Raw genomic sequence first — 72,089 nt, 5'->3', positions numbered from 1 at the left:
TGACTCTTTTATCGTTTCTATTACAAAATGCCTTTAATTGACAGCACATATTTTCCAAACAGTCTGTATTATTAGATTAGAACTCTTGACGTTGTTCACATCTTAGGCACATGAGCAAAAATAATTAAGTTTAATAATAACGGAAAAAATGCTGTAATCCATCATACTACTACTGTAGCATGAGCAATGAAGTCTGAATGGATGCCAAATTAAAAAATGAATCCATGAAAATATGCCAATTACTATAACCATAATAAAATTTCAGCTTCTGTTCAAATGACTATGAACCATAATCTTCTCATTCAATATCACTGGGGTCTTGTGATTTCAAGTTCACCTAAGAACATATTTATGATGACTAGTGTTGCACATTAGTTTTAAAAATCACATAGAACACTGTAGTCCTGATTGAAACAAATCTTCAGGACTCTTCAATTTAAAGTTCCTCCATTTTCTCTGCTATTGCCTCAGCTTTATCACAGTGCTTGGTATGAGCCAAGCTATTTTTCCAAACTCATCGTTCATATACTGGAAGCCTCCTAAGGCAAACACAGTATGATTCTCTTTGTTTAGACACTGCTTTTTGCATTCTTCTCATCTTTCTCGAGCAAATCTAATTTTTCAGCTTTAGAAACACATTTGAAGAGGAAATAGGGAGCTCTGAACATTCAGAATATTTGTGTCTGTTCTCTGAAAGGTATTGTTCAACAAACAAACAAACATCTCCTTTATCCACAGTTAAAATGGATGGCTATTGTAACAACCAATAAAGGCACCATGTAAATGTTGTTTCAGAGGAGATTCATGCATCAATGTCATGTTTGTTTCATCTTTTTCCATATGGTAGAAGATAACATGCCCTGGTAGACATGCTTTCCTTAAACGCTCATTATGGCCAGTTCGTGAGATCATTGATAATTCATGTGTGAAGAGACCTCAGGAAGTCTCCTGCCCAACTTTCTCTCAAAGCAGGGTCAACTAAGGAGTTGGGCTAATTTGCTTAGAATATTTTGCAGTTGGGTCTTGAAAACCTCCAAGAGTGGAGACTCAATAACCACTGTGAGTAGCCTGCTCCTCTGTTGTGCTTTCCTCACGGGGAAAAGGTTTTTCTCTGTGACCAGCCTAAATCTCTCTGATTTAAAGTTATGTCTGCTGTCCCTCAGCCTTCTGCATGCGCCAAGAACAGTCTAGACCTGTCTTTATAATCCTGTACAACTGGATGGGCTGCTGTTAAATCCCTCTGAAGTTGAACCTTCACCAGGCTGAGTGAGCCAGGCTCTGTCAGTTTTATTTCACGGGGAAGTGTTCCAGGCACTGAGCTCTTGGTGGCTTCTGCTAAACCAGTCCAGTTTATCAGTGTCTTTCCCATGCTGGGGGACCCAAAACAGTGAATAATCCCTTCCTTCACTTGGCTGTTCATGATCTTGTTAGTACACCTTCAAACATTGTTGGCAGTTCAGTTTGCTGCCCACCAGGACCCCCAGGGCCTTTCCTACAGAGTTGGTCCAGCCCCAGCAGGGAGTCTTACTAGGATGTCTCCCTTCTCACATGCCAGATTTTGCATTTGCCTTCACTGAATAAGCTAAACCTCAACCCATTGTTTCAAACTCTCTAAATCCCTCTGGATTACTTAAATAATTGATCCATCCAAGTTACTGATGATGTTAAACTAGTCACACAGTAGACACTCTGTGGTTGTTACTGTGGGTTAACCTTGTCAGGAACCTACAAGAAAGCTCTATAACTCTGCCTTCCCAGCTGGATAGAGAAGAGAAAATTAAACAGGAAACAACTTGAAGGTTGAGGTAAGGCCATTTACTAAAGCAAAAGCAAAAGGTTACCACATGCACAAGCAAAGAAAAAACCCAAAAATTTTAGCCCCTACTTCTCAGTAGCAAGTGATGTTCAGTTACCTCCCAAGAAACAGGGCTTCAGTGTGTGTTACAGTTGCTCTGGAAAGCAAATACTGGGAATAAAAAATGCTCCCCCTTTCAACTTTCTTTGTCTTTTCTGAGCAGCTGTCACATAGTATGGAACACCCCTTTGGTCAGTTTGGGTCAGCTGTCCTAGTCCTGTCCCCTCCCAAGCTCTTGCCCCCCTCCCCAGCCTACTGTCGGTGGTGGGATGATGGAGAGGCAGCACTGATGCTGTGCCAGGACTGCTCAGCAGTGCCTAAATCACAAGTGTGGTACCAACACCCTTCAACCACCAGCGCAGAGCACTGCCCTGGGAGGGCTGCTGTGGGAAAAATTAACTCCTTCTCAGCCAGACCCAGTACAGTGAGATTCTGCTCCCACAGATTTTTAGGTTCAGTTACACAAATTAGTAACAATAAAGGCAACAGAAAATAGAGAGAAAAGTGAGATATCTAAGTAAAGATGGAAGTTATCTTCTGTAATTACAGTATTCTAATAGCTAGGTTCAAAATTTATTTGCATTCCCTCTACAGTCAATGGGCTGATATAGACACTTCCTGAATATGATTAACATGTCTCACTAATCTCTTTCAGGAGGTTTTTCATTCAGCCAGTTTTCCACACTGGCAACAGGGGAAACAAAAATGCCAGTTTATCTGGGATGCCTGGGTTTTAAAATGGCCTGTGTGAGAGAGAATGCATATCACATTAAATTTTCAAGGTTACCACAGGATTTCTTGGAAGGCAATGGAGCGGCCTGGATGAAGTATGGCTGTCTGACCAGGTACTGTAGGTGGCACCACTTATACACAAGAACAGAGATCTGCAGTGTCTTGGTAAATATCTTTATCAGCAGAAACCAAAATGCTCCCAGGCTGTACGACTTGGCACGGAAAGCATGCTGAAGGTCAAATAAATTTCGGATGTACAGGTCATGAGAATATGATGAGATGCAGACAATGGAGCATCAATCATCATGCTGAAGACCAGAATCTGGGTCAAATCCAATTATCTGCAGTGGGTAAGAGGACTGAAATCTCTGAGAAGCTTGGAGAGCCTTTGTTACCTTGGAGTTTCAGGATAAGCAGATATGTTTTCTGTCCAGTTCAGACGTGATGGACAGATAAGGAGTAGATTCCTGAAGTACCTTGAGATATCCACTTTGCTAGCAAAATCTATATGGTCGTCACATGCTGACCAGCAAATACCAAAACCAGAAACAAATTTTATTAATGTCAGAAAAACATAAACAATAACAAACAGGACAGGACAAAGAGAACTACAATTTTGAAGTAAAGTAGGGCAGACTATATGTGTTTCTTCTGTAAAAGATGGCACTTCTTAAATATAATGGTGAAGGAATATTTTCAAAGTAAAATAAGCTGTTATTACTGATATTTGTCTTTTTCTGCTAGCAGTGATAAGCTTTGCCAGTGTGAAATCTTTCATGAATCAAATACTATTTCTTGAAAAAACTTCATGTTCTATAGTGAGAAACTCCACTTGCAGAATCAAGCATAATTAAGACAAGAAACAAAATTATATCTTACTGCTACTGAATATGATCTATAGGATCAGGGTTAATTGTTTTTTTTTTTGATGTTGTTGTAATGTTATCACCACATTGCAAAAAATTGCTATCATTTCAACAGATTCTTGGCTAAAGGAACTAAACAGTCTTGTTTAATCATGATGATCATTATAGCTGTTTCTTCATCTGTACTGGAGAAACTCAGGGTAGTAATAAATTAGGATAGTTAAGTGCTAAGGAAATAGAGCTTGCAATCTAAATGGGAAGCTTCCCATTTTCAAATTTAGTGAAAGACTGGATACTAGTCATTTTTGTGGCAAATGTATTAACTGTGCTGAAGAAAAAACCAACATTCTGCATGGTCTCAAGTACACTCTGTTCACAATTTTGAGAGTACTTTCAAAGCAAATGTATTCTCAGTTCGTATGAGAGCAAGACTTCAGGGACACACATTTTTGATGGTGATACAGAAATTTTGAAGGACGGAGTATACACAAGGTTGTGCATCCTTCCCTGCAGTCTGCAGTTAAGGGAGGCTAGTTGGAACCTTTTATTATGTAGCATGATCACATGGCTGGAATCTTGCACAAGGCTTCAGGAAGAATAAACCCAACTATGCTGACCCAAGCCAGCTGCAGATTGCAAAGAGGAGCTTCGTGTTAAAGGAACACATCTTTCCTTATCCTCTTGCTTTATTCAGAAGCTTTCTAAAAGTAATTTAGTGAACCTCTGAACTATGACAAATTACTAGAAACCTTTTGAAATCACCCCTCAAAGACTTCAGGCACAGGTCCTCTGATACATTTAGGTATCTAGTTCCTCTAGCAATTGGTGGGAAACAGGAACCAAAATAAAAGCTACAGTCCTAAACAGCTTTGTATATCTGAGCCACATGTGTTTACACTCAGAAGAGAAAGTCAGCAAAGCTTTGTCACATTAAGAAGGATTACTGTTCTGTAGCTATGCAAACAGTTGCAGACAGTGCATCTGCTATTGTGCTTTAATACAAATATGGTGAAAGACTTTGTAGTGAACAGATTATGAAAATATTAAGAACAATTATATTCCTTGGTCTGCTTGTTATTGTTACTTTTGACATCTGCCAAGGATAATATCCCTGGACTAGACTTTCTTCCCCAAATCTACATGAATTATTTGCACTATTTCTGAAGTGTTGACAACTAACTGAAAAGAATATGTATGAGACAAGCTATATATAGAAAGGAAATTAATCTGAAAATACTGAAAAGGAATAGACAAATAAGGATCTACAAAGTACTTCAGTGATGCAGGGTTAGACTTTAAAATGAAATGCAGGTTGTCATATTTAAGGCTGTTCTGAGGTAAGGTTCTGTGAAATTAATTATATTTTAAGTGCTGAGACTAACAAAATTTCTTTTCAGATGCATGTTTTACAGTTCAAATTTAGTGTTTCATTGAGTCAAAGAATAATCACCACAGCATTGCCAAAGTCAAAGCAAAATTTAGCTATTTAATGTGCTTAGGACCCACTGCAAATGCAACTTTTTTGTAAGTCCTACCTTTAATTTTAAAAAGTAAATTAGCAATTCCACCTCTGTTTTCAAAGAAAATCAGGAAGATGTATCCAAGCACAGCCAACTCATACCTGTGAACTTTCTGTAAATTCTCCAACCTGTGAACTTCCTCATATATGTTTGTGGGCTATAAATGACAAACTTAATTGCAAAAAAAGAAGGAAACCCAACTAACATTGCCCACATTGTCATTGTTGTGGTTTAACCCCAGCCAGCAATTCAGCCTCATGCAGCAGCCCTCTCACTCCCCCACCAGCAGGATAAGGGAGACAATCTGAAGGCAAAAATTAAGAAAGTCATTGGTTGAGATAAAGACATTTTCATAGATAAAGCAAAAGTCATGCACACAAGAAAAGCAACACAAGGAATTAATTCATCACTGCCCAGGAGCAGGCAGGTGCTCAGACATCTCCAAGAATGCAGAGCTCCATCATGTGTCATGGTTATGTGGGAAGAGAAACACCATAATTCTGACTGTCCCCCGTTTCCTCCTTCTTCCCCCCATTTATATACCTGCATGATATTATATGGTATGGAAAATCCCTTTGGTCAGTTGGGGTCAGCTTCCAGCTGTGTCTCTTCCCAAAACCAGCACAGTCTTAGACCTTTTGCCTGGCACACAGTTGTAGTCAGCGTTAAACAAAACATTCTGAACACCCACACAGAAATTTACTCTGGTTTCCTTTTTCCCCCCCACCAAGGAAGCATTTAGGAAAACAGGTTTTTAGAAAGCTATCACCCAAATTTTATCTCAGAAAATCAGTCTTGTTGTACTTGTCTTTACATAAATTACTAGAAAACTCAGTACAATATCCAAGTTTGTATAGAAGACAAAACAGTAATCGTTCATTCTTGTGAAACCACTATTAATTTTTTTTTTAACTAAAAAAGGCAAACCACTGCTTTGATAAGATGCTCAAAATTGAATACTGTCTCAGTATCATACTTTAATGGGGTTTCCAGACTTCTCTGACCTGTGTGAAAAAGGATTGCCAATAGCAGAACTACCATTATCACATTTTGGAGCATCTGGTCTGAAATTTTCATCAGAAATGTCAAAGATGCTTCCGCTTAAAAGACCTGGAAAAAAAGCACAAACCAGTGCAGTTCCATTTCTCACACTTGTTGCTGTCACTAATGTTATCTGCAGAAAAATGTGTGGTGGGAAGAGGTGAAGAAGCTGTTTTATCTTTGTCACTTTGTTCTGCCCATGTTCATTTGATTGTTATGGCATCATTTTGTCAGTGACTGCCAAAGACTTGTAACCCAAGATAATCAAGATTGGTCATTCAAATAAATAATCTTGGAAGTAGTCAGCAAAAAAATCCAGTTTGATATCTGCTCAATTCCTGCTGTCAGTGCAATGGCCCAAGAAAGGTCTCAATGATAAACTAAAATAAAAAGATGCTGATTCTTACAGGAGCATCCCAAAACCACTGAGATCTAAAGGAACAAGAGAAAATGGAAATCACATGCTCTCAGAATGTGTAGCTTTGAGGATAAGAAAGACCTGCCTGAACCAGCAAAAAAACCACCTCCCCCCCAAAAAAACCCCAAACCTACAAACAAACCCAACAAGCAGCAACAAAGCAAACAAAAAACCCCTCAAAAAATGCATCAAAACCTGAGTATTTAAGTGCTGCAAAACAAGTTGGTTTTGTTTCTTATATTTCTATAAACTAGGGCCTCAAATGAAGTGATCCTTTTTACCTTCTGGTCATAAGCTTCTGGATGCCACTCAAGAACAGCCAGACATGCTATGTCAAATGGAATGAAACTTGACCTATTGATGGGATGTCATGATGCTACTCAGCTAAAACATGTCTCTGCTTCTCCCTTCTTTTCATTCTCCTCACGTTGGATGTCTTTTCTTTTTGTCAAATATCTCTGTCCTCACAGCCTTTCCCTTTGAACTGAATAGATAACACTTGTAACCAAAATTGATAAGCTGTGTTTTCCATCACATGAATTACCAGTGTTTGACTCTCCTTTTGACTCTGTTGTTAGCTCCAAAGAATAGGCAATAAACACAGCCTCATTACAGTTACTGATGAGCTAAGAATCTGTGATGTGTTCAAGATCACAGCTCTGGCTGTACCAGATATTTCCACTGTAGGCATCCAAGGACTAAATTTGTACACAAAATTTCTTAATGCATCTCTGACAGACTACGTTTCAAGAATTTCCCGTATGATGTTGTAGCTTCCATGCTTAGCTCCTAAAACATTACTTGGTTGCAAGCAACAGCCAAGTAGCACCATTCTGCAACCCCTGCACTCCTTTTTTCACCAGCAGGAAGAAATAAACATTTCTTTCTGTCTTCAGAGTTAGGTCTAGAGACATGTTATGAACATTTTTTGTGTACAGTTGTGCTTATTTAAAGTGATTTCAATGATAAGAGCTTCCGTTCAGTGGGGAACAATTCCAGGTGAGCTACATTTCCTTCATCACATCTTTACTAATGCTATAAAGCAGCAGGGAGCCATACTTAAGTTCTGCAGCTGTTTAGGGTTTCTTTTTTAGCTTTATAAAATATAAACAATTTCTAGTATGATATGCTTGAAAATTCTCAAAGGATTGTTTCTTTGGGGCCCATAAAGGATATATTTATTTCAGCCAGAAAATTTATATGCCTTTATTATTTGAAAATTCTCACTGTAGCCTCAGAATTATTATTTTTACCTTATGCTTTTCTTTTAAAAATGTAAATTTACTCACATTGTATTCTTGTGTTTTGAATTGTGTTTAGTTTCAAATTTTTACCCAACTTTTTTCTAAGAATTCCTTCTTTTCAGTGGCAAAAAAAAAAGGTTCCAAAATAAAGATAATAAAAAAGTGTCCTGGAAAATCCAATGTCAGACCACTGATTTATATTTTTATATAATTTTCCTTTTACACAGATTCCAGGGAAAAAAAAAACCCAAGAGAAAAAAAATCCCCAACAACAGCAACAACAAAAACCCACCAAAATTTAGAAAGCTGACAGTCTAGAAACCATTGTACTGATTACCACAACTTGAGTATGTCCATAAGTTTCTTGAGACAGTCACGCTGGTCAAAAAGATGCCAGGAATCACATTAGCATATTTAAAACACAGATAATCACCTGCTTATGATTGGGACACTGACAATTCAGTTGCTACAGAAATAGTCTGGTAATCAGCAGTCTGCTGGCATGTGGTTTCCAAAGCATCCTGTGCTGTGCAGTATAGATCCTGTTACTTTCAATTAAACAAATTATTTTGATCCTTGAACAACTGTAGTAACTTACCAGAGATTTCCAAGATTTATGAAAGAGTTTTCATGCAGACTTCAGACCTCTCTGTATTAAAAGATGGTAAATTTTCCATTGATGTGTCTTCGTATAGGTCCATTTATTTCTTCTTTGTTAACAACAAAATGTTATAAGGCAGAGCAGTGTTTCCTGAAGTTTGACAGCTCTGATTTCATAGAAGACTTATGATGATTTTGTACAACTACTCATGTAGTATTGAAAATATTGATTTTTGAATTTTAATTTTTTTCCACTTCTCTTTAGTGGTTTCATGACCCAAAGAGTTCAGACTTGTTGACTTCTGTGATTGTTATAGAAAACCCTGTCAGGGTAGAAAACCCTGTCAGAATATTTCATTCATCATTGTCAGAGTCAGCCTTCCTAGGAGAAAACAGAAAATGCTTTAACTGCTTATTGTTGTCACTTAAAGGCCATTGGAAAAAACAAAACAAAACAAAACAAAACACAATATTACAAGAACTGCTGTCCTTATTTAGAAAGTCACAAGACATCATGTATCCCCATATTAGGACTTGTACAGAGCAGATTTACTTTTATTCTGGATGAAATCACGTTGTGGTTTTCCCTTTAAGTCTTCCACTGGTTCTATTTCTATTTCTAATGAAATCAACCATGCTTCACACAATGTTATCTCAAAAACTCAGTGCTGCTTACAGCTTCGTTATGTAAGGTTTTGGAACTTTGAAGCATTTTTTGTGCAGTTGTCCTTATGCTGGCATCTAACCCTTCTGAAGCATCATCTGAAGCCAGGTGAGATCTCCATGACTGCCTCTGGGACACCTCAAAACATCTCAATTCACAGGATTGATTTTGTGCCCTTGTGAAAAGACATTGTTACACATGAATTTGCAAATATCCACAAATTCACTGGATATTTTAATTCCTGTTATAATCGGTGAAAATATAGTCAATGCAGTCAGGGAATTTAAAACCCCAATAAAATAGATATCCAAGACTTGGTCAACCAAGTTCGTCTACTATATGACTATAACAATACTGCCTTCCATACCTAAGGGCATCTGAATTGATTTTTTTATGTAGAACTGAATACTGTCCTTAAATAAAAAAGCAAAATGCAGCTGTGTGGCACTGGAAGCTGCATTTCTGGGGCTGGAACAGCATGTGCTGCTCATGCATCCATTACAGAGGCTAAGAGTTAGCAGTCTCAACTCCCATCATAGTATTTTCTATGGGGTGTAAATCAGTAAGTATCCGGTGTTCAGCTTAAGCTGAAAAGGAATAACAGCCTAAAAATAGAAATATTTTTACTGCAGCTCCCTTGTACATAGTGCAAGACAAAAAGAAGGTGCCCCTACAAATGGTTGCACAGAAAGCATAGGACAAAGCTCATGAGAACATGTTAAAATGATATCACAATTCTAATCACAGTTTCTTCTGGCACTCTAATTGCTTTCCTGCCTGTTCATGAAATCAGTATCTGACTTGCTGTGTTTTTGCCAGGTGTCTCAGCCTTTCCAGAACTGCGGTGCCCCCAGCAATGGCCACAAACACCTGCCACTTTCACACTCTGGAGAGAAAATACTGTGGATGCTGTGAGGCCTTGAATAAGAAGAGTGATTTTGTAACTCCAAGCCAAACAGCTGTGTTACCCCAGCACTGCCATCTAGTCAGCATTTAACTTATTTTCCTACATGAAAGTAATGCTTACTATCTAAATAGAATTCTTCACTTTCAAAGAGTTAAACAAACCTTAGGTAATAAATCCATACAGCATCCTGCAAAGGATGCTCTCTTTTCAAATTCAAAGACTGTAATAGTTCTGCTTAAACCAAAGTATAAAATAAACATAAGTGGAGATCTCTGTTGAACTCTGATGGCTGGATCACTGGCAACAGTTGTGTCTCTCTCCTGTTATACATCTTTTCCAAGGTTTGAAAACAAGATTTTCTTTGAATGTTATTTTTAGAAATATTTAGGCTAAAAGACAAATATAAGGTAAAATTATGCAAGTTAATAAAATATTAAATTAGTAACAAACATTTAAAAAGCCGTGTAATAATTTAAACCTTGTAATAAAATATACTCAAATGCTTTTTCTTTAAAAGCAAAATTTTAGGATTTTTGAAAATATCTAATAATACATTTCCTCAAATATGCTTGCTGCTTCCACAAATCCCTCATTTAAACAGATCAGTAGAACAGCTTATTGAGGTGTGTGGCCTGCTGCACTACTCCTGCCCTAAGTTAAGGTCCAGCTTAAAGCATCATGAGTCTTATGGCATAAGACACTTTTTTCTGAATTTTCAAGAATCTGACAGTCTAACAGCTGTAGGAGAGAAAGAATTACAGATGAAGGATGTCCCCTCCCTTCTGTTTCTCCCAGCAATTCACTACCCTGGTAAGCATTTGGTGATTAAACACCAGATCTTAAAAGCTGTTTGAGAGGTCTTCTCAGCCTTCTGATGTTTATGTATTTTCCTTAGGGAAGGGTGGAGCCATTTATTTGGGTTGGTATTTCAACTGCCTGTGCAGACAAACCCTCTTCCAAGTGCTACAAGAAGAGGAAGTATGCCTGGCACTGAAAATTGTATTTTGAAGAATCAATATTAAGTTTTAACATGCTCAAGTCTCTCATGATACTTACTTTACACAGAAAATCGTAGCAAAGCACAAACCTTAGATTTACTGATTATTTATATCAGATAGTGTCTGCAGTGGCTGAGGTACTATTTGAGAAACAAATGGCTCAGGACATATGGCATTAAGTGACTTTTGGCAAACCTATAGAGCAAGGCATATGGCATATGATAACCTTGAAGGAAGAAGTGTCTCCTTGTATCTTGTTAAATCATATGATAAATTGATCTCCAAAGCTATTTCTTGGCAGAAACTTGAAAAAGAACATTATTTAGAGAGTATAAATTGAAGGGGCTTTGTGCTTATTTTACTACCCAAATGTGATTACTAATTATGTCTAACTGGCAAATAGAGAAACTATTTTTTTTATGTGTGAGCTGGTTATATGGACATGAATATGAACAGTCACCTTGTCAGCTGTTGCCTTGTTTCATATAACCCTATCAGATATGGGTACTAGAGCATTTCACACACCTTAAGTAGATCTCACAGAAATGTTACAAAAAAGTTTGTTAAAAGTTTGAACAAGAATCTTTTGGTTTTAGGTAAGTAGCCTCAGTATCAAAATAATGAACAAATTAATTTAAGAAAGAAAATGTTATCTTTTCTCCTAGAGTTTAAATATTATGCTAATGTTGTTTTCTGGAACTTAAAAAAATCTGTGCAAATTGCATATAAGATACAGGTAATTCCTATGTATAGGTTTCTGAACTGAAATAATTTCATATCATATAATCATTAATCAGGATTACAATTTTAACAAAACAGAACCAGGAGTATGCAGACTGTTTTACCAGGAAGATTTTATGCTAAACAGCCTTGCTGCAAATTCCATAGAAAATTAGTTATCAAAGTTGCAAATAAATCTCTTTTCCTAATCAATTTTTTCTCTCAGAAAGACAGACCTTCCAAAGCAAAGACATTACTTTGATGTGCAGCGATAAAACAAAAAGGGTGTTTAATGAGAGTTTCAAGCCACACGTACTAAGGCTGTTAATTTTATGATGGAATATCCAGTTTTCATTACCAACAGAACTTGAATAAAAATTGAATCCTATTTTCCCTAAAAGAAAAATAAATTAAGGATATAGCCTTGACTTTTTCAAGTTTACAGATGGTTTTTGTAGGATCAGGGATGAACATGCAGCACCTTGAAGCATATAAACCTAAAAAAATATCCAGAAATCATGTTGTATTCTTTCCTTAATCTGCATCAGAATCACTTCATGGTCTGTCTCAGATTGGCATTGGGAGTGTTTTTGTAGTCTAGAGTGACTATTTGCATGGCCAGAATAGCCAATTTGAAGGTAGACATACTTCTACAGTCAGTTTTGTAATCAAAAACCTTCCTGATGTAAGTCTTCAAGAAATTACAGCTGAAAGGATTTTTTTTTTTCAGAAGATGTTGGATTCAGTTCAAAAGCCTGAACAGCACTTCCAAACATCATAAGGCTGTGCCCACCAGTAGATCCAGCCAATTGGCATAGACCAACGTCTACAAAGTAGTTTTCTGCTCCACAGGGTGTCTGAAGCTGGTTATAGGAAACCTGACAGCACCTGAACTGACACATATTTTGGAAATTTCAGCTGCCTTCACAGTGAATGTGATCCTTATAATCAAGCCCCTCTAAAATTAGTTCATTTACTGGTTTTGGCTGGAATATTTTCCTCACAGTGGCTGCTATGTGGCTGTGATTTAGGTCTGTGCTGGAAGCAGTGTGGATAATGAAGTGATGTTTTAGTTATTACTGAGCAGTGTTTATACAGGGTCAAGTCTTGTCCTACTCCTTGCCCCATGACACCAGAGAGAAGGCTGGGAATGTACAAGGAGCTGGGAAAAGACACAGTCAGGACAGCTAATCCCAGCTGACCAAAGGGATATCCCAAACCATATGGCACTAGAACTAGAGGAATGGTTGGGGAGGAAGCCGCTGCTTGGGGACTGCCTTTGCATTGGTTGTCTGGCATTGAATGATTATCTTAATTTCATCACTTCTCTCTCTTGGGTTTTGTTTTTCTGTCTTTGTTTAATATTTTATAATATTGTTTTCTTAAATTATTTAATTTCAATTATTATACTCTTCTTAACTCATTAGTTTTCTCATTTTTACCCTTCCAATTCTCTTCCCCATCTCAGAGAGGGATGGGAAAGTTAGCAAGCAGCTGTGTGGAGCTTAGTTGGCAGCTGGAGCTAAACCATAACAGTCATAAAATCTAACCATTCATTTGAACTTTTCTTTCACTCAGTATCTAAAAGGGAAAACCTACAGGCTTTTTTTTGGTAAGGTAGATACAGCGGTCAAACTTAAAAAATCCCGCCTGAAAATCTGGACTAGATTCTAAACTTGTAGATGAATAAAACTATGTCAGATGAATCTTTTAAAGCTTTATGTTTTCATCATCAAAGAATAATTTTCAATAGTTTCAAAAGCTAAATATGCCTTTGACCTTCAGAACTAATAGAACAGATGTGATCCCACAGAGCCAAAAGGAGCCTTACATGTACCTTTAACAGGCTCTTGGACCGGGGCTATGACGTGAGACCTGCAAGCTGCTGAAAAAATGCAGAACACCCTCAGACTCTACAGAAGCTAAAGAGGGGCAGGGGTCATCCTTACCTTTCTGGTCAGAAGAAGATGAAAGCAGCATTTCTTCTCAAAGGCCTTCCTAGATAATTATGCTGTGCATTTCCATGGACAAAGTATTGACCTCCCTACAACACCAGGAATTGTGTCTTCAGTTTTAATAGAAACCAAATTACACTGTAGGCGTCTAACTGACTGCATTAATGCCCATATAATATGGGAGATTACAGGAATAAATCATCAGACTAGTTTGATCCTATTTAGGCTATTTAAAGACAAGTTCAGGCTGTAGAACATGTATATGTATTCCTACAATGAACATCTAATAAATGGATTTAATAAAAATTAAAATGAAACAATCATGAATTCAAATTTATTTTCATTAGATTAATATAATTTTCAATTATTCATTAAATGTAATTAAAAAAATAAACTATACTCTTCAAACTGCAATTGTATCTCCTTACACTGATGATTTTATAATTACAAAGGAAAATTAATTTAACAGAAAGGAAATTGTTTGCAAAAAGGTGTTAAAATTGATTTTTGTTAGGGTAGCACACCAAATACATTTTAATAAAGCAGTCAGACTGGAATTGGACACAAGATCTGTAACAGGCACATTTAAAGACTGGCTCCCATCTTCCAAAAATAACCTGCTTGTGTCGATTTTAATTATGAACCGACATCATTAAAAAGAAATAACCCTACACTATCTTGAATCAGAACACGCATACTTTATATGAAATTTCATATTACTGCTAATGCATTGCAAATAATTACCTTATTCAACTGCTCAGAGCTTAAACAGACTTTTTATATTTCATAAAGAAAAATAAACATCATCATGTAGACCTAAGCTTTTATAGAAAGAAGTCTGCCTCCTCTTCTCAATTCTCCCATTAAGCTCATGCCTATTTAATGAAAATTACTTGCAGATCTTATGTGGACATGAAATTTATATAAATAGAATTTGTATATTAAACTGATTCACTTTTTCATTTCTGTTGCAAATCTACCTACCCACTCATATCCTCCAGTGATCACACTTTAGTTATTGATGATCCTGACTGTTGGTTACACCTGAAAACACTGCACCACCAATAGCTGGGTGCACACAGAGCACACAGAAGGATCAAGGAGCAAAAGATGTCTTCTTCTTTCAACTCACTGGATTCTGAGCTGCTATTTTTTTCACACTGTTCCCAAAATGGCCTGGCAGGATGCTAAATCACGATGCTGGAGAGCCACAGGAGAGGATGGCTGAACAGCAGCACTGGCAACATGCTGCCTGTCCTCTGCCCCACAGCCCCAGGTTTGGGGAGTAGCACTGGGAGAGAGATTGCTGCTGTCATCACCACTTTGCCTCTGCACTCCTGAAATCTCCCTCTGTGTACACATCTTCATCACAGCAAAGCTTCACCAAGTCACCCTGGCAGGGAGGAGAAACATAACCAGCTCCTTCGTTCTGTTGACAGTGTTTGTTCACATTCTGCTTATTTATCTCTTGTTAATGATGCACCCAGAATTACATAAACAGGGTATGCTAACTTCCTAATTAAATAGTGCTGAGTATTAATTGATACAGTAAATTATTTATAATGCCTTCAAAGTCTCTGGCCTTTGCAATTATGGCATCTGCTAACACACACAGGAGTCTATCTACAGCCTGGAATGTCAAATTACAGTACAGTCTTACTTAAAAAATGGATTTCTGTGTGTAAGGCCATGAATGGCCTGTAAAGCAGGACAGAGAGAGATCTTTTCAGTAAACAGATTTGGAAGCAGCAAGGCAACTTAATGTAGTGTTCCCCTGACATAACTTAAAGCCATATTTTAAATATTTTTTTTTTTAAATACAGCTTTCAAATATGCTTACTTCATAAGACAAAATGATCGCTTAACATAAAATGATTTTTTAACCATTTTGAAATAAAATGAGTCCCTAATTGTTTTATGTCTGTTGTTTACCCTCTGCCTTTCTCTGTAGTCAATGTGCAGTAACTCACTTAAAACCCAGAAAAAAAGGTAACTATTCTTCTGGACTCCTAGTGTGAATTTCAATGGATTTAATATACATTTATAGCTATTAGAACTGGAGTTCTATGCAAATTATATTTATTACCTTCCTATTTTAGCTTTATCAAAGGAATAATTTTCATCATTTGATGTCTGACATTTTGAAAGGTAAGAGTTATGTTCTGTCATAAATAACGTCTTTAGGTCAAGACAGTGCTATTCAGATCAAGTCAAAACAAAGAATTGGACAAAAAAAAAAATCACCTCAATTCAAGGGCAAAATAAGAAACAGTTGACTGGAAAAATCTTTCCATAGCTTGTGTCAGCAAGAGAGTCTTCTGGGGAAGATTTTTCTGTGCTGGTGGGGATCAAATCACCTGTCAGGTTTCTGAAGGGACACATCAATCAGATTTGACACATTGCTGATTGCTCCATTAAATCACCACAGTGGTCCTGATTTGTCTCATCAAGTCAGATGAATTTTCTTTTGAGGAAGCTTGAAATGGTAAGCTGTTTTTCAAATTACTTGATTGAAGACTTTTCTTTTCTAATGAATCATAAAGATCTATCCAAATAACAACATATTTTAGAACATACACTTTTGTTCTGTTACATATGTTGAACTAACAGATGTATTTGGGTTTTCTTCTTGTCCTTTTCCTATTATTTTTTTATTTTCCTTTTTCTTCTTTTTTCTTCTCTTCTTCTTCTCTTCTTTTTCTCTTTTTTTCTTTGCTGTTTCTTTTTTCTCCTTCTCAACCTTCACTTTCCCTTTTCATCTTCCCTCTTCCCTTTTCCATCTCATCTTTCATTTCTCTCATTTTTTTCCTCCTTTAAAAGCTGCATATTCAAAAACCTAAGTGCATTTCCTGAAGTTCTCTATTAAATTTAGGTCAAAGAAAAAGAAGGAAAAAAAAAATAAAAATCAGATAACTCAGGAGAACAATAAAGCTTTTAGAATGCAGAGGTTTCCTCTGACAAAATAGCTCTGAGACATGTATTATATGATTTCATTATGTTCCTGGGTTTTCTATTAACATTTTTCGGTGCACCCAGAGCTTTGGATGTATGAATATTTAAACAATCTAAAGAAATGAATAAATTAAGTGATCAGTACTTTAAATATTTCTCCCTTGTCTTTTGCCACAAATAGGGATGTGGTAGACTCAAATCCATGTTTGAACAGATTATGCTCATACTTGACGTGACACTGGGAAGATGACTTGTTGTTGGCATGACCTTGGCACCCCTTGGATGGAAACCTGAGAACAAACCTGTGACCCAGCACCTGCCTGCGTTGAAGTTTTCTGGAAATAAACCTGCTGTTGGCATTTCAACATGGATGCTTCCCTCTTCAGCCAGCATAAAGAAACATCACAGCACATAACACTTCCTGGTTTACATTTAGCCTGTACAATCTGTATTTCAACATCTTCAACAGCTATTTAATTTAAAATACCAGTCTCTGTTAAAAGCTGCTTATATTTCTCCATGCACTGATTCCCTTTGACAAAGTTTAATTAAAATCAAAAGAGAACAAAAATAAGTAAATACAAAAATAGATAAAGGTAAAAAAAAAATTGGAAGCTCTTCAAGCTGGCTCATGTGTCTTTTTAATCAATGGCCTTTCTGAGGGGCTGTCCTTACATCCAGTGTGAGTAAACCATTCCTGATCAATCAGGAGCCAGTGCAAACAATTGTTGTGGATACAGATGGGGGACACAAGACTGATGTAAGGTGTGGGTAAAGGGGTTCATTATGCAGCAAAGCAGCCTGACAGTCAGCATTTTCTCTGATTTGCTTTTGCCCAAGATAATAACTGGCACTGTGGGTTTCTGATCTGCATAGTTCCCTTCCACTACAAAGCAGCATAAAAAGAGATATTCTCCAGAAAGGATATGCACAGGAGAGACAGAGGGACAATGATGTCTCTTCAGATGTCTCTGAACAAGGAAAATAACTTTCTCCCTAGCATCTTCCACCTACCCATCACAGCAGGAGGCCCACAACAGGTTATCTGGGTATGCCTGATGGTATGGTAACCAGCCAGATTGATTTCTATATAAAGATGCTCTGTACTGCTCTTGGTGGGACTGCTTGTTTTTGCAGCATAGCTATGATGTGTCAAGCCCCAGATGTACAGACTGGAAGACAAACCAAGTCAAAGGTCCCTGAGACCTCCATTGTGTACCCACCTTGAGAGAAACTAATGCATCAAAAATGGAGAGTCTATTAAGAAGGCTGTATACACAGAGGCTAAAGACAGATTTCTTAATTGAATGATTAATGCATGTAGCAACAAGAGCTACTTTTCCCCAGGAGGTTTATGTTTCAACAAATACATGACTTTGTATAAGGGAAAACATGGCTGCAGTTTCACTCTGGTAGAATAGCTTTCCATTGTGACAATGGTCATGTCCATTGCAACAGCCTTATGATATGAAATAGAAAGCTGAAAACTATGCAGATCATTACTGGCAATGGCACAACAGCTGCTGTCTGACTGCTTTTGACTGAATCTCTAGTTTAGCACATTCTTACTAAATTTAGTTGGGTGTATTTGAGGAAGACTAGTCTGCTTGTGGAGTCTCAAGAGTGTTTCATAACACCAGGACAACTCTTAATTTCTGCTTCACCAGAAGATGAGTAGATTTACTCAGCTTAAATTTATGCCTGATACATTGAGGAAATTATCAAATATTTGGAAAAGGTCATAACTGAAGTTTTCTTCTGAGCTTGAAAAATCAGAAAACACAGCAGGGTCACTACGTCCTAAAGACAGATATCTGTAAGGATAATAATAAATGTATGTCCTTGTATCTGCTAAAAATTAGTGAAGGTGTTGTATCAGACCTCTGTATTAAAAAGTGCTTGGTATAGAAAGAGAATGCCAATAAATGCCCAACAGCTTTTGTGTCAATGTAATTTTAAGAAGTATCAACTCTATTTCCTGTGTGCCTAACACATATGCTTACAAGAAAGAAACCAGCTCTTTACAATATTGACTGAGCACTATTGAAGCCTTAATTCTAGTTTTTAGATAGAATAGCCTTGAGGCTCAAGTCAATATAATGTATCTGAGAGTCCCAGAAAGACAGAACCCTGCCCTTTGTTTCATCAAAGAGCTAGGCTGAGGTGAGGAAACAGAGGGTTACATGTGATGTTATGTCAGCATTTTCACTTCCTTATTCAAGGCAATGTTTGTCTGCTCTTGGTCCAGTTTTCTGGTCATAAGCTGCAGCCCTATCCCCATTAGAAAAGAAAACAAAAAAACACCATCCCAATAAGGAGCATATCTGTGCATATAGCCTTGCCCTGTTTTTGTTCAAAACATCATAAGAGTGAGCACATTGATGAATCTAGTTTCAATAAACAAGTCCCTGGACATTTAAAGAAAGCATGCAAAAGTGATATTATTAAAGAGATACCACAGTCAGCTCACTGGGATCCGGGACTGGTCTGACTGGGTGGTGTGGCAGTAATAATGGGACAGGTCTGATGGAATGCCCAAGATAGATTTTAATGTTCATAGAGAGACTGAGGGGCTCCTTCCAAAGACCTAAGGGTGTGGTGGGCTTGACAATACCTAGGGTTTCCTGGGGTAAAATAGTCAATTGTGGCCTCAGGACAGGGTTCTGACCTTACAAGTCTAAGGTAGGATGACTCTATCAGCATCCCCCCTGCACCCTGCCTTCCAAGGCTTCAGGTTTATTCCCTCCACTAGGAACTCTGTCCAGGGCATGATCTTTCCCATCTAATTAGGTTCCCACAAAAAGATGGTTAAAGACTTTAGGTGTTTAGAACTGTTGGTAGATATTCCAACTACTTTTGTTATAAATCACTAAGATATGGACATGTGGTTCTACATTCTCCTTGTAACATATAGATTCTTGAAACTTTATTCTAAGCATGTGCAGGTTTGTGCACTTTCACTGTTTTTATCTCCAGCTTTCATATTTATAAGATGTGTTTGCATTTTAAATGATCTGATTTTTCACTTGACGTTTGTTTAGTATTCACTTTGATATTGACACTTTTGCTATGTCATTTGAGTTATACACACTCCAAGGACTTAAGCCGTCACTTTGGTATTTTAAATGTTTAAATGATATGTGAAATATCTCCTTGAAGAAACAGTAGCTGTATTTCAATTTGACTTCTCAGCTGTAGATGCCAGTGTATATCAGCCCTGTAAAGAGTACAAAATATGGGCAAGTTCAAATGGGTAAAAGTAATTTGTTTGGAACTTAATCAAATGGAAAAGAAAGAAAACACTTTAAGTGTTAGTTATTACGAAAGTATAAATTGAGAAAAGTGGTTTTTACACTTGAAATTGGAATTTCCAATTATGGTACACAGTAATTTCACAGCTTTCATCTTCTAAAGGACAGCACTTTAATTACTTTGTGTTTTCAGACTTCATCACATAGACACAATGTCATAATTACACCATATTCACAGAAGAATTACACCATATTCACACAGAATATAATTTATTCCATCTCCTCTTGAAGAACTATTGTTAACAGGAAGCCTCAAATAGTGATGCTTGTATAGACCAGACTGATTTGGCTGGTATGTCACACAGAGGAATTCTTTCCTTTAACTTTGTCATGGCATTCTCTCTTATATATAATCTCTTCCTATATAATCTGTAACATCTCCTAGCTAGTTCCTTTTCCAGCCTGGTCCACTCAGCTCAGCTTTTCCCTCAGTAGGAATCCCAGTTCAGTCTCCCTCTTCCTCTCCCTTTCCCAGTCCTCTGCCATACACACATTTATCCCACTAGTGATCATCACAAAAAATATGAATTTATGAGGCTTCAGTGAAAATTGGTGTAACCTGGCTAGGTGATTCATTTTGTTAAAAGGAAGACAAGTAAGTGAAAAGAGACAGACAAATGGGCAGCATAATTACAGAGGCCTGTTTGTTTAGGAAATTAAAATACAAGGCTCATAATTTTAAAGACTACAGCAAGCAGAGTTTTGAAGGTATATAAATGATATCTCAGCCCATTTCCTATTCCCTTTGGTGAAAGATTTTCAGTAAAAGAAAAGAAGAATGCTGACAAGACACAAATGCTCTTTTAAAGAGATTGCTGATAGCAGGTACACCACTTCTCCAGCATCAGCTGATACAATAGGAATTATGCCTCAGGGTACTAATTCATTTATTTATTGAACCTTAGCAGTTTATCTATCACAACTGATCTGATACTTTATGAACAATATAAATAGCAAAGATACTTTCTGACATTTCTGTTTATTGTTCAGTTCCAGGCAATAAAAGCTGAGTTGAGGAAAAATAAAATCTTGTTTCATTTGTGGAAACTTTTCTGTATTTTTATGGCAGATAGGTAGAAATAATCAATTTGTTTTCATCATTTTCATTTTACAGAGATACTGGAACTTGAAAGTGGAAGATTTCACAGTTTTTACTGTTGATGGTGGCATTTGGGAATCCTTTTCATCCTGAAAAGCTCTCCCAAAAGTCAATCTTTCTTAGCAAGAATGCTGTGTCTTTAGAACTTGGAGATCAGCTTTAACACAGAACATAACATAACTGTTGTCACAAACACATTAAGAAACTTCTAATTTTTATCACAGCAGTGTCATGGTCCACTAGCTGTTTTAAAGCTAATGAAAGATCTCAATCATGGACACAATGTGCAGTTAGAAACTCAAAATATGGATGTGATGGACAGCCATATTTCTAAACATACTGCTAATCTAAAATCTAAATAACTACCATAGTAATACTGTTCTAACTACTTGGATTAAAACCCTGACAAACAGTGTCAGAAAAGGTCACTAATTCATCCCTTTATAACAGTGGGCCTTGTGGGACATCACAAGCAGCTTGCCCCCAGGGTGGATTAATAGGTGGTTAATCCTATCCTGTTCACCTCTGTTCTAGAAAACATGCATGCTCCACTTGCTCCACAGCTGTGTATTCCATATTTTTTTTGTCAGCTTCTCAAGCAAACCTCAGCCAGTTTGAAAATGACACCAAAGCCGTAGGAATGAATGACTTGCCTGAGGGTCAACCTGCCATCCAGAGGGACCTTGAAAAACTGGAGAAAAAGGATGGTCAACAGGGGAAAGTGTAACATCATGAACCTCGGGAAGAACAATCCCATGAGGACCAACCTGTTGTGAAGCAGCTTGTCAGAAAAGAGCCTGGGGATACTTGTGAACACCAGGTTGAATATGAGTCAGCAATTCAGCCTTGGTGGAAAGAAGGAAAATAGTATCCTAGCTGCAGTAGACAAAAAAATTTCCAGTAGGTGAGTCAGGTGTTGCTTCCCCTTTACTTAGCACTGATGGGGTCACACCTGGACAGCTGTGCCCAGTTCCTGTACAAAAGAGACATGGACTTCCTGGAGAGCATTCACTGAGGGACCACCAGGATGATGAAGGGACAGGAGCACCTCTCATATGAGGAAAGCCTGAGAGATCTGTAATTGTTCAGTGTAGAAAACAGAAGGCTTGGAGTGACTTTATTGATGTATGTAAATACCTGAAGAACAAAGCCAGGCTCTTTTCAGTGCTGAACAGCAACAGGACCGAGATGATGGACACAGACTGAAACACAGGAAGTTCTGTCTGAACACCATTTCTGTCAGAAAACACTATTTCACTGTGAGGGTGGAAGAACACTGGCACAGGTTGGCCAGGGAGGTTGTGGAGTCTCCATCCTTGGAGATATTCAAAAGACATTTAGTCAAAATCCTGGACAACTGGCTGCAGATGGCCCTGATTGTGTTTAAGAGTTCCAACTTCCACCTTCCCAACCTTAACCATTCTTTGGTTCAGTGATTCTGGGAAACCTTAAAAACATTTCTACTTGTCTGTAAAATATTTGCATAAACAAACAGAAATTAAATCTAACTCCTTTAGATAGCATGAATTTGTATTTCTCCACTGTTCTCCTCTTTACTCAGATTCTTGTGGGGATCACACAAGATCAGCTGATAGATAGGAGTCTCAGTAAATATGTGTGCAAATGCTAACCTTATTAATGAACAGTGATGAGCGCTGCATTTCCCAAAAAACAGCAGATACAGTATTTTTCTTCTAAGTTGTTATGTCTGCCTTACTTGTTCCTAAGTCTTTTGTGACTGAGCAGATCAAAAAGAAGACCTGAAAGAATATTTATATTCTTTATATTTAAAGAATATTTTATATATTTAAAGAATTTATTTTATATTCTTATATTTAAATGCCCTTATTTTGTTCTAATTTAAAAAAAAAAATGTTTACTTTGGCTCTAAGGATCAAACTTTTGTAATTTTTGGAGTCGGAAAAATTATATGCAGCAGCCTCACTTTAATTCCAGCAGAGGGTGGATTTAATTAGATATTTTCCTTATTCCGTTTATGTAAACCACTAGCGACCCCTAAAATTTCTTTATGTCATAGATTATTTTTGTTTCCTCTTCTTTTCTTCTTCCTCAAGGTAAACAGGATTTTCATTTGGTTATGTTTTATTTTTCTGAATATTAAATTTTGATGTGAGGTTTCCTCATTTTACTTTCATAAGCCTCCAAACACCCTGCAGTTTCATATTCCTTTATTTGTATTTCTCATGTTTCTTTTCCACAGTACAGTTATCTCTGCTAATTAGCTATTGTTTTTCACTTTCAAGTTTTGCTTCTGTGGTTTAATTGCTGAATTGAGTGGAGAGCAACTAACAGAATTTATGCAGTGTCCAAAGTTTTGACCCTGAGCAGACACTTACTATGCAAACATTTCCCTTGAATTTTTGTATGTATAAACTTTAACCTGATTTAATTTACTCAGCTATTGCTTAAAAAGTGGTGAATAAACAAAATTTAAATAAATACATATGATTAAAAAATATTGTCCTGAAGAGCATGTGTCTGTTTCCTGAAGCACAGAAATGAGTAAGAATAGCAAATATTGGATTGATACAATTTTTGCCATTCCAAGTGTGATCAGAGGAAATCACAGCTGTCTATTTAAAAATTAAATGTGAATTTTAGGTCAAAATATGACTTTAATGAGAATACAGTAAGCAAGCTTAGGAGAAAAAAGCATAATAGTGCAGTGAATTAAATGTTGTGTGGGTAACAAGACCATATATCTCAGTTCTCCTAGGTACACGTTCACCTGACCTTTAGAAGAAGAAGCAGCAAGGAAAGTAATACAGAAATCTAGTTCTTGGCCTTGTTAGGTTAAACCCTGACAAACAGAGCAATGTTTTGTGTTGCAAGTTGTTATACTTACAGGTGGAGGTTTTTTTATACAAATTTTTCTACCGTCTTCTCTGCAGCTACGATAAACTGATGGATCCACCTTTGGCCAGTGGCAGATGCACTGGGGGGAGTTTCTGCCATCTCACAGAACACACCCCTGTAGCCCAAACTGCCCTGCCCCACTGCCCCAAAACCAAACAAAATACTTCCCATGCAAACCAATACAAGGCTTTTACCAGCTTGTTCTCTTTATTACTTTCTCTACTTTATTTTTCCTCTTTTTTACCCCTTCACTTTTCTCCCTAAAATCCTACTTTGGCATTTCCCTTTAAAGAAAGTCTGCTTATACTGCTTTTCCCATGGAAGTAAATTCTTAAAAGACAGAGAGGTTGATGGGTGTAACCAAGCAATTTTAATAAATAAATCAAACGTTTTCTTAAGTTTAAGCCAAATGTAAAGAAAACCTGTTTGTATACTGTGTGGTATTATGAGAAAGCTATAAAATTAACAGCCTGAAAATAAACTAGGAAAGCCAGCAGATATTATCTATGAAAGAGTCATTTGAAAAACTGGTAGACTGAGAACATCAGTTGTCTAATGCCTCATAAATAAATAGACACATGCATTATAGCAACTATTATTAATGGAAGAATTACTTTTTCAGAAAAAGTTAAATACTGATTGTCTACTCTAGATATTTCTTAGAATAGTGTAGGGAAATATGCAGCTACTTATGTGTTATTATGATTAACACACCAAAACATTTTCTAACTCAATAAAATGAAGGTATTGACTGACCCCTGGTGAATCTTATCAACTTCTTACACTGACCTATTGAAATCTTTACATCCCTCTTGGAACTCTGAAGGCCATTTAAGCATCACTACTCATCCTCTGTGACACAGTCATTTTAGTCCACCATGCAATTGGACCACCAGTATCCCGTCCAGAAGAGAATTTCTTCACCAAATTTAGTGGCTTGAGCCTTTAGTGCATTGAATAAAGTTTCTATTTTCATCAAAATAAGTGAGAAAACCCCACACAAGCCATATATGTGCAATCCAAGTTTGATGAAGGATTGTTGACTGTCAAATAGTCCATGAATTCTGCACCTACTGGTATAGAAGACATCCATATTTTCACTGCATTTATGCCCAGAGATCAGCGCTGGCATCTGCTGGTTTCATTGGTGAAACTTCATGAAATTTGCTAGAGAGAATTCAAATGCTATTTCTTTTACCTATGCTATACTCGTGCTGACATTGTACAAGAACCATTTGTAACCAACTCTTTAATAACACATTTTTTAAAGTAGCACCAATCAACAGACTTGAAATACACATTTCCTGAATCATTTGTATTATACATACCCCATGAAATCTCCCAGAAAAAAAGTGACTACATTTTAACATTGGACTGAAAATCTCAGATGCTGAGATGGTTTAAAATCTAGATCAAATATTTATATAATAAACTGACCAGCTTATGAAAAAAAAAATAAAAATTAACATTAATTAATTAAAATGTCTGTGTGCTTGCCCAAACTGTCAGTCTTATTTTTCTTGCTCTTTTACCATGAAATCAAGTAATCACAGGACCTCCTCACTTGAAATTACAAATTTGAATGGCAAACAGTAGTATTTCAAATCTTATTGTCATCCATACCTACACCAAATTCTATCTGCTACTGGTATTTCAGGGTAAAAGTCTTCCAAAATTGGAGACAGACTTTAGCATTTGAATACTTAAGTGTTAACTAAAGGATAACTTCAATATGGGCTTCAGAAAATCATGTGAGGTATTTGGGAAAGTTATCCTTAACCTGTGGTATTATCCACTTAGAAGAGGAAGTGATGCATATAATGCTTGTGATGTCATCTGCCATATGCATTTTGATATTTTACAATTGCTTTTTTTTAGGAGACTTTGAATTACTAAACAATCTTAATAAAAAATTCAAATACCATATTCTTTTTCTTACACTGAAACAATGGATGTTATATTGCTATCTATAAAAGTAAATATTGAGCACTGTACCTAAGTTATGTCAATTCCATGGAACTGATGATGTATTCAAACCACTGAGAAATCTGCACATCTCTCTGGAATGCAATAGAATTAATCCTTTTCCTGTCAAGGGAAAGTTTGGAACTGTATTAAAAAAACAAATTCTTGCACAAAAAGGGAACCTTTCCCAACTGACTTTCCATTAATTTCTGCATTTATTAGAGATTTCATGTATCTCTTTTAGAAACAAAAAATTTACATGTTCTCTATCCTACCCTTAAAGTGCAACAACTGGTATCAATGAAGGCTGTTGCCAGCTGTTCTGGAAAAAAGTGGCAAAATTTATTCTTACAAGCTCCTGCCATGCCTCCTGTTCCATCTTGCTCTGCACATAAAAGCTTTGACAAGAATTTGGCAGAAGTCTTTGAGGCATCAATTCATCCTGTTGAATTAAAAAAAAATATACACTGGACAACAAAGGCCAAAGGGAATCTGAATTTTCAGAAAATGGCTGAATCATCAGCACCCAAAGGAGTCTCAAAAATTAGTTTCACTTTTTCCTGCCAAATCTGTAAACACATGAAGTAGACAGCAACTCAATTCCACAGGCATGTACAGGCTACCAACTTATATTAACTGATGGTAAAATGCATTGAAAATTTACCCAAATGAAAATTATTCCAATGAAAGTCACCCCAATGAAAGTTTGGAGAAAGAAGAATTTAATGTTACTGTTAATGGTAATGATAAGGTGTAATTCTTCTGACCTCTCCATGAGCCTTAGGACAGAAGAGAACACAACTTTTTCTCCAGATCTCTTGACCTGTTGCCTCAAGGCACTGAAACCCCTCTAGTTTGTCTGCAGCCTTCTTGTCGGGTTTTTGTTTTTAACCCTGTGGGAAACCAGTAGCTGGTAATAATCAATGGGCCACACCAGCTGGGAAGTTTCTTAGTAATGTCTCTTACCCAGACCCCAGGGAGGCAACAAACTTCCCTATGGACTGGGTCTGGACAATTGCTTCTGCTATGAACAGGGACATCTTCAACTAGATAGGTTCTCAGAACCCCATCCAACCTGACCTGGAATGTTTTCTACCACATCTATTGGAAACCTGTTCTAGTGTTTTACCACCTCCATTATAATAAACCTCTTCCTTCTGTCTAATTTAAATCTATTCTTGTCCTGTTGCAACAGGCTCTGCAAAAAAGTTTTTCCCCATCCTTCATACAGGTCCCCTTTAAGTATTGAAAGGCTGCATCTTACAAATAATGATGTAGATGTTCTTATAAAGATGTTGTTATAAATAAGAACAAGAAGTAGCAGACACATGAGGAAAAAGGATATTGGATTACTCAGGTTAGGTTACAGTGAGACCTGTAATGAGAAGCTTCTGCTCAGCTAAATATACAAAGCACACTGACAGTTTTTACCACCTCAGATAATAATTGCTCCCCTTGTTTATTCATTACAGGAAATGTAATAAAAGGTTCATTCTCTTAAAAAATACCAGACAAAACAAAAGCAATAAAACCCCCACCTCTATTGCAGAATTGTGATTTACAATCATAAACTGTCTCATTTTTGTAGCCTCCATAGAATTATTTACGCTTGTATATTGTATATTGATTGTGGACTCTCCTAGCATTTTCTCCTACATCCCAGCCACTCATAACACCCAATCCCTACAGTGCCAGCCACCCCAAACAAAAGTGTAAGTATCCTTAGCATTTTTTCATGAAAGGTCCAACTTCTGCCTCTGGCTTTTATATTATTTTAGCAGAGAAAGTTGCTCTCTGGCAACTATCTTTTGCTGCAAGTTTTTCAGAAACCTTTTGAATAACTGACAAACCACAGAGCTTTCCACAGAAGGGAAGAAGCATCAAAGCTAAAGGTGAGAGAGTTCTAAAGTTACCAGTGCCTCAGCAGATCCAAGGTTTCCCATGCATCTTCAAAGCACAGCCAGAGCTGTATTACTAACCAGGCTGATTGCTGACATCAATAGTTTCCAAAACTCCTGTGTTCTTTGAGGATAAACACAAGAAGAGCTCCATGACAGAGATATAAGGATTTTCTAGAGTTGCTCTCCTTAGCAGGACTGGGGTGAAGGAAACTATAGATAATTTGAGAGCACTTTCAAAAGATACTACTTTTTTTTTTTATTTTTTTTTCCATGTCTCCTTCATCACAGCAATGGATTTTTATCTTGTTCTCCATCATCCTGACTTTGCAGAACCCTGGTACAATGACAACAGCCTTCTACAGGATATGAGTTGTTAGCTAGTCCTTGAACAAATAAAACTATTCTCTAAGAGTCCTGTGTTTGTGGGGTTAATCTATCTACATCTTTGTTCATGTAATGTTTTGTCAGTCTTCTTTTTCAGCTTTATTACCTCTTGTCATCTATGTAAAATCACTTAGCAACCTTCTTTTTTGAATTTAGCCTCTTGATTTAAGTATTTGAAATCATCTTAAAGTCATAAACATTGTTTCCATCAGTAAATATGTGAGAGTGGTGAGAGTGCTGCTATAGTAGAGCTTTCTTTTCTTTTTTTTTCCTTTTTGTGGAAAATCATCTACAAATACAAGACATTTTTTGCAGTAAGACTGTGTACATCTCTTCAGGGTAGTAAAAGTTCCAAAATGACCAAGTTTTTTGTTTGTTTTACAGAATCATCAGAAAGGGGCTTGTTTGAAACTTATAGAGCAAATGTTTTAATAATTTATAAAACAGCCTAGGGAAAAAATGAATTCTGTTTTACCAAATCTGTTTATGTTTGCCTGTATGTGTCTATGTTTACGTATGCCTGTTGTCTTTTACCTTTGGTAGCCATTTTTAAAAAAAAATTTGAATCTTTTAAGTATTGTTGATGTCTAATTAAGGCCCAAAGGGAGAATCTCTTGCTGTTATTAAGTAATATTTCCATTCTGGGATTAAAAGTTGAAATTCCTTTAAAAAAATGTTCTTTCCCCTCACAGTTACTTCTGTTCTCAATAAATAATACCTAACACCATTTACAAAAAGGAATTAATTTATCTGATGAATTTGAAAGCACGTGAAATATAAGCAATGTATATACCTAATCAGTCTTAACTCTGTGTGGACAGAAGCACAGAATTTACTGATATTAAAAGACTTACAGCATGTGCAATGATGGTGGAAAAGCCTCATGATAATATTAGAAGTAGGAGCAGAGCAAAAGTTAAATTCTTAGTAAAGAGATGAATGCAGAGAGTTGCAATATTAAGCTCCATGAAGTCTCTAAACTATTAAATAGTTGCAGTTTATTCTGTGTCCTGAGATGGCATATCACTCGTGCTGGGCCAGCCAGGAGGGCTGAAGGACAAAATAAAACAAAAATAGGTCTAAGGTGTTTGACAACTGTTCTGACAAATTTGGTCTGGAAGCCAGCACTGAGAATAGCACAGCAGTTTTCTGTACTAAAAGAACCCAAATTCTGAAGCTACAAAAGATAATTTTTTGCAAGGTAAAGCAAATACTGGCATTTCATCTACTTCTACCAGCAGAGGATGTACCCCACTTAATCAAAAGAAGTGGTGAAGCTGGAAAAGACAGCCAAAAAAGCAAAGGCAGATGACAATTTTTCATAACTGAATGACCATCCATAACATGCTGAGTATATAGGTGAGAGACATTTAATGATAAATTTAACGTCCAGAGAAGATATTGTCATAGTGTACCATGGTATAATCACAGGAATTGGAGAGTCTGAGCATATTTGCACTGAAATAAATGTTGTTTTACATATATGTGTTTGCAGTAAGATAAATTCTGCCATACTTGGAATACCTGAAATGCAGTTGTTAGGCTGAATGAGTAGTTCCATTATAATCAACAGTGTAGGTAGAGCAACAAGCTAGATTAAACTATGTTTGAAGTGTTTAAAAGTATCAAAATTCTGTCCTTAGCCAGCAAAAAAAAAAGGGCAAGTTGATATCACTTGAGAATGCATCAGCACTTCTATTGGATCAGAAAAAAAAAAAAAAGAAAAAAAAGAAAGAAAGACTCAGTATGTTTAACACCAGAAAGTTAAATGGCACCATGGCTATTACCACACTCAGGAATGACACCAGAAGATTTGCAACATCAATTAAAAATTAAGCAAATAGTTACAGTTTCAGATAAGAAACATGGGGTCTGGCAGGTGAAATTAGATAGGTACATCTCTTTTTAGGTACCTCTAAATCTTCAGCAGGAAATTATGAGTTTTCTACATTAACATCTGAGAATAAATGTGTCAGTGAAATATTGTAGAAAGAGAGTTATGAGGGACTTGGTGATACTTCCAGAGAAGATATAATTTCTGATTATATGATTATTGCTTCAACTGATGGAGCATAGCACAATAGTACCTCAAGAGCAGCAATGCTGAAATCAAGAGAGGAAAATAGTTATTACAGAGATACAGTAGAAAGAAATAGAGATAAACTTCTTGCTGGACCACGTATCACTTCAAAGTGAATAAAAATCCAAAAGGTATTATGATATACTGATGAATTCCAATAAGAAAAATGAGAGGTCTTTACAAAGAAATTATGTGTGATACATAAAACACATCTTAATAATTTAGGAAATACTGGAATATATTTTTCAGTTATACAGAATTCAGTTTTTGTCACATTGAGGTCTCTTCCATAAGTCTTTGCAGCAGAAAATGCTATGTTCACTTATGGTGTTCATATCATAGTTTACCTTTTGAGTAATTTACAATTTTTAAGGTACCTAGATACAGACAAGCACTAGCTCTTTGTTCCAACATCTAGAAAAGACCAATTCCTTGTGATTTGTTCCTGTTCCTCTCTGCTGCCTTATTTGAAACTTTCTAATGTCTTTTATGTAAAAGAATAGAACCATCACTCATCCCACAGGCTCACACAAAATTTGAAACTGACCTTACTGGAGCAGATTATTCCAGAAAAATGCAGAAGGCACTTAATCCCATCTTTAAATTTGAGGCTGAGTGAAAAACACCTTCAGGAAATGTCTATTTCTCTCTATAAGAAGAACCTAGGGTAACAACCTTAGATGAGAGCTGGGTATTTAGCAGAGATAAATCACACAGAAATCACGTGAAGATTTAATGTCCTTCCTTTTCAGTACAACAACAAAGGGACAAAGCCGGTAAATTATGGGGTTCGCTTTCACTATAGAGAAATTCCAAGATGTCTCAACGTTGTACTGCCATTCTTTTCCTATGTAAATTCTTAATTCTGTTTCTCTTCTAGGCATGACTCTGAAATTATATAAATTTTCTGCATAGTATTAATATGGTTTTCCTATTAATCTGTGACAAAGCATGAAATTTAATATTTTCCCCATGACAAACACATGAAAATTTATCAGCCTAGCCTATGGTCTGTACAGAGAACTATTTCTAAGCTATCATTTTTAAAAGCAAAAGAAGCTAAAATAAATGAATAAACATGCAGAACTTTGCTCCCTATGGTAGTTTTATTAATCATTTTTGTGGAATATAAGTTTTACATTATTCACAAAACCTTCTCAAGCTGCAACCACAGCCTTTGTCATGGTACTGAACGTTATTAGTATTCAGCTTGGTACTAAGCAGGCAACTAATTCCGAATGAAAATTCAAGAATAAAAGGAAAATATCCTCTTTGATCATTTAAAGTAGCATATATTTAAGATGGGATTCTTTTGCAGCCTCCAGACAGTCCTCAGTTGTCGTAAGCACTCATGATACTCCCTGTGACTCCCAGTTCTTGCTTCACTTTTCTCTTTTATACTGTTAGTATCTTCTGTTGCACAGGTAACTGCAAGTACTGAAAAAAGACAAAATCTCCCAAATTGCATGGTTGGCAACTAAGTATTTCAGGATCTGGGCTTTTTGAACAAGGACATCTCTTCAGAGGATTATTCAAAAGCTGGTAACACATTTTCCAGACTCTGCTGCTTTTTTTTCCCCTTTTCTGGGTGATGGGGTCTTTTGTTTGTTTGTTTGTTTGTTTTTTGTGCAGTCACCATCCACATGTTGATCATCTTAGATCTGGTTTTCAACATTTTCATCAGCCTTTCTCTTGCACAGTTCTTTCAGTACTTTTTTTGTATTATTTTCTCACCTGATGAAAGTGGGGAGATTGTGAAAAATATTATTTAGAAATTTGAGTGATGCAGGAAAACCAAGTGCATGTTCTTGAAGTCATACCTAGGATGTGGCTGTATTAAGCTCTCCTCGTTGTGACCATAAAAATAATCAAGGGTTGTTAATCTGGTACTGGATAGATAAAATTAAGACATATCAATTGCAGTTGTGAATCTCACCTTTGTTGTCTGTGTCACATTTTGTGTCTGTCACCAAGGCTCAGCACCAAAGTGCTTAAGTGTCTTCAAAAAACTCAGATTTTGTCTATATTCTGTCATTGTATTCAAAAGTTTTCAAAATCATGAAATTCTGCATATATACACAGTTTGCATGTGCAATACTCAGTTGAGGCACCTGATTTGAAGTCTGCTTTAATCTAATTTTCTGGCTGGGTTGAGGTCAATTTCTAATCCAAGGCCCAAGATTGTCCAAGATGTTTAGGCAATGGCTGAAAAAGAAACTTCACTGCATTTCTCATATTTTCCTAGACTTCAGAATTTAATATACAATAAAGACAGAGTAGGAAGCTCATATTTCAAAGGAAAAATGTCTAGAATTTTAAACAGCTTTTAAATATTTCTACATTATTAATTTTTTCCTTTCAGAAATAGGATATAAAAAATGCCTTCTGAAATGCCTTAGAACACTCCTCATTCATCTTGAATAATGCATATATACATGCATAAATCAAACATACTTTTGATAAAGTGTCTGAAATTTATTGCAAACAAAAGCCAGATAGATTAGATAGATGGATGATAAATAGATAGATGATAGATAGATAGATAGATAGATAGATAGATAGATAGATAGATAGATAGATGAGTGACATCTTTAAGATAAAAAATAGCATAGCTTTTTATAAATATATCACAAAGCTATACAATATATTCATCCAAGATTAAAAAATTACCAACTGGGCACTCTTATGATGACCTACACTAAGAAAAATGTATAAGGTTATACAGAACCATATAATCAGCTAGTATCGCTAGTCACTGCTTCATATTTCAGAGAATCTTCTCTGACTCTGCCCAGCAGACAAATTTTCATTAAAGGGGGTTGTTTGATTGCAATTCTAGACACACTTCATTCCCTGTATTGCCCACTTTCTGAGAGACTTTGCCCTCACCATCTTCATACTTGATGTATTCCTGTACTTTGTGAATTTTAAGGAAAAAAAAACCAAACCAGGTTTCAAGATTTTGAGTACAAAGGTCTTCAAGAGTAAGTCCTGTTGCAAAGGACCATAGTTAGACAGTACTGGGGTATAGTACTTTTTTTCCAAGCCATAAACTTGCTAAGAAAAGAGAAGGAAAGGTTGCAGCAAACTCAGTACCCACCGAGCTCTCATTCTTTGCACTTCTTGCATACACACACACACAGAGCTACTGCCCAGTGCTACCACTTCTCTCTACCCATCAGAAACTGCAGCACTGCTCAGCAACCAGGCTTATTTCATAATTCCTCTTCCCTTCCCTAGCAACCCTGCACCACAAGTCTATACAAAAATTATGTAACCTGTGCTGGGAATACTTCCCTGGCTAAGGGGCAAACCTGATAAAGGAATAAAGATTAATCTCCCTCCAATGATGATGAACTTGCATTCAACCCTAGGTTTTATTTTAAGAAAAAAATCTTTATGGATTAACGTAATTCTGAGTAGTGTCTTATAATAAATTTCTTCCATTTTAAATCAAAGTCTTGGGTAAATATTATTTTGGTACACAGAGTCGCTAACGATACATACAAACACTGAACACATCAAATAACCAAATTGTTTCACATAAATTCAGTATCCCCACAGCTTGGCAAAGGCCTGTTCAGAAATGCTCAGACTAGAAGCTGACAAATTCAGGTAAGTAAAATCAAGCACAAGAACCCACATTAAAGACACTGTCTGCAATTTATGGTGCTGAAGCCAAGAAAGTTACTGAAGAGCTGATGTTTCCAGACCAGCTAGACAGTAAGTGGATTAAATTAGTTTATAAATCCTGTGAAAGTATGAAAGATTTCACATTAAGTACAGAAAAATTCAAAACTCATGTTTCTAAAGAAGAAGAAAATTCTTGATGTGAAATTTTTTCAAAGGAGAAAAATCTAAATCTCCAATGTCATTCAAGATGCCTTCCACTCCTGCCTGAAAAAGAGGCAGCTTCCAGGGCGTTTAAGATCCCCAGTGCCTCTGGGGAAGATGAAAAGGAGATGCAGACAGGCTATTCACAGCTGGGCATGTCAGGAGGTTGAGAGGCAATGCCCAAAAATTCAGAAGGAAGATTCTGACATAAGGACAAAATTATGACCATGATTAAACAGTAGAGCAGGTTTCCCTGATATTTTGCAGCCCCTGCTCTTGCAGATTTTCAAGACCTGACTGGATAAAGCCCTGAACAACTTGGTCTCTGTTCTGTTTTGGCCCTGCTGTGAGGCAGAGTTTGGATGAAAGACCTCATGACGTATGTTCCAACCTGAATTATTCTATAATTTTATGACTTTTTTTAGGTCAAAATGTCATTATAATGGAAAAATTTTCTAAATTCATCCATTTTTTAAGGAACTCACTCCATCTAAAGTGGAGAAAAATATATACTAAAAAAAACCCACCCAAAGGAAGAAATAGAAACACCCTACAAAACAAAACAAAGTAATAAAATATGGCCATTATATTAGAAATTATTTTGATGTCTAAAATGAATTAAAGTGTTATGAGTCTAGAGCTGCATGTGGTTAGAGGGAGATCTGTTGGTAAAAAAAGATGCAAAGAAACACCAGTTAAATTAAGCAATATTTGCAGTTTGCCTGTAGCCTAAAATAATGGATTAAAATAAAACTGCAAATTGAAAAAAAAATATGGAGAAAAGAGAAAGAAGGGAAACACTGATGATGTGAGCTGTTAAATGTTAAGAAGTAAGGTAGTAGTCATGCTAGGACTTGAATCTCCCACTACAACACTGCAGTCACCAGCCTACTATGGATTCATAAGAACACACCAAAGCACATAAACTCTCAGCAGAGAGGATGAGTCTGACTGCATAATGAAGAGCCTAAGATCGCATTCCATGATCTTTCTTAAGACATCCTGTTTATATAAAAGATAGCACATTTCTCCAAAACTAATTACAGTGCTCAATTTCCCTGGAAAGTAGATGTCTATCACCAGCTTCCATGAATAACTGACAGTGAACTATCAAAGTGAATTTTTTGTAAATATCTCACTAGATGAAGTGCATTTGCATGCTAGTAGGCAGACTTCAGTAACAAGATTAAAATAAAAAGCCAATCTGCAGAAATCTGTATAGATGCATGAAAAAAATTAAGATTCAAATCCTTCATGATAAAATATATTATTCACTGAAAATAAAATCCTCATTCTAGCTATGATAATGTGTATTTTAGTGGAAGGCCTGGCTGCTAAAAGAACACAAATGATGCTGTTGGTTGGACTTGTAGGGAACCTGCACCTACAGTTTTGATAGCTGGGCCATTTACCATTCGGTTTTACCTTCTGAACAAACACAGAAAGCAGTGGAAGCTCTAAGTAGTGCATTTGAATTGCAACTATCTGAATGAATTTACAGCATATTTCAGAATTATTTCTTAAAATCCCTTAAAGGAATCAGGAAATATCAGATCCAAAATCATAGAAAGATTCAGCTTAGAAGGGACCTTCAAGGACCATCCAGTTCAACTCTTCTTCGACAGACAGGGACATCTTTTACTAAACCAGATTACTCTAAACCTCATCCAAACTGGTCTTATACACTTTCAGGAATGGGGCATTCACAGCTCCTCTGGGAAACCTGTTCCTCTGCCTCACCACTCATTGTAAAAATGCCTTCCTCATGCTCAATCTAAACCTACTCTCCTTCAGCCAAAAACTGTTGCCCCTTGTCCTGCCACTACAGGCCTTAGTAAAAAGTCTCCATCTTTCTTTCATATTGTTTCATGTTCAGTTCATCTTTCATGTACTGAAAGCCTACAATAATGTCTCCCCAGAGCCTTCCCTTCTCTAGGCTCAACAACCCAAACTCTCAGCCTTTCATCATGGAAGAGCAGTTCCAGCCCTCTGATCAATTTGTGGCCCGTGTCTCCACCTGCTCTAACAGGTCAAGGTGTTTCTTTTGTTTGAGGATGTCAGAGGTGGATGCCATGCTCCAGATGGGATCTCACAAGGGCAGAATTCCCCTCATTCTGCTACTCACATTGCTTTGGATGCAGCCCAGGATAAGTTTGGTTTTCTGGGCTGCAAGTTGACATTAGCAGTCATGTCTAGCCTCTCATCCACCAGCACCCCTAAGTCCTTCTGGGAAGGGCTGCTCTGGACCTGCTCATCCTCCTACCTGGATTGATACCAGAAGTTGTCCTGACTTGGGTGCAGCACCTTGCTCTTGGTCTCATTAAACCTCATGAGATTACCATGGGCCAACTCTCAAGCCTGAGAAGGTCCCTCCAGATGGTATCCTGTCCCTCAAGCAAATCAAACAGACAACTCAGCTCGGTGTCATCTTCAGACTTATTGAGAGTGCATTGGTTCTTTTGTCCATGTCACTGATGAAGATATTAAACAGTACAGACCCTTGAGGGACTCCGCTTATTAATGATTTCATTTCGGACTTTGAGACATGGAATTTAGCCAGAGAAAACTGAACCCCAAAATTATTTTAAATCCCACTTGCTTTTCCTATTGGATTTTTAATTAATATATTTTACCACTATGGGAGATTAAATAATTTGAAATTTTCTTGATTTTAAAAATTATGTTACTGACCTCCTTGGCACCTAAAGAATCATGTCTTGAAAAGCCTGCTTTACCTGTAAGCAAAATATATCAATACTGTCAGGTCCTACACTGCACAGTTTGGAAATATATTTAATAAAGAGAACTAGCAGCTTTAAGAAACTCAAAAAGATAAATAGGAAGGTATACTAGCTTTCATTTGAAAAAGAAATAAACCTGAATGTCTTTCAGGTTTGATGAATACAAGCCACCCAAGGAAGAGCTTTCTGTGAGCAAGAAAAAGAGCATCATTAAGTACAAAAAGAGGTAAGTGGAAAAAGATGGAAAAATTGAGAATCAGAGATGGACAAAGATTTTGACAAAAGAACAGAGAGTGAGGAGACATTCACTGGAATAGACAAACTAAAATGAAAGAGGAAAAAAAGACATAAACATTGATGGCTCAGTTCACTCTTGATGCGCCAGTGCTGTGCTGGAAAAATCATACTGGTATCAGGGGTTATCAAACTGCAAAACAAAGTAACTCTGGACAAACCTGAACTGGAAAAAAAATAAAAAAAATAAAAAAAAACAGAGTGAAAAGAACATACCAAAGGTGAAGCAGGTACGAGCACTGAAGGGAGCAATAATGAACACAAGTCCCAACTTCTGTGCCCTCTGCCCAGCCAGCACTGCCCTAAGGGCGAAGTGCAGCAGTGAGGGCAGGAGGGTCCCAGGGAAGAGGGAGAGCAAATACTCTGCACTGGGAGAAATACTGAAGACTTAAGTGCACTGAAATATGCTCATGAAGCAGGTAGTAAAAAAAGAACAATAGAAAGCTTTCATAAACAAATACTGCTGGTAGACAAATACACTGTGGGTTGCATATTTGTTTATTAAGAGTAAGATGCTATATTTTATAAATTTGCTTAGTTAGTAAATAAGCTGAATTACATAAGCTTTTTTTTTCCTACAGCAAGACAGTGAAATTTTCATGGTAACATCAAACAGGAGAGTCCTTCATCTTTTACTTTGTGGACACCTATACCTTTGCTCACTACTTCAGGACACCTTTGAAGTCAATGAAAAAACAATTGAACGAAAATTCACCTTTCTTGTTTTAGAATTATGTATTATACATGGTGATGTCCACTGGAAACAATATTTTACCAACTCTTTACCTTGTGTTTTTCCACAATGATGTGGCATATTCTTTGCACACACAGTAACTGCATTTTGTTGGCATTTAAAGCAACTTTAACCAGTAGCCACTGTTTTGACAATGTAATGAAATATTTATGTGGAATACTATCTCATTAAAGGAATGATGTGGAATGAGATTAGAAGAGTGAGGAGTCAAGTAAAACATTGTGACTTACATTAAGCCTAATTTTCCTTTGACAGGGGGAAATATAACATACAGATTTAATATTAGTAAGACCCATATTATCAAAATTCCTTCATATTTGTTCCTATTTCATTCCATTTAAAGTATTAGGCCATCTAAAAGATCTTAACTGTCTCAGTTTCTGGGGCTTATCTATCAGCTGAAAGACAGGAAATTCACATGACTTAATTACTTAACTGTAAAGAAGTTCCAGTGTGCCAAAGAGAAGTCTTATGTTTAAACTTAAGCACCTGCTTAAATTGTCCCTCTGTGTGACAAGTGACCTAAAAATGGTGATGCTATTTTGATACCTTGTGAGGACATTAAGGAAGACTTTGTTATATAAAATAACCTTGAGGGAAGTTATTTATATACAACCTAATTTTATTCAAAGTACATTGAAGGACAGACAAAAACTGCTGAATTACAAAACAGCAGGCTTTTATCAGCTGTGAAAAATTGTAACAGAAGTATTCAGGGACTTTGGTCATTCTCATAGGACTTCTCTGCAACTTTTCTAATTCAACCATACCTTTCTTAAAACGGTGGTCAGTTGTGTATTCTAACTGCAGATACAAAAGGTTATTTCCTGTGATATTCCTCTTTTCTTATTTTTAATATTTCTTATTTGGATTTTTTTTGTTGTTGTTTTTTTGTTGTTGTTTTGTTGTTGTTTTGGTTTTTTGTTTGTTTTTTGGTTTTTTGGTGTTGGAACCTGGAACTGGGACACAGACTCTGCTCAGAATATAGAAGGAGTTTGATCCACAGAGGATCAATGTAATGTAATGATTTATATGTCAATGCCCTGGCTAACCTAGGAACATTAAGATTTCCTTGTGCTCCATCTAGGTGGAGAAATGTAAAATTTAATTCTCCTTTTCTGTTAAAGAAGAGGAAGAATTTTTTAAGCCTGAAGACTAATAAGCACATCCATAAAAGATGGCCACAAATGTTAAGGAAATGTGAATTTGCTTGATGATTTTAATTAAGACTTCATTTTTTTTTCTGAAAATAAAATTTTGCAACAAGGTATTTCAAGCTGAACTTTTTTATTGGGAAGCAATACTGCTTGCCTTCCTTCCCCATCAAAGAACAAGTGCAGCACTGCTAATAAACTGATCCTCTTGGTGATTTTTAGAGATGCTACAGGCATTAGAAGAGTAACAGCTGTTCAACAGATGATTTGGTTTAAGATTCCATTTTCTCTTAAATCTTGTGAGTCATATTAAAAGTTTAGAATTTCTTCACGGTTAAATGGTTTGTCATGATTTTAGTTAATCTGCATATAGAAACTAGTCTCAAACTCATGCTCCAAATGAGAGGGGAAAATATTCTCCATAAACTTTTAGCCTACAGACAGGTAATTATTTTGTGTTTTAAAAAAAACATTTCTTAGAAGTCTTTATATATATCCATCTTGTTAATCTCCCATTTTCTGTGCAGGAAATGGCATACAATAGAATTCCACATAATATTTTCATTTGTGCATGCTCTACTTTCTTCTGCAAATACAGAGATGATAAAATGGAAGGCTTAGTATCATGGCTGCTTTCAATCTTCCCTGATAAACAGCTTTCCAGAAACTTTTTTCATGTCATGAGGAACATTAAAGTAAGTCAACATTTCTATAATATATAACCAGTCAGAATAGTGGTATAAAATAAACATAGAGCAAGAGTAAAGTGTACAGCCCATTTCAATCTCTGTTCTCAATGTCATATGCATTTTTCATTTATTTGAAGATGATTCACCTTAATAATACTTACATTTGACATTACTTGAATGTTCAGTCTCTTGAAATGCAGAATTATCTTCTCTGAAACACAGCCAAAAATGTAATTGTAATTCCTCATTTATGTATTTGTCTTCAGATATCTATGCATTTTGATCATATGGATGACAATTCAAGTGCCATTATCTGTTTAGGTCTAGTTAAGGACAGGAGAATATGAGCTCTTAAAATCACCATACAGGCTGTTTATCTCATTCAATAAGATACAATAAGAGAAAACAGGTTATGCTTGAAATCTTAGCACAGAGAAATAAGTAACCAATTACAAAGCATTATTTTACTTAGATATTGAGCAGATACACATCTGAAGTCTTTAATCTAAAAGAAACAGGGTTTTTGGACAGTGCCTCACAGGAACTTTTCAGATAAGAACAGCTAAATTTGGCCTTGAAACACAGTTTTAAAAACACGTTGAACATATTTTTTTAGCATGTGAACATCCACAGCGAAGTGCCACCTTCATGATGTTAAAAAGAAACCCAGGGCCACTGTCTTTTAGTGGAAGGCCACTAGCTAACCAACCCACATTCACACAATGTGTAATTGAGTTTCCAACATTCAGACACAGGTACTTACAGAAATGATTTACTTACAGATGTGTCATCAACAATGAAATCTAGACACAGGATTAAAGCCTCCAAATTAGCAGTGTCACTTAGGGCTCTTAACCTACTATTTTTACAGCCTCTCTCCAGGAGCTCTCTTTGCCTTCTGCAATCAGCACCAGAACTATTCACTTGCTCCCTGCTAAGCTTTTATCTCCATGAAGTGAAGGTGACAATGAAACACTCTCCTGCAAGATCCTCCTGGCAGCACTCCCACGATGCCTGCTGGACTGTTTTGATCCCATTCCATATGTCCACAATTTAAGCAGCACCACAGCTGCCTGTCTCTGAATTGTGTCACATCCCACTGCAGGCACAATCCTGTGGTACCTGAGTTCCAAAGTGATCTTCTGAGCCTATTTCAATTTTCACATTAAAGAGCATGCTGCCTGGAACTTGATGATTACAGGTTTTTGAGGACAGGATCAAACAGAGGAAGATGCTAGCAGGGAGTCAAGAGTAATAACATTATTCTGCAGACATAGCCAGTTTTTTCTTCTGCTTTGAATGAATTCAGTCATCTACAGCAGCACTGATGTAAACACGGCCTTGCAGTTACATATTGCTGCAGATACGTATGAATAAATTTCTTATGTGTCATTGCACCCTGGAAAGCAATTTATGAGAAAGCTGGTTTTATCATTAGCTAATTGTGTCTCTGGATTATTAAGTGCAGGGACTGAAGAGTTAGGAATATCTTGGTAATATATGGTAGGTACATATATGATAATTGGCTTGAGCAATAAAGCTATCAATTATTCTGTCTGCTGATTAAAAACTATGAACACAGAAGAATCAATTTATTTTTAAGGGCAATTCAATTTCATAAACAGACACTAACTGCTCTTTTTCTCCCCTGAAATCTGTCAAATGCCCTTAGCTCACATTACATCACCATTTTAGTAAAATTACTGATTTTTAATACCATAAATGATAGTTCTTTGACAGTGAAATGGTCTGTCATGTCATAATTCTAGCTAGCAAAGTTCCATATTCATTTACAAGTTGATTTCCTATTCAGAGAGAAAAATACTAATTAGAGAAATCACAGCTGCCCCTCCAAAATTTTAACTGAAAGATATTTGATAAATAAATAGAGTATACATTAAAATGTTATATTTCATCTGGCAACAGATGACATGTATATCTATCAATGTTTTCAAAAACTAGCATAGTAAAAATTCTCCTCTGCCTGCACTGGTATGGGCTGAAATATTTTCCATCACCTTCCTTTTCAGTCAGAAAAGGAGAAAAACACAGAAAAACACAGAAAAAAAAAATAAATCATGTGCTGATAAATTACTGGCAAATAATTGTATCTCAATTAGAGACCTGGTTCTGGCATTCTTCCTAATCCCTTCTCCTCTTTATTACTTCATCACTAGTACCACCACAACACCTATGAATATGTCTCTGGCCTAAGAATATGATTAAATATATTTTTCAAGAGCATGTATGGTGGGAGACCGGCATATTTTATTCGGGGATCTTTTATATTACGTATTTCTAAGTCCATCTATGTATCTACATAGAGGTAGAATATGGATGATATAGCTATGGAAAATAACCAAAGTGTCAAAAGTGTCTCAAAGAGTGGGGAGGAGTATCTGAAGAATGGTAAGAGAAAAGTGTCTAGGTCTGAGATAAGTACCTGTTGGGATCCAGGTACTGTAACTACATGAACTAATACCTCAGTATTACTGCTGCCATCCAAAACTAGATGGACTTTTGTCATTGATGGGTTTTGATGTAAAGTATCATTTTAGCCATAAGATACAGGAGACAAAATAGTCAAAATCATAGGAGAGAAAAAAAAATTGACTTTTTTTATCAGTACCTTTGATTGCTGTAACTTTGCCATGTACCCTGCAATCAAATTAATCTCTTTTAGGTTATTTAACAAAATAACCTAACTTGAAAGCTTATTTGGCCTAATATTTTATTCCTTCCACTTTAACAGCATCTATACATTTTGTCTATGTTTGCACATGGTGTCAATTACTGTCATATAAGTGCTCTTTAAAGAGATTATTTCAAAATCAATTCTTAAAAAAAAAAAAAAAATTAAATATTGAGAACTAGAATTTAAGGAAAAAGGGGAAGATGTGAGTTTCTGAGAGCTGAGGCTTTGAAATATTCAATGTCAGTAAGGTCAAAATATTCAAAAAAGAGGATGCTAGAAACACTGAGCAAAAAAATAATGGTAATTAATATTTTTATGAATGAACTCACCACAATTTGAAAATCAAAATTTATATACTAACAGTTAAACTCCCTGGTTATCCATGCATCTATTAATCTAAATTAGTAGATATTAAATATGATAAACGTGAATTAAATATACTAAAATGCATTAAGACGTTTGGTTATTCTACTTCTAATATTTCACTTTCCTTATGTAATGTCGTTTCTTGTTCTACTGAAACTTTAGCAATTCTGTGGCCAGTTTTTAGGTCAGAAGGGTTTGTGTTTCTCCTAAAGTTATGAAGATTTTTTTCTTAGAGGACATATTAAGGGAAGAAGAAAGTAGATAACAAGGGTTCAGTGACTCCAGTTTTCTAACATTGTGGACCAGATACATCAGAGTGCCTTAAAAATCTGTTCACAATGTCTTTGCAGACACCTGATAAAATTGAAGGTATGAGTCCTGTTTTAATTTGAAAGGCAAACTAACTCAAAGAAGAGAGTTGGAAGTTCTGTCTGGTCAGATGAACAACTATAGATATTTTTCAAACTTGCTGCTTACAAGAGACATGAACATCTTGTTTCCAATGGCAAAGGCATGTAATCTTATTTATCAGAACACTGCTACCTGTCTGCTTAGTGAGAAGGTAGACTGGACACCATCTCTCTTGCAAGTTGACAGTCATGTGTCATGTGGAACACTTGCAGTTTATGGAGTACTTATGGCTTGAAAGCACTGCTGAAAGCCGCAAAACAAATCCCCTACCTAAGCAATATAAATGGATGCATATAAATAAAACGTTAGGCAAAAATTCTGTGCAGTTTGCATTGGAATGAAGCTGCATGTTGCCTATATTTGTTACTTGCTCGTTAGGTTCCTTCAGGGAATTTTCTCACCATTTGTTGCCATGGAAATGGCAATTGGACCTCTATTAAACAACAAAATATGTAGCCAATGGCTTGGCACAACACTGGAGTGGTTCTAGGGGAGGGGGTGTGGGGGAAGCACTGTGGCTTCTGGCAGCTTCCTACCTGGGGGTGGCTCCCCTCTTTGCCCAGCTAGGAGGGGAGACAGCTGTAGTGTTTCGTGTTGGACTTCTCCTGCCCAGAGGGTTTGGTACTGCTGCACACTTTAAGAGCTGTTAAATGTCACATTTAGATTCTAAAGAGCAATTTATGAAATTTTCCAAATCTGTCTCATAAATTTCTGAAAACATGGTATGGTATTTGCTAAAGTTACTTCAAACAGAAAACACCTTCTGTTAAAGACTACTGCCAGGGACCTAAAGCATTTTATTGAACATCCTCCTTTAAAAATGCTACAAGATCATCCTTCCTTTTATCATTTTGGTATCCAACACTTCCATCTTTGGATTTGCAAGACATTATAAGCTTTGGCCTATACAGAAGAGACCTTTCCAAGGATGCAACCTCTAGGAATGCTCAGCCTCTTCTACAGCTTGCCCTCTCACTGCAAGAAAAGTGCTCTTTTTTTCTCATGGAAATTCACTCTTTTCTATCTCTACAAGAGAATATGGATAGAACTCGAGTGTGAAGCTAGAGACATCATAATGTAGTTCAGCTTTTGGAGCAGTGGTTCTCACCTTTCAGAGAAACCTAACAAAGACTAGAATTTCAAGGCTCCAGAGTAAACTTAGAAGACTAAAGCCAATGGATTTTAAAGAAGTTTAGGCTCTTGGGAACACATGCATATGTATTTTAGATAGAAAAATTTGAGGTTTTAGATACAAACATACCAGATGAACTTTCAGGGTCCCTTCCAATCTGAGTGTTCTATATATGCATGCAAAGACAGGCATACACTTTTATATATATATATATATATATATATATATACACGTCTGCTAATATACAATTAATATTTGCCACAATATATGAAAGTGTATAATAAATATTCTATTGTTGCTATGTTTTGATTATGTGATTAGACAATAACAATCATGTTTTCCTTTTATAATTCCTCATAGAAGAGCTAGTAGATAATCATGTTCTAAAAACTTTGTGAAATTGCTTTTCAATGCATTTTAAAAATGTTATTGAGCTTCCTACATTACCAGGGAGTTTCTGAATTTTTTAAACAAAAACAGAAATAAAATATAAATGAGTAAACATGGTGTGAGAACTGGGATCACTGTATACTCTTCCCATTAGCCCTTCAGCACAGAGCTTGTAACAAAACTGTTTCTGATGTTGTCATGTTCCCTCCCATGCTGGTGAAGCTATAAAAACAATAACTACAGCATGGTTCCTGTAATGCATTTTTATTTGGAAATTACTGAGGCTGCTGAAGAGAAGCTTCTCATATGCAGGGTAAGAAGATATGATATTACTCACCTGTTCAAGAATGAAAACCCCCAAAACTCTGGTTTGTTGCTCCTGCCTCATCCTTTTATTAGAAACATTTCTTCTCTGTTCAATCCTTTCCTCTTGTCCTCCTCAGTGCTCAGCTCCTTCTCTCCAGTCTTGTGCTTAGTGCAGTGGGCTAGCCAAAGCCTACTAAGAGTGAAAAAACAACAACAACAAAAAAAAAGGAGAAGAAAAGATGGGGAGAAAGGCATAAATATTCTTAACAGAATTTTGTAGGTGGAAGTTAGAAGGAAATAAAAGGAGTCTTTTTCCTCTTCTTATTGTTCCTCATGTTCACTCATCAAATACTAATCAAATACTAATCTTTTAATGCCAAAATTGCATGAGTAATATACATTCATTACAAGTACAGATTGTACTGTAGGATGTCTCTCCCATTCATAGGAATGGCATGCCTGACCTCAGCCTTTGGCGTAGCTGCTGTTCATTGTAGTTCTGTGAAATTTTAGCAGGTAGTAAGTAGCCTTCAAGACAAGTAAACCTGGCAGAGATGTTCTTCCATAAGATTTTCAGACTTGCTTTGATGTGACTTTGGTAATGTTAATGAGACTTACATCAGCCAAAGTGGCAATACTCTGAAAGCATTAAACCAACTTATGATCGAGTCTGCGGAATCTGGTTTTCCCTAATGGATGTTTCAAATGGAACCAAATTATGTCATGATCTCCAGATCATCAGAAGTGTAAGATTAGAAAGGGCAACCCTGGACTTCCAGGAATGTATTTTTTTTGTCACAATTAATCTGCTAATATCAGAAGGTACTTGTATTATTTTTCTAAACACCTCATCTGCAGCAATCTGCAGCAATCAGTTTTTAGTGCGGCCAATGCAGCTGCCCAATGCCCGCTTCCAGAACATTCAAAATGAAAGTAACAAATCTATGCCTGGCTGCTGGAGTTTGTGGAGACACCCCCAGGCAGAACGAGACTGAGGCAGGCAGACTGAGGCATTGAGAAGAAAGGATGTGGACTTTGGCTGTTGTTACTGCAGGATGTTTCAGAGTTTATACGAGATCAAGATAAAAGGTGCTTATGTTGTATGTGCAAAGACACATGCTCAGGGAACGGTCTTACCCTTGTCCTCCAGTTTGCTGTATGCTTCAAGTTCTCCTCTCCACAGCCAAAGAGGATCCTCATCAGTGTGAGTGCTAAACTAAGTGCACCCTCAGCCTGCAGAGAACAGCTTTTACTGGGAACAGGGTGGGAGCAAAGGGTGAGAAACGCAGAACTCCCTCCAAACATCAGGTTTCTGTGGAAATCACAGCAGCCTATTCCCAGGACTTCCTTTGCCACTATGGTTAGGATAAAACTAGCCATACCCCAGAGGTGCCTATTTCTGTCTTCCAGTGGGAACCTAGAGTAACTATCATGTGGCTGTCAGGTGTGTAATGCCAGGTGAGATGAACACTATCATTAACAATACTGAGACACTGAAGATAACAAATTGTGGAGAGAGAACAGCTTTTGCTACAAACACAGGCAGTGTCAGAAGCATTTTATTCTGTAAACACTGATGGCTGATGAAAAACGTGAGTGATTTATGTTTGGCAGCCCGTTCCTTACTTCAGGTCTTACTTCACTTCCTGTGATCTCAAGGAAACTTTTAATTGTATCCGGTGTGATTAAAAGCCTTTCAGTCAATGTTTGTGCTCTCTCACATCTGTTTTCAACTGTTATTTCTACATAACTTATTTTTGCAGAGTTCCACACTACAGCTCCTTATTCTGAAACTGATCAAACATGGGAAACTTCCCTAAAGTTATTAGTGCACTATGTTTTGCAGAATTCCTTTGTAATTACTGTATCCAAGGTCTGGATCTTTGAGCCACAGAATATTTTTCATCTTTTCTCACCATTCTTTTAACCAAAATCCCATCTAGTACACTATCATAATACAGTTTCACCTTGACTTCCTACTTAAACATTTTTTTTTAACTCTTAGAATTAGAATTCTAATATCCTTCCACCTAAAATGAATTATGAAGTCCAGGTATTCTATTTGAAAAATATGCATGTTACTCTATTTTACAACATATTTACTAGGATTGTTTACTCTTATTACGTGCTACAGAGGAACAAAACCTCGGAGTCAAAAAAAGAAGGAAAAGACCAACATTATCTCAATTTTACTGACATGGAAATTAACAACAAAGGATAGAGGTTGTTGTGTCAGTATGCCATATTTTAAATTTGAGTTGTATTTTATATGTATGCATGTGTGCATATGTTTTAAAATCACTATTTTTCCACAAGTCTCTCTTGTCTGAGACACTGTATGTGCTCATGATATCCTAGCTAGACAATATTGATGCTCCGAGGAATACATCTTGCATGCAGTGAGAAAACACACCAAATTCAGAAACAAAAATGTTGCTATGTTTTCTAACACCCCGTGCTTTATTGTTTGTTGTCTTTTATTATTTGTACACCTTCTAAAAATCTCCAGAAAATTCTGGTCCTCTCACAGATCCAGAAACTACAGCTTGCTGATGACTTTTATTAATTTATTTGGTTTTGCAACCCTTTAAATTAGGATGTGTGCTTGTGTTAGCTTAATGGCCCTCCATAAAGCCTCACTCTTTTTTATAACCTTATGAATTATTTGCATAGTACTTTTTGACACTGAGTTTAAAGGTTGTGAAAGCACAAGGGATGGCTCTGTGGGGTACAGTAAAAGCTTTGAAACACCCAAGTCCCTGGACCAACAGCTTTTACACAAGGTAGCTCTGTAAGGAGACAAATAGAGGAGGTCTTGGAGAAGACCTGATAAAACTGTTCCTACTGCTGAAGGCATTGAACATCCCACAAGAACCTGTATAAACTGGAGGGCTGTATTTTGGCCAGACTCCCTGGAACTGTGAGGCACAAAGTGCTACCAAGAATTATTCTGAAATGTTGTTTTTAATAGTAACAGTATAAATCTACAATGAGTTACTATTTCCATAGTGACACAGGTATAAATGGCATTCTACAAAAAAATTCTAGATATTCTTTTCACTCCAGCTGATACACACAGAAAAGTGTTTCTCTGCTCCTTCTTTTTTCAGTAGGGTGCTAATAGTATACTAGTAGAGCAACTTTCTTTAAGTTTCTGTTTAAAGACCTTGAATATCTCACTCTGAAATTCAGCATCCCCTCAACTTTATGACACATTAGAAAAATTTAATCTCTTGTCTTGTGTTTCTCTAAAATTTAAATAAATATGTTTTTCAACCTAATCCCCACATTTTGGATTTATCCATAATTCATATTAAAAAACACATTGCCTCCCCCTAAAAACAATGTGTTGAAATAATAGCCTGGGGGAATCAAAGGAAAGCAGCATAAAAAAATTATGGCTTTTTATGTATTGCTCATGTTTGTACTAGTAGGAATGAACTCAAGAGGCATATGTATCTATCTTGTTTATTAAAGAAAATCACTTCATTATACAACCTGCATTTTTTCTCTTGTGTTCTGGAGGGGTTGCCTCTATGCTTTTTTATCCTCCAGGGTGTAAGTATATATAGCATTAAAAATACTAACTTAGCCTTCTTGTTGCTGTATGTAGGAACAACTTCAGTTGTATCATGAAAATTTCACTGGCAATTAAATTTACCCGTTGATGACATATTATGTAAATAATTCATAGTAGTGTGAAATTCTAGAGTAATTTTTAAAGGTTTAGAGACTGAACTATGAAGCAAAGGAACCAGGAAACTAGAGGTAAGACAGAATACAAGGCAAAAGAAAAATAGGAGAGGAAATATGGAAAAAAGAATTACAGAATAAGAATGTGCTGAATTGGAAAGGATCCACAAGGGTCATCAAGGCCAACTCTCAGCTGTACACAGGACCATACCAAAAAGTCCCACCATGTGCCTGAGAGCATTATCCAAACATTTTTTGATATCTCTCAGGCTTGGTGCTGTGGCAGCTTTCCTGGGGAGCCTGTTCCAGTGCCCAACCACCCTCTGGGAGAAGAACCTTTCCCTGATATCCAAACTAAACCTCCCCTGGCACAACTTCAGGCCATTCCCTCAGGTCCTGTCACTGTCACCACAGAGAAGAGATCAGTGCCTGCCCCTCCTCCTCCCCTCACAAGAAGTTGTGACTACATTGAGTAGTCCCTTCAGTTTCCTCTTTTCCAGGCTGAACAGACCAAGTGCCCTCAGCTCTTCCTCATACAGCTTCCCCTCAAGGCCCTTCACCTTCTTTGTCATCCTCCTTTGGAGTTGTTTAAAAGCTTTATATATTACTTACACTGTGGCACCCAGACCTGCCCCCAGCACTGCAGGTGAGGCTGCCCCAGTGCAGAGCAGAGCAGGACAATCCCCTCCCTTGCCCACCTGACCATGCTGGGCCTGATGTCCCCAGGACAGGGCTGGCCCTGCTCGGGCTGCCAGGGCACTGCTGGCTCAAGTTCAGCTTGCCATCCATCAGGACCTCCAGGTCCTTTTCCATGGCGCTTTCCAGCATCTAACACCCAGCCTGTCTGGGCACCCAGAGTTGCCCCCCACCAGGTGCAGAATCTGGCACTTCCCCTTGTTCAATTTCATACAAGTAGTACACACATAAGTGTCGCTGCCCGCTCGGCCCTTCACGCCCCGGGCTAGCTTGTGCCAAGCGTCAGCGGCAGGAGTGGGGAACCAGGTGAGCACTGTGTAGCTCGACCTGGAACCTCTAGAGCTCCTTTGGGCTCGGGCTCTATAGTATGCAGGGCGACACGAGGTGCAGTAAAGGGAGAGAGAGTGCTCGGAGTCCTCCAATTTCCCAGGAACAAGTTTATTCCAGCAGGTGCAGGGAGAAGGCGATGAGGGACAGGGCTGGGATCTCGAGGAGAAAGTCCGAGCCGAGACCTTGGGCACCTCTGTGCTCCAGGTTTTAAAGCCCGTGGGTGGCTCATACAACAACCAATAATATGGCAGCAGGGGAGGTGTTGTGGGAAGGGGTTACAATACACAGATCCAATGGTAGGGACTTGGGGGAGGGAGGATAGCTATACAACCAATAGGACATCGAGTAAGGGGTGATGAGCAGGGAAGGAACCAGAACAAAAGGTGTGGTGTACATAGATTGATAGGGCTTGGGGGTAGGACCAAAGTGATGGATGGGGAACAATCTGGAAAGAGGGGAGAGGTTTACAATGACAGGCAACTGGGAACAAACCATATCGGGATAGTGGGGAGTAACTGGGGCAAACCAACTCCAAATTCAACGAAGGTGAACAAACATACTTAATGAAGGTAAACTAACAGGCGGCAACACATAAGGGAAATCAGGGAGAGGAAGATGTGAACAGAAAGTTGCAGCTTAAAATCAGTGAGATCAAAATAAGTAAAAGGAAGACAGGTAAAAGAGAGATGTGGGATAGATCCTGAAACACACCATTGAAAGACGAAACAATCACAGTCTTTCCCTCTATCTCATCAAAACTGCCATGGCAGACATCCTGTTCTAATGCTACTCAAGTGAGTATCCTTCTCCTAACTATATTGTGAGACAAGTTTTTTATGCAGAACGATTTTACTGTCTTATAATAAATAGACATTGGAGTGGGGTCTGTCTTTTCAAGTTGTCTGGTTTGTCTGCTTCTGATCCAAGAAAGTGCAAGACAGTAAAGCCCAAAACAAAAAAGTCCAGCTAGAACTTTTATGGCATCACAGTATGTATAAATAATAAAATAAAATAAAATAAAATAAAATAAAATAAAATAAAATAAAAAAATAAAAGTCTGCTGTGACCCTGCAGAAAGAAAGAGCAAAACTGTGATAACCTGCATACTATCAGGATGGTGAATGGCATTTTTCAAGACATTTTCCACACTTTCTGCCATTTCTAGTCAAAAAATATGACATAATTGTCCTCAGTCTTCCTTCTGTCTCAGTCCCTAAGACAAATAAATGGAGACTATCTAAAAATGGGTGACTGTGATGTCTTGTTTTTCATAAGTTTGGAAATACACTACAGAACAAAGTCTACTAGGAAGGCTGTTTTAATATTTTGTGCACTTTCAGGAATGAAAGATCAAATAAACTCTACAGACAAAGTCTCATCTTGAAACCGGTTTGCAACAAAGCCAGTTACCAGGACAATAATTGTATAAATTACTAGTTCACAATTTAGAAGGATTTACACTTGGGTAATCATAGGACATGTTTAACACACCTGATTTTCCTGTATGGCATATCAAGCCTCATATTTCTGTTTCAGCTGGAACATATATATCCATATATTAGAAAGATATCTAATCTTTATCTGAACACTTATCAAGCATCAAGGTAACTTATTCAGTTGGTTAGTGATGATTCCCTGTAAAAATATTTCTTTCATTTCTAGTCTCAATTGACCTATGCTCTGTGTTCAGGCTCTAGGTCTCTAATGTCTTTGATAGATTAAACTTCCCTCCAGTGTTAGAAGTATCTGCATTTATAGATCATGATCAGGTTCTCTTCTTAACCTTCATTTTGTTAAGCTAAAGGCACTGAACTGAGTAGGTATCCCACTGAAATAGCGTTTTTCCCTAGAACTTCTATCATTCTTGTAGCTCTTTTTAAAGCCATTTCCAATATATCAATGCTGCTTTAAAATGAGTTCATAAAACAGAACACAGTAGAGGTCTCACTAATATCACAGAAAATCAAAAATAGGCTCTGTAGTTCCATTTTTTTAATCCTCTTTCTATTTATCTAAGAATGACTTCTCTTTTTCTTTCCCTTGGCTATTGCTTCACACAACAGGCCTAGAAAATCTAGAGCCTTATATTGATTTGTACCTCCTGGGGGATGCTTTGGGTCAAAATCCATGCTGGATATAACAACGTTTCACCATTGTGGAATACTTCAAAATGTCCAGCAGTCAACCTAAGTACATAATACTTTAAAATATGAACCTGTTTTACAGATTGCCTGAACAAATACAAGTAATATTCACCATATGACTACACCAGTAATTTAAAAAAATTATAGATACATTTACATATTCAAAACTTGTGTAGGCTATTGAGGGAATATATTTTAAAAATGCCACTAAAAACTCAGAAAAATGTAGGATATTGAGGGAATATATTTTAAAAATACCGCTAAAAACCCAGAAAAATCAGAGAGAATATTTCTCTTTTTCATTATGAAAGCATTATCTGACTCCTTTGAATCATTTTCAGACACAGCAGCTACACAGTGGTACTGAACACTCAGTTAACCAAACTGTGGGTGACTAAATGAATCAGATTTATATCACAACAATATTTCATTAAAATATGATTAATGTCCAATTCTGTCAAAAACCTAGAGGCAGTCTCATGGTCCCAGTTCTGTGAAATTTAAGAATTTTACTTCTTTGTTTTCTTCCCTACTGTACAATGTACTCTTTTGCTGTAGGATTCCAGTGGTCAGGCAAAACATTTCTTTATTTCACAAAAAATAGTTTACCAGCTCCCTGTTGCAACACTAACACTATCTCGACATTTGCCCTTAGAAAATGACTTTAGTTTCCATTTTTTCATCTGATGCTTTGCTGGTGAGTTCACTGGGTGCTCTGTGGTCAATACAATCCTGTTACTCAGGTTGCCAAGCTGGAGCAGCAGCTGCCCTACTGCTTTGTGCCAAGCAAAGCTCTGGACAGGTCAGAGAGAGGAGCTCTCTTTGTCCTTTGTGGGAAAACAGGGAACATCTTCACAAGGTCAGGGTTGAGGAGCTGGCACCCCAGTAAGCAGTGCACTGCCAGAACACCCAATCTAGCCTTGAGTGAGTTCAAGTATTAGAGTCAATACAGGCATTGCACAATGCATGTCTGAAAGTTGTAATTTGCCGCACTGCTGCAGTGACACTGCCTCTGAACTAACCTGAAGCTGGAGCAGCCATGTCTATCATGTGCTTCATTGTAGGCACATCCCAATGAATTGTTTTATTTTTTTGACCCAGGTAAGATTCACGCTGAGGCAGGAGCTGTAATTTTCTAACTTTGGTGTCTGAATTAATTACAATGGAAGAGACAGGCAAGAAGAGTCAAATTGCAGTGTACTGCACCGTCATGACAGGATTCTAGAATTTCTTTTAAATGTGATCTTTCATATATATTTATAGTATCTTTTCCTCTGCTTGAGTCAATATTACCCCATGGTGAAAAACATACACAAAAATATGTTTGTTCTTCCATCACTGACAACCTCCATTTGTGTCTGAACACTATTCATTAAAGTTCTCGTTTTTCTGTTGATAGCCCTGGTTCCAGGGAAAAATAGTCTTTTTTTTTTTTTTTTTTTTTCATATCAATTCATGCTTTATTAAGTAATTTCACTTGTCTGTCATTTTTAAGTTTCTTTCACAAGGGATAATTTACAGACTTCTCCCTAATCTTTTGTGAAGAGAGACTAATTTGGTTGTGTTCAGAAACAAAGGCATAAGTAGACTGTTCTGGGTAGAGAAACATCAGCAACATAAAGACAGTTTTTTGTCAGATTATCTAAAAGTCACTAAAGTTAGGGCAACATAAAAGTATTCTGTTTCAGATTCTTAGTCATGTGAGATATAAATATACTCTTTAATGTCTGTAACTACCAAGAGCAATAAAAATGTCAATTCAAGTTTTGTTTTCTTAATATTCAGAGCAAATTATAAGACATGGAGGTAATCTCAACCAGTTTGACAAGTAGGCAAGAGGGTTCTAATTCTGTCTTTGCTGCTGACTGGGTTGGTATATGGGCTCCCAGCCACAAGGTGGGTAATTGTCATACAGCTTCACAGTCTCCTTAGCCATGGTTTGACACCATCTGCCCTTCACATTGCATGTTTACATGCCTTTGTGCCACTTGCAAGGACAAAGCAGCACCACAGACTGTTGCAATACATGTTTATCACAGGCATGCCTCCTCTCAGAGGAGGAAAAAATCTCAAGGCAAATATTGCCATGAAATCCAGAAAAATCATTGTGTCTTACAGATAAACAGGGTAGTGATTAATGCAAATATCATTTGTGATGCCAGATTTGAACTTATCCATTCTCTACTCCAATTATGCTGAGAACAGTAGCCCTATAGAGAAAACAGGGAGGTGGCTTTGATATGCAGAAAATTATTGAAATTGCACTGCAGAAGTATGGGTTAAAATTATATATTCTTAGTGTATCACACTGCCAGCTAGCATTACTGGTGAAATATTTACCTTTCACAATAGCTGAAGGAAGGAACCAAGTTATAATTGTACTAATCATGTAGGAAGATGTTCAAAAGATGGCATTTATTACAGGTTATTTCATATTCCTAACCTCAGAATTTATTTTGTCAAGGGCACTTCAGGCTGTTGGTGAGCTCATTTTTAGCCTTCATATAAGTCTAAATAAATCAGAGACTTCCTGAGGGAATGACTGGATTTTGATGACAAATCTTTTTTTTTTTTTGTCTACATGGCAACATTACAAAAAAGGTGTCGAGGCTTGTCCAGGTCACAGGTGTTGCAGAATTTGTCTAATTAAAGTCCATTTGCTAGGAATTGTGAATGAAGAACACGTTCTACTGCACCAGCTTGACTTGTGTCTAAACAGTATCATGAAATGTCTTTCTATGATAAACCTCCTCTGTGAGTGCTATGATTGTCTAGATATTAATATTATTTTTGACATCTGTTGCAATGTATGCATGACATGTATATATATATGCATACATGCATACATTTATCTATATATATGTATATATATATACACACACATATGTATGTATTTAAAGTAAGTCTTAACTATGGCTATAAAGTTACTCAAATTAAAACTAAAATGTTCACTCCAGCTGTAGCAGATGCATCTCATTCATATTCCAAGATTCAAACCAGAAAATGTATTTTGGAAATACTATATGTCTGATTCATGATTTAAGGTTCACCTTAAATCCTTACAAGCAGTTTGTGTCCCTAGTCATAATCTAACCTAGTGAGGTTTATAAAGCTTTACTGAAAATGATAACATATCCATTATAATAAGGACCAAAATGTCATTCTTATCAGAAATTATTTAGAATTTGCTCAGTAACATCCTATCTCCTTCCATCTAACCAGTCAGGCTGAAGAGGGAGCAATAAGTGACCTCTGACTGCCCATTACGGGTGGTGGTATGATCCATAACCTACAATGCACGTCTGTGGCTAAAACTGTAACTCTAACATAAAATACATGAGTTTTTAAAGTAAAACCACCTCACAGCTCCACAAATCTAAAGAGGGATGACCAATCCTTACCCTCATAACTGGTAGTCCCTCTCATACTCATTGATAATACTTTTCACTGACAGAACCTCCAGAGGACTAGGGGGTTCTCTGTTTGCTGATTATTGTTTTTTCAATGTTTCAACCACATAAAATCATGGGTTTTTTTGTATTTGTGTCAAAATAACCTATTAGAAAAAGAAACACAGTTAACACCTTTCATATAAAATTCTGGCAAGAATCACATGAAGTATAAGCTATACAATCTAGCTTTGTGGAATCTAACATTTACTACTTTTTACCAAGGGGAAAAAAAAAAAAAGAACAATCTGCAAGGAAACAGGTTATTTTATATGGGTGTTTTTTTGTAGGATCTGATTAAAGCACTGTTTGAATGAATCACAGTTGTTCTGTTGCACAGTAAAATTTGGGCTAGACCACTACAAAAAGGCAAAGTCAAACTACATCAGGGGCATTTTGAGTTGTACATGCCCCACACTGTCAGTGTTTTCTCCTCAGTCTGTATCACCTCTTGAGAGGCAGGAGTGAAGGAGTAGAGCTCAGCCAGGAAATCACAGGGGAAAAGAAACTGTGGTGGTGTGTGGTTTAGTCTTTTTTTTCCCCCTCATTACCAATCAATCTCTTCTAGTTGGAAATATATTTTTTTTCCAAGTAAAAATTGTTTTGCTCATTATAGTAATTGGTAAGGGATCTCCTTGTCTCTATCTCCACAAACACAAAAGCATTTTCTTTGTCTCTCCTTCAGACTTTAATGACAGAAATGGAGAATTTCTTTTAAGGGTTTAACCTGAACCAATTTTTATTTTACTCATTTCCACTGCTCTATTTTGAGTGCTTCTTGTTTTTTTCCCTCCATCTTGCGTCTCCTCCACAACTTCTCAGGTTTTCTGGCACTTCCATTACTTGGACTCATGTAATTTCCTCTTTTTTATCCAGTTCCCATCACATCTTTTATGTTGTCCTTTAGGAAAATAAGGAAGAAGAAATTTGAAGAAAGCCTCACTGTCATGTGTGTTTTAAAAGAGGGGAAGACATTTACTCCTGGAGGTGCTTTCCCATCTTAATGACCATATGATTCTGTTTGGCTTTAGTCAGCTGTCTGGTTTATTTGGTTTAGGCTGGGGCTGTTTTACTGGCTACATGGGAGTGACAAGACACATCAATAATTTCCCCTAAGACCTTCTGTAAAAGCCCTTAGGCAACTAAGCATACGGCTATATGTATCCAAAAGCCCCAGGAAATGAGAGATTAATGTGATGGAAGAATAAAGAGATGAATAAATCAGGCCAGTTTCAGACTTCCGAATACCACTTTCGAAGACTGACATTCATCAACTCCATACTTGCTGCCAAGGCTTAGTTTTCACTCATTATCTGTCATTATCACTATGTATCCAAATAATCAGCCCCTGACAACTTCACCCTGCACTCAGTGTCAGTGTATGGTACTGCTGTGGTTGCCAGTGAAGATCACAGCCTTAGATTTCAAGGCTAGCCTGGTCAGGCTGGAGCGACATTCAGTGGAGGAAGTCAGGACTGAGGTGGGTGACCTCTTTCTTACCCATTTCATTCTGGATGTCTTTCAATCCCTTTTCCAAAGAAAAGGATGTGAGGATCTGAGCTGCTTCCAAGAAAGCTGATCATATTTTTCAGAAAAGGACTTCTTTCAGTTTGCTTCCCTCTCATTCTCTAAGAGTACTTTAATTATACCAGACTTCTTTCCTAATTATCCTGATCACTCCTTTTTTTTTTTTTTTTCTTTTTTTTTCCTTGCAGATTTTACTATTTAAAACATGCTTTTATTTTTACTGTACTCTACTGTTCAGTGGAGACACAAGTCGTTATTAACAACTTTCTGGTTATTCATATATTTAGACCCAGTTTACTCTTGGTAACATTACTGTGCTATAAATGCTTATACTCTGTTTCCTGTTATGGTACTTACTTGTCTGTCCTGCTTTCAGCTGGGATAAAATTAAATTTCATCCATGCAATTGATACAGTGCTGTCTTTTGTATTCAGAGTGAGCATAGGATTGGCAGTAGATGGATGTTTTGGTTGTGGTTGACCAGGGCTGACATTTTAGACATTTTAGTCCTTCATGCCATCCTGCTAGCAAGGAGGTTGAGGGTGCACAAGAGCTGAGAGGAGACAAAGCTGTAACAAAGCTGACCCAAGGGGTGTTCTATACCATCTGGTGTCCTTCTGAGCAATAAAACTGGGGAGAGTTGGCTGTGGGTGAGGGCCCACTGCTCAGGGGCCAGCTGGACATTGGTTAGTGGGTCTTGACTAATGGCACATGTTCTATCTTATTTTTTTTCTCATTCCTTTTCTATCCAATGAACAGTCTATATCTCAACCCACAAGTTGCACCTTTTTTCCCAGTTCTCTCCCAGAACACTGGAGGTGAGTGAGCAAACAGCTTTTGTGGAGATTTTAGCTTCCTGCTGGGTTCAAAGTAGGTAATGTCCATTATATCTTAGCAACCTTCTACTTTTTGGTCTGCAATGCACCCCATCATTTGACTACAAGCTCTTTGTAATCCTATATATCTCTCTTTTCCCTACCTAATTATTCTCTTAGTAATGGCTTACTGATATAGAACTTTCAGCTTTCACACATCGTTTTTGGCCAATCATAGTTCTGAATTCAATCTGCATGACATTATAGAAGGATAAAAAAAGAATAGTCTATAGGACTCACTTCTTATGTTTCCTAAAATCATTATATTTTTGAGTTTAAAAAATGGAAGGATGTCTTGTATAAAATTGCACTGAAATTTTAGAATTAAGCCGCAAAATGAATATTATTAGTATATGTGCCATAAAAAAAGCCTAGTCATAATGCATTTTTTAATCATATCAACCTTAAAAAATAGTATTATTTTATTAATATGCAAAATCCATAATTAATCACTGATCATGTATTAATGTAACTGTAATGTAGTTACATTAATAATTTTACCATCAGTAAAAATAATAAACTTTGATACTAATATGATTAGAGCAAAGCTCATGAATAAAAAATCTGGAAAAGGAACAAACAGCCTCTTAAAAATGCTGATATTGCTTCATGTGCCTTATGGTTTTACTTGTAAGTTTAATTTTTTCTCATGGGACAGAAGAAGAACAGAAACACGATGAGTTGCACAGTAGTCTGAAAACTCAAGTACAATCATCAAAGGGGTTTTGCATTGAACCAAAGTTCTGTAATGGTTTGAGACCTGTGTGATATTCTTCAAGCATGGCTGTATGTGTCCCACTTTTCTCCAAAATGCACATTTCATGATTAAGCTGTTTCCTCTAGTCATGAATTTTTTACGACTACATTTTTCTTTAATGAATGTTAATATTCTGCTTCCAAGTAGTGTGGCTAAATCTTCAGGGTATCAAATTTTAGGCAACAAGACTAGTTAGCATTGTGGCGGAGTTTTCCAGGTAGTTCTTTGAAATAATTATTCTCACATTAGTAGTGTGCAAAGTGATGCATGGTTCTTGTACACTTCTTTCACTTCTCATCATAGAATGGAGGATGAAGAGTAGGGCACACATGTGGTCAGTGAAGAAGATAATCAGGAAAGAAAATTTACATAATTTATAGCTTTGTCATGTTAAATATTCTGCCTTGAAACTATTTTCCAGTAACACACGCCTTGAAAATGGCACATAAAATAAGCACAGGTGGGGATTCCTCGACTCTAAGAAGCTAATGACAAATAACCTTAACAATAAAATTTAGCTATAGAGATGATACTTCATTAGTATGAATTCAAAGAAAGGAGATGCACTGTTAATTATAAAATATTGATCATTCAGTCAACTTAGCAGCAACCTGTACTAGGAAGAAGAAGAAAAACTTCTAGATTTATTCTAAATTATGGGCTTACAGCATATCTGTTTAACTCACCAGAAAGCTGTATCACTGCCAAAACTTCAGTAATAACAGAGAATTGTAAGGAATATCTTACAAAAAACCTTGTTCTTCATAAGTATCTTAAGAAACAGAAATAAATTGGGACAGCATAAAGCCACAGTATACTTGTCACTTATTAGTTAGTTAAGCTTCCTCTTGCTGTAGACTATAATTAGCTTGCCACACCGAGTTGTGATTCTATATTGTGACGGATCAGTTCTTCTTGTGATGCTCAGCTCTGATTTCATTCTCACTTAACACATATTTTTGAGAAAACGTATCAGTGTGAAAAAATACACTGGAGAATTTGGAAATTTCCCTTCAATTTTGTCTTGTATTTAGTGCAAGATATGGGGGGAGAGGGAGGGCATTTTCCATTTTCTTTTAGTTGTATATGTTTTCTTTTAAAATATAGCTGTTGGGTAGGTCACACACCTTTTATAAAATAGCCCATAGAAGGGTACTCACAAAAAGAGATATGCATTCTGTTATTTCTTCATCTTAAGAATAATCAAGCACTTCAAATCTCTCAAGAACAGGCCATAAATACTAGATGGGTTAATTTTCATATTTTCTGTTCAAGTGTTACCACTCAGGAGCAGAGAACAACAGAATCATGAGTCAAAGGACTGAAAAAAGCCAAGTGAGAGGAATATCATCTCTACCCCTGTTACTGGTACAACCAGTCAAAAAGGTGATTCTACATTCATGTATTTGCTCCAGGAATTGAGTGTCATCCTTTATTATCCAGTGATCATTATACAGAACTGTTGAGTAAAAATAGCTAGAAGAATTTGCCGTATTTTTCACAGATGCCTTAACATTTACATGCTTTGCTGCAAATTTAAGTCATGTAAGCAGGACCAGGGCAGAACACATAGCCATCACTGGCACTGTTAGCTGTGTTTTCCAAAAGAGTTGGTGAAACATCTTGGAATGCTTTGATGTGTGATGTGTGTATCATGGGCATATCATTTACTGTACTAGGGGAATTAGGTGGATCATTGATTTCATGGCTTTTAAAATCAAGTCTAGGCAAAAAGCACATTTTTAGGATCAGTAGTACTACAGTACTATCAGTTGTTTCAGGTCAAACAAAAGGGCACTTTCCCAACTTACGCATTAGATGGAAACAGAACAGAAGGATTTTCAGGATGGTATCTTTTCCTTTCTTGTTCTAGAATGTTCTTATAATCAGACATACTGTATCTCTATCCCTAACTAAAATCTCTCAAGGTCCTGATTCAGACACATTAGGAGGACTTACTACCTAAATCTATGTGTCATTTATCAGCTCCTTATTCATCCAAGCCCCTTTCTATTTATGTATTCCACATGCAGGATAGGACACAGAGTGTCAGTGTCAGTGAGAGTTCTCCAACAGTCTGCAGTCATTTGTAGTGTATTTGAACAAAGCAGTATGATAATCTGAGGACCTCTCCTTGCTGATGACCTTTAAATGGGTCAGGCTTGACTAACATTTACTAACCACCACTGATAAATAAAAGGATTACCCAAATCTTAGTACATATAGCACATCTTTCCTACCTGGGTACCATTTAATTTTGAGGAAGTGCACATATTGTTGCAGATGCAGAAGATAAGTACAACAATGTCAGTAAAGAATGTTTTTGTGCTTCATACTTTCATGCATTTTATGTTCTGAGATTTTTGGTCATGTCAGCAATTAGGCACTAACAGCAGTTCCATCTCTGCTGTGATCCTGTGCCCCTTTGTGTGGAGAAATATATGCCTGTCCATGATTTTAAACATCATGTGTGTGATCATGATTAATTACATAGTTATCACAGATTCCTATTGATGCTTTTTAGAGACAGAAAGATTAATATCTTGTTACTTTTGACTCTTGTGAGCCAAATTTGATCATAACATTTTTTCTAGAAAGACAAATATCTGATTTAAAGGCAAGAGATGGAGAATTCACTATTTATCTTGGCATTTTTTATGAGCAGCTTTGCATGCTTATTATTCAAAGCACGATTCTCAATTTCAAATGTAATTTTTTTGGCTTCAGCTGCTAGAATTTTGTTCTTGTTATGCCTTTTCCTCACAGAATGCTAAGATTTCAGACCTTGACTTTTCCTCCTTGAAAAGCTACATATACCACCTAATCAGCTCCCCTCTTTCTCCAGTTCTCCTCAAACACACACAAACAGAGTTTTTAAATTATATGTTTTTTTTCAAAAATTTTTAATATAAGATTGATTTTCTTTTTGAGTTACATCTTCTGGCTCTTAGCATCATTTTAAGAATGGATGCATTTACTATGTATGTACTGCTCTCATGTTAGCTGCACTCATATGCAGCAGTAAAACTCTCTATTCTTGAACTCAAATATTGTATTATTATTTGAAATCATTGTAACTATCCTTTATTTTTCACAAAGCTTTATGCTGAGAACACATGCTGAGTTATTTGGTCACAGCCTATATATCTTATGAATTGTTCTTAGTAGATTTTTTTACTGAATATATAGCTATGTTAAAAGAACCTTAATCAGCTACTAAACGATCCATATCACTCTGTGTATCAGCTCCTTTTCCAATATTATTTATAATTTTCCATTTTTATGCCACTCTTTTATGCCTAGGAGAAATTATTTCATATTTTTCCTTATTTCATATGATTATTGAAAATACTGGGGAGCAATAGGTCTTTTATCAATGCAAATAGATCTTAAATACAAATAGCCTCATTTGAGGCAAATCCCTGTTAATGTCTTCTTCCCTCAGGCAGCCCTCCCAAAAACCTTTTGGTACTGTCTGGTTCAGGTTTGCAGCTGTTTTGTCTTTAAATCTGAATGCTATGCAGAACGAAGCTGACCTGAAATAAAAAGTGGAATGCTGCCAAATGGCTTCAGCTTCATGGATGCTTGGCCAAGGCAGAGACCTATAGTGCTGCAAAGGAACAGAATGTCTGTCAGCTGAGATGCAATGCAAAGGAGGGACTTGAGTGTGGTGCTGGGTGGAGATAATTATTCCTATGCATGCTTAACTGCTACTGTCATGTTCCATTAAATTGTGCAAGAAAGGTTTTCTCTGTCTGCTTATTATGGAAGTAGCATTCAGGAGAAAGTGGTGAGTGTACAGCTAGTAATATATGCAAGCTTCTGTCATGTCTTGAAGCCACAAGGCCTGAGCTGTGTTAACATAGTATTTGTATTCCTTTGCCAAAATGATTTTAGAAAGCCGAGAAAATCATTCAAAATGGAGAAATGCAGCAACTTGTATCTAAGTTACTAATATTTTTTCAGAGCCAAGATGTAAGGCATTAGAGTCCATGTATAAATTATGCAACAGAAAGTAATTCTACACATTAATGACAGCTAAACCAACAATTCTTTCACTTTAATATGTTCCCTTTGCATTACTTTGGTTAATTTTAGAGCAGCTAGTAGGCCTTGTGATTAAAGTCCAGGCTGTCAAACATAAAATGCAAATTGACAAGGTTCATTTCATATTAAAAGAACTGCAGATACAATATCTTTCTTTAAAATATGTAGATGAGTTTTTAATATGTTCTAGACATTGTCCAGAACTCCAAAGAGTGAGTTAGCATGCTGAGAACATTAAACTAAATAGAAAAATTGAACAGAGACCAACATCTCTGTGCAGCAGATAGACAGAGGAATATTATGACACTCTCCCCAGAATATTCACTAGAACATTAGGAATAGCCAGGAACACATTAACCCATCCTACTGTTTAAATGTTTTTCCACAAAAGTAGCATAGGACATGGACACTGAATTGCATATCTTCACAGCATCTTGGTATCCTGATGGGATAGAGAGAACTGCTGCTTCTGTTTATAAAATGCAGGTCTGAAGTCAACCTGAGTGTTTTAGTGGAAGCATAAAAATGTCAGCACTCACAGTGGTCAAATACTAAATTTTGACACAATGCTCACTATAAATATCTCTACAAACATAACACACAAATAGCAGGTTTAAGAATTATGCTATGTCCACAGACAGAGAAAAGGGCAAACATGATGAGCTGGTCCAGAATGGTAAATTTAATGCAGAATTTAATGTCGAAATGTCTTTTATTCCCTTTTGCATAACATTTAGGAGAGTTCTTTCAAACCACAGTGTTGTAATTCATTTAGAAAAAATGGTATAACCCAAAAGAATGTACCCCCAAAAATATAGAATGTGAGCTTCTTTCCCTTATCTTTTTCCCCAGTTCCCCTTATTGGCTGTGTGAAAATAACTCAACCTCTTCCCCCTGCCTTCAAAAAGAGGTGTTTATCAATACTTTTTCCTCTTTCCCTCCTGCTCTCTTTCTCTGCAGGATCCCAAGAAATAAAGCTGCACTTCCATCTCAGAAAAGGAAAGGGCCTCATTTTTTAGTTCTTGTGTTCTATGCTATACTATCTCCCCTGTTTCCCTGGCTGCAGCTGGGCAGACAGTGGTAACAGAAACAGGGGACATAGAAATAATAGCACAACAGTTCTTTCAAATAATTCAAATCTACTGACTTGTTTCTGCAAAACAAAACAATATTGAAAAAAAATTTAAAGCACTGAGCATTGTGTCACAATATGGCAGGACTGTCTTATAGAATATTATCTATTTGCATCTGTTTGTAAGGAATGATTATTGGTTATTTATGAAGTCTAAGCAACTGAGAGTCTTACATTGAAGGTCATAAAAAAATTGTGCAGACGTGATGACAGATAGCTAGACAGACTGAAAGAAAGAATATCCATCTATATAGCCACCCAAAATTTGGCAACAAAACAAAACAGAATATGAAGCTTTATGATAGAAAGGATTAAAATCACGGTTTTTGTCCTTATATGGTAAAAAGATTGCAATATATTGTGATTATACACCTCAGCCAGGTGCAGAGTTACATCAGGTCAATAATTTAATAAAGCAGTAAAAATTCAACGACAGAGTAGTTACCTTCTGACATTACTCTCAATTACAGCTTTAACTATCAATTTAAGTGACAGCTACTAATGTGTCATTTAAAGCTAACATCTTAGCCAGTGTTTCTCAATTATTCAGAGATTAATGTTCCCCAAAGATGCTACTAATGAGAAAAAAAAATTATCTTTGGGTACATTACCAGTTCTGTTGGAAGCATAATCCTACTGAAGAAATCTGAAAACAGAAGCTTGGTGTTTTTTATTCTGTCAGTAAATTTATCAGTATTGCTTGTTGTACTTCTGCATTTAAGCAACTACAGGAAAAGGAAGTAAGATAAAAGTAAACCAGTATCTGTGTCTTTGTATCAGAAGAAACATCCTAAAATCTCATTGTCTCAAAAAGGAAATTTGTACATAGAGATTCGGTATAGATTCAAGAGTCAAAATTACAAATTAGTATTTTTTATCTGGTATCCAACCTTAATGATATCTATACAGTCTATCATTTCCTGGTAAATTGCAGGTTACTTAGCACTGACCAGAAAAAGATAAAGGCAAGAGAACCATTTCAATAAGCTGCGATGTGTTTTATAGATTGCTTAAGTCTTTGGTAGAGATTAATATATTTCCAGACTGCATATTTAAGAAGTGGTTAACTTCAAACTATTATCACCTGTAATTTCACAGTAGAACTGGTAGAATTTGAATTCCACACACTTAATAAAGTAAAATTCTTTTAGGTCACACATAAGTTTTTCAGTTAAATTATGAAGTTTCAGGAATATGTTGACAAATATAGACAAGAGTTTTTACATTGTTGTTTAACAAAAAGAATTGCACAGATCTCAGTAAATTTTACAAATATTTTCTATTAGAAAAAGAACGAGCTTTAAATTGTGTAAATAATAGATTATCTTGCGATTTACACAAAGTAATTGATATAAGGAGAATGATACATTAGCAAAGAAAGTCTGTTGCCTTTTTGCTTATCATAGTGGATTTGTGCTGGTTTGTCTTGTGTTAAATAGGGCACAGAATTTCTCCTCTCTGGGCCTTGAAGTGGCTCTGGGGTAGCCCTCAACATCCACTGGTTCAGTAATACAGCACCTAATTTCTGTCTGGTGATACTCAGAGCTTCTACAGCAGATAATTAACTGCAGTAGGATTTGGGATCACAGTTCAAGACACATCTCATCTGTCATATTGCCTGTACAACTACAGTTCCACTTCTGTTCATACCTTGAGCAAACACTGTTTCTGAAGATAAGCAGCATTTATCTCACATCTAAGTGTATTTAGGATTCACGCATGAAATATCAGGTCTAGGACAAAATTTCTTCTACCAGGCAAATATATTCTTTATATTTTATATATACATTTACATATTTTTATATATTTTATAATCTTTATAATCATTATTTAAAAAAAGTATAATTTACTATCAAATCTGTGCCTTCAACCAGAACTGCTTTTCCTCAGCTTTGCTTGTCAATTTGTCAATCCAGCCCAGGCCATAAAATTAATTTTGTTTGGTACATGTTAACCCAGAAGAAATGCTAAGCAAAAGAAAGGACAGACTTCAGTAAAGTTTCCAAAACATTCTTCCGTAAAATCCTAATGAAGAAGCTGATGAAATAAGAGTTAGATAAGTGAAGTACAGGGTGACTCAAAACTGTGTGACTGGCCACCTGGTTTCAATCCCCCTTAGCATCTTCATTAAGGATCTGTTTTATGGGGCAGAGTGTACCCTCAGCAAGGTCACAGATAACACCTAAGCACGAGGAGTAGCTGATAGACCAGAGGGTCAGGCTCCATCCAGAGGGACCCCACCCTCTGGAGAAATGGTTCCACAGGAGCATCATGAAATTCAACAAGGTCAAGTGTCAAGGCCTAAACCTGTGAAGGAGCAGCCCCATCTGGCAGCATGTGCTGGGAGCTGACCAGCTGGAGAGCAGCTTGGGGGGAAAGGATGGATGATTAAGGGACTAGTCCTGCCCAACCTCAGCCATACATTTATACTGATTCTACTATTCTTTTTTCACATGCAAAAGTCACCCAGAAATGAGTGAATAAGAAACTATCCTGGCACATATCCTCCATTTATTGCATTTCTAAGGAATTTCTTCTTTCCTTGAAAATTGTAAACAAAGGCAAAGTGGGAAGGGAAGGGAAGGGAAGGGAAGGGAAGGGAAGGGAAGGGAAGGGAAGGGAAGGGAAGGGAAGGGAAGGGAAGGGAAGGGAAGGGAAGGGAAGGGAAGGGAAGGGAAGGGAAGGGAAGGGAAGGGAAGGGAAGGGAAGGGAAGGGAAGGGAAGGGAAGGGAAGGGAAGGGAAGGGAAGGGAAGGGAAGGGAAGGGAATTTACAATAATTCCAAAACTTCAACAATTTATTTCTTAGTTATCCCTTACCATTTGCAAAAATGCATAGCTTCCCCTGAGACCTGGATGTTTTCTTTGGAAATCTTATGAAAATTTGTTCAGTTTTGGGAGCAAGTCCCACAGATTACCAGATTCTGTTTCAGATTTGTACATGTATTTTTCCAAATTTGCTTTTTAAAGTATAAGGAACTCAGAAATAATAGCTCTCTCATCCTGATATATAAAGACATGCTTACAAACACTGCTATTTTTGTTTTAAGATTTCAGAGGAAGAGCCAAAAATCTAATTTAACTAAAGAGTACATGTTTTAGTGAGGTCTTTCCTTAGCAATAAAAATTATTCTTTGAACATGAAAGAAAAATATGCTTTCTTCTCACTTTGTGGGGGGAAAAAGTAGTAAAATTCACATACTGTCCCCTAGGCATTCCATCTAATTTGCCTGGGACTAGAGAAATAATGGCTCTGCTCAGAAAGAAAAAGCAAAGGATTATATATGTGGGAAATGAAGTTTATGATACCACTTTTGTAATCCAGCACTAGTCAAGACTTTCAAAACAGAGCATATGTCCTGTAAGTAACACTTAGGGCTTTATCTAAGAACAGGATGGCATTGAATTTACTTTTTTTATTTTTTCCTTTTCTTTTTCCTAATTAGAATCTGTCTTCAATCAAGACATATTTCGTTTTCCTACATCATAGAAAATCTACTTCAGCAACTTATGACTTTGAAGGGTATACTTTGTCTGTTCTTCCAATCAGGATAAAAACATTAATGAGAGAGATAAGAAGAATGCATTGATAGTTTCCCTGTATTTATCTTTCTCACACGTTGTTTCATGGTATTTTCTTTCTAATGAGAGCAAATCCTCAAAGCATGGATTACTTTGAGTTTTCCATCACATGTATTACCCTGAAGTATTTGCCACTAGCGATGTGGATTTTACAAAAGGTAGAAACACAATATCTGAAGCTGGTTCATTTGTATTTGTCCTTTATAAAATAGAATGAAAGCTGTTAGTCTCAATGACTGAACCTGCATAAGAATAAATATAAATATCAGGGCTCTGGGATTACTTCAGTGGCTGAACTTGTGCAGGAAATTTGAGCAGTTCAGTCATCACAAGAACCTGAAATCTTAGCCTGAAACCTCAACAAAGGTAGCAGATTCCAGAAATACTTGTTTTATTAGAGTACTTTCAAGAAGGTGCAGAACTAAGTAGATTAGAACAGAATGAATGAATGAATGAATGAATGAGTGAATGAATGAATGAATGAATGAATGAATGAGGTTTGGATTGCTTCACTTCTGCATCACTCTTATATAATAAATTATATTATGGATGGAAAGCATTCTTTGAAGTTCAGTTTCAGAACATAAGGATGAAAACTATTTATCTTTGAACATCTAAATTTTAGTTGTCTAAATCCAAATTTGTGACTGTAGAGATATCCGTACAGTTAATGAAGGCAAAGATCACTCTAGTTAATTCAGTCTTGTACTCAAGTCCTTGTAGGAAGTGTTTTGTCCTCTAAAGGTGCATATTTTCCTTGTGTGGTCCTGAAAGTCACTACATCCTGAAAACGACATTCATCTGGGTTGACTTTTTAAATCTAGGCAAATAATTTGCAGATGTCTAAGTTAACTCAGATGGATTCCCTGCAAATACCCAATAAAAATAAATAAAATATAAATAATAAATAATATTAAATTTAATAAAAAAATTAAAATCCCTGTATCAATATAGTATTTAATGCCTCATTACTTTTTCTTTTTTTAAAGGCCTCTATTTTTATCTATGCATTTCAATAGTGAGCCTTTTTATGCCACTTGAATTTAAGAAATTTCAAGGTACTTTACAGAAAGCTGTGAGCTATTGGAATTCACTTCTAAATTACTTAATTATATTTTGCATTACTTAAAAAGTATAAACAGTTTCTCTTCAATAAAAATTAAGTTTCATTAAAAGTTCTACTATGAATACAGACAGAATTGAAAAATCTGTGAAAATAGAAGGCACATCAAAATCTTGTCCTTTGTCACACACTATCTGAAAAAATGAATCCTCTTGTTTCCCAGCATTTTCTTCAGGATGTCTGACCAATATCCAGAACTAAATTTGATCATTCAATTTGTGCTTCATGCAATTAACAAAGAAGACCTCCTTCCATTGCACACAATGAGATGAAGGTACTGCTTTTATGAAGCACTGGCAGAGCTATTTTACATGTACCAGACTAAAATCTTACCCAATGAAATGGTGCTTAACTGAAAACTATAAAATGAAACAGAAAGTTAACCAAGGTTCCTATTCAAGATTACTGGGAAATTTGTTAGACATGGGTCATTAATGTAAACTACCTGAGAAGCATTACAGTGACATTGCAAGGTTGACCCTTTTCCCTCTTCAAACAGTATTTTATATTTTTAAAATACTCCCCAATAAAACAGAACATTTCTTTTCAGATTTGGACTGTCAATATATGAGCTGCTTAACCTTGATCATGTTCCTTTAAAGTTGTTCCTAATATTTTTTGAAGACTAAATTTAGTGTATGTATGTGACTTACTCAATAGTACTTATAACTTAGCTGTTTCCTGCTTAAGTGGTACTAGACATTAAAGAATCAGAGATAGCATAGACTAAAATAGTTCTGAAAGAGTAATAACTAGAAGCTAGAAGGAAATTGGATACTCTAGTAAAAAACTGTTGAAAATTGAAGTATATCACATAACATTTCTCTGCATAGTGGAGGAGATTATTAAAATCAGATTTCTTTAACAGATTTTAACTCCTGAGTGAAGAGATTCAAGACATATTTTAAACCTCATGGACACCTTGGAAAAGAACTTGAGAAGATGAGACTCTGTGGCGATCTTTCTGCACATAACAGAAACCAAACTCAAAGGGTACATCAGGTTTTAAAGAAGCAGACAGTTTAGCAGCTGGTCAGATTTTAAATGCAGACTTCCCCCTTGAAGGAAAAATAAGTACCAGAAACAACTCTGTTTCAAACCCCTTGAAATACATAAGCAATTGATAACACAAAAAAAATTCTTTACCTTTCTCATAAGAATGCACCTAAAGTATTACATGCCCTTGCTCTTTCTTTTTCCCTCAGCATTCAAATCCTAAGTGATAATTATACACAGGTATAATGAATAAGTACTGCTGAGTCTTCCAGACAGGGATGTATATGCTCCATTCCAAAGTTTACAGACTTAAAGATGCCTTGACACATATTTGTGTCATGTCATTAAATATCTCGGTCTCTGATTCAGCTGAAAGAATAAAAAGCTCAACCAGACAAGCATTTATACCTTTGTTAGGTAGAAGAAAAGACTCTAATTTTTAATGGAAATGAGCTATTAGAATAAATTATAGCTCCAGGCACCTTTATTTTAGATGCAAACCAAAAATATTTGGAACTTTAGGCCAAGCATAGTTCAACAACAACAAAAATAAACCTATAATCACATATTCTTCCTAAAGGTTGGTGAGAACTGCCATATTATGTGGATGTTTGTCAGCAGACAAATCTGTCAAGCCTCAGAGTCAGAACATAAGACATTCTTTTATTCCCATTTCAAACATTACAGCTCTAATCCAACCTGCTGTGGCCACAAATGGAGCAGAATGGTAAATACGAGCATCTGCATGACTTAGGCAACAAGATCAGTGTATTTTTTTTTTTTTTTTCCTTCAGGACATGCTTTATAAATCCAGCAAGTTGCTTATGAAGTCTGGATATCCATATAGCAGAGCTAAAGGGAAAGCCTTCTCATAGAAGATAAAGGATCTCTGCATGAAACTTCTCCAAACCCAGTATGCAGTTTTGCATAAGAAAATACCCTGGTGTGAAAGTTCTCTCCAGTAACCTAGTCATATAACACCAGCAGAGATATTGGCAAAATCTGTTTGGATTTCTGTGGCAATCCACACATCTGGGTAAGAGGAGATATTTTCTCTAGTCTCACATTTTTGCTCTCAACTTAAATATAGAAGTGGTAACTTCTAAAAATGAAGCTCTATGGATGTACCTATCCCCTGTATAACTTAATCACAGGCTTTAATGGGCCAAGTAGACCACCAGGATGCCATCTTCTCTCCTGTATAATTCCATGTCCTACACTTAGGATTGCTACCTCACAATCTTACCATTCTGCTCGGATTCCAGAGTCAACAACAGAGCCTCACAAGGGAATAGACATGTCCTTGGAGTTAGAGCAGTGAGTCAGAAGGAAAAAGGAGGTTGTGCTGTGAAGAACCATTGCACAGGTGGTGTAAAATGGAGGCCTTGGTGTTTTAAGGAGGCATACAGGGAGTCAGAGAAGGTAACCATAGTAAAGCCAAGATACAAAATGGTTACCTCAAAATGTCCTTTTAATTAAAACATAAGCAATGCATGTAGCCTTACATGTTGTCTTTGAAAATATGTCCCACCATTTTAGCTTTCCTTCTTACCTGTTTACTTGTCTAATTTAGGTGTTATAGAAACAATAGTTCAACTGAACCAGTCACCAGAATCTATTGTCTGACTGGAGAAAGGGAAAAAAAACCCAAGCAACTGTGTACCCTACCACTTTAAATGAACAGATTGAATACACTAAATGCAAAGCAGGGGAGCAGAATGTTAGATGGGGTGCTATGGGTTTTTTAGAAATTTAATGATCAGAAGACCAGCAACGAAAGAGCCTTCATGTGCCAAATACTCAGCTTCATAATAGTACAGTGAGAGTTATTATACCAGTAGATGAATATCTATGCTGTCAAACTCCACAGGACAATGCTCCATGTCTAAGATGAAAAGTGGGGTAGAAAGCCCAGGAGAAGCTTCACATCAAAGACCACAGCCATCCACAGCCTGCTCCATTGTGGAGCGGGTCTGCATAGCCCACAGATAGCAGAGGCACACTTTCTGCCACTTAATGCTGCCTAATGCATACCAAAAACTTTCACAGATCTCAGGTGACTTGAGCACAACAGGTCACCATTCCTATTATGGATTCTAAAAGCTACAGAGAAGAATTGAAATCTCACAGTAGGGAATTTATTTGAATGATGAAATCCTTATTTTCCCATCATATCTTATTGCAAATATTCCAAAAGGAGGGAGGAAAAGTCAAATTATAAATAAATTTAAGTCAGAAGTTCACCTAGGGAGCTGACTGACTTTTTTGAATTTGCAGTTGGATTTGTTTCTTCATGTTGTTTTGTGAGCCTGTAGAAAATCTATGCAGATTGCCTGCACCCCCTTGAGTAATATCAAATACAGTATATCTTAATGCTTATCTTGGAAGCTCCAATGCAGCTAACAAGTATTTCCTAATGCTTACATATGTTTTGGAAACTGAAATCTTAGGCATATATATAAATATTATTTTTTTAAAAAAATATATTTTATATATTTATATATATATATTTTAAAATATATTTTATATCTTTTTTATATATATATTTATGGCTTTTGGGAATGGAAGCCAATGTGTATGTCAAAGAAAATAACACAGTGAGTATCTACAGAATTCTTTGAAGAAAAATACTTGGAGGTTATTCCGGTCATTTTTGACTAATCTTACTAAGTCTCTTCAGGGGGCTTTAGTTGGAGTTTTCAAATGCTACAGAGAGGAGGAAGTTTGTACATGGTAACTTGAAAAATTATTCTTTTATCCTTGATGTAAACAAAATGCATTCTGCACTCTCTGTAAAAACCTGCATTAAGCTTCCTTTGAGGATTTCTTTACATTTTAAAGTTAGAAGATGAAAACTGAATTATATCTCTGTAGTGATATTTATA

The 72,089-nt window shown here is 36.6% G+C and overlaps 1 long non-coding RNA gene across 1 annotated transcript; it reads right to left on the bottom strand.

Annotated features, from left to right (window-relative positions):
* Positions 1–38,982: 38,982 nt before the first annotated feature.
* LOC147654679 (uncharacterized) lies at positions 38,983–49,757 on the bottom strand. Its single transcript, XR_015282889.1, has 2 exons — positions 44,887–49,757; positions 38,983–40,954 (listed from the first exon to the last, which is right to left on the bottom strand). It is a non-coding gene; the product is annotated as an uncharacterized LOC147654679 (long non-coding RNA).
* Between the last annotated feature and the right edge of the window lie 22,332 nt (positions 49,758–72,089).

Source organism: Cyanistes caeruleus, chromosome 2 (genome assembly GCF_971803275.1).
Source record: "Cyanistes caeruleus chromosome 2, bCyaCae1.hap1.1, whole genome shotgun sequence".
NCBI lineage: Eukaryota > Metazoa > Chordata > Aves > Passeriformes > Paridae > Cyanistes > Cyanistes caeruleus.
The sequence above is the reverse complement of the archived record's forward strand: the minus strand, read 5'-3'. Positions and strand labels throughout refer to the sequence as shown.